The sequence below is a fragment of the Neodiprion lecontei genome, chromosome 3 (genome assembly GCF_021901455.1).
Source record: "Neodiprion lecontei isolate iyNeoLeco1 chromosome 3, iyNeoLeco1.1, whole genome shotgun sequence".
NCBI classification, from domain to species: Eukaryota; Metazoa; Arthropoda; class Insecta; order Hymenoptera; family Diprionidae; genus Neodiprion; species Neodiprion lecontei.
Genome location: NC_060262.1, coordinates 23,520,553 through 23,592,641, shown reverse-complemented (window position 1 = coordinate 23,592,641; position 72,089 = coordinate 23,520,553). Strand labels below are relative to the sequence as shown.

At 41.5% G+C, this 72,089-nt stretch overlaps 3 protein-coding genes and 1 long non-coding RNA gene across 5 annotated transcripts; 2 read left to right on the top strand and 2 right to left on the bottom strand.

Moving 5' to 3' along the window:
- Positions 1 to 44,971: 44,971 nt before the first annotated feature.
- LOC107224750 (39S ribosomal protein L48, mitochondrial) lies at positions 44,972 to 47,969 on the top strand. Its single transcript, XM_015664932.2, has 4 exons — positions 44,972 to 45,126; positions 45,248 to 45,328; positions 45,780 to 45,913; positions 46,151 to 47,969. The coding sequence occupies exons 1-4, from the start codon at positions 45,103 to 45,105 to the stop codon at positions 46,455 to 46,457; spliced, it is 546 nt and encodes a 181-aa protein (XP_015520418.1). The 5' UTR covers positions 44,972 to 45,102; the 3' UTR covers positions 46,458 to 47,969.
- LOC107224760 (WD repeat-containing and planar cell polarity effector protein fritz) lies at positions 46,611 to 54,915 on the bottom strand. 2 transcript variants are annotated; one of them, XM_046733976.1, is made up of 16 exons: positions 54,899 to 54,915; positions 54,623 to 54,724; positions 54,339 to 54,468; positions 54,085 to 54,262; positions 53,825 to 54,018; positions 53,630 to 53,730; positions 51,797 to 51,911; positions 51,446 to 51,655; positions 51,151 to 51,314; positions 50,591 to 50,701; positions 50,299 to 50,507; positions 49,942 to 50,065; positions 49,679 to 49,848; positions 47,782 to 49,496; positions 47,512 to 47,647; positions 46,611 to 47,049 (listed from the first exon to the last, which is right to left on the bottom strand). In XM_046733976.1, coding segments are annotated over exons 1-16 (3,753 nt in total). In that variant the 5' UTR covers positions 54,901 to 54,915; the 3' UTR covers positions 46,611 to 46,957. The 2 variants fall into 2 exon arrangements, with proteins under 2 accessions (XP_046589932.1, XP_015520430.2); XM_015664944.2 differs by having other exon boundaries at positions 50,591 to 50,698.
- Positions 54,916 to 55,174: 259 nt separating this feature from the next.
- LOC124293355 lies at positions 55,175 to 64,212 on the top strand. Its single transcript, XR_006903287.1, has 4 exons — positions 55,175 to 55,473; positions 55,604 to 55,716; positions 57,436 to 57,636; positions 64,155 to 64,212. It is a non-coding gene; the product is annotated as an uncharacterized LOC124293355 (long non-coding RNA).
- Positions 55,752 to 61,469, bottom strand: LOC107217978 (GMP reductase 2-like). Its single transcript, XM_015655702.2, has 6 exons — positions 61,271 to 61,469; positions 60,846 to 60,965; positions 57,414 to 57,671; positions 56,695 to 56,883; positions 56,383 to 56,585; positions 55,752 to 56,148 (listed from the first exon to the last, which is right to left on the bottom strand). The coding sequence occupies exons 1-6, from the start codon at positions 61,355 to 61,357 to the stop codon at positions 55,953 to 55,955; spliced, it is 1,053 nt and encodes a 350-aa protein (XP_015511188.2). The 5' UTR covers positions 61,358 to 61,469; the 3' UTR covers positions 55,752 to 55,952.
- Positions 64,213 to 72,089: the final 7,877 nt, after the last annotated feature.

Here is a 72,089-nt window from a genome sequence, read left to right as displayed (position 1 = left end):
CCTCCGTTCGCCGTTCGCCACCGCAAGGTTTATGATCCCGTCGAGAGCGAGGGAGACAAACGCGCAACACCCGTCGCCGGGCCGGAGTGGGACGCAGCGATCACGGACGGAGTTGAAAAAGGGCCGAGAGGGAGCGAGAGAGAGAGAGAGAGAGAGAGCGGCGAGAGGGAACGAAGGCGCGGCGCGGCGCGGCGAGGCGAGACGGAACGCGAGAGAGAACGGGAAAAAATGGAATGGCGGGGGAACGAGGGGCGGAAAGAGAGAGACGGCTACGTCCCGACCGACGCGACGTCGACGCAGCCGTTCCGACCGTTCCACTGCCGCCCGTCCCACCGACGTCCCGTTCCTAGAGAGAAGCGCGTCCCGTTTATTCGAGGGTGGCGATTCACCGCCGTGGTCTTAACGCGGTCTTAACGCGACGAGCCAAACTTCTAGCCGGGCGATTAGTTTAATTTTAACTCGTTTTGTTCCTGCACTGAAAATTTACGCGCCAGCTGAGAAACACACGCAGAGAGAAAGAGACGGAGAGAGAGAGAGAGAGAGAGAGAGAGAGAGAGAGAGAGAGAGCGAGAGGGGGTGTGGGACGGACCGGCGCTTCACTGCTGCAGCGATGGAAGGGCCGTAAACGAGGCCTCCCGCGTAGATTCTCGAGAGCTCGACTAATTAGACCCTCTAGGCGCGCCTTGGGCAGGACGTGGATTTTCGCACGTGAAACCATTTCGCGATACGACGATTTTTAATTCTGTACCCAGCGGGTGAAACGCTGCAGTTTGGCAAAAATTCGCCTCAGACGAAAAGATGGGTTCACGCAATTTCGGGAGCTGCGATTTCCACAGTTTAATAATTTCCTGTCTCGCCACTGTGATTTTAAATTTTTTGTTGTTCCCCTCTCTCTTGTTCTACCGATTTTCACCATTTTCACAACATGCACTTAGCCTTGTCAACCAAACAATGGAGGCCACTAATTTATCAAACAGTTTTCTATGGTGTGTAGAATTATTCATCTGGTGAAGTCAGCGAGTACGAAACAAAGCTACACTAAAGTTTTATCATGTCAGTAGCGGCCGCTCATCTTATTATTTTGTCTTTCGACAGTGGATACAATTAATTAGGTAATTAGTCCAAAAATGCACGACGGAGAGGCAAAAAATATAAGGAAACGAATCTTTTTTCTCATTCCTCTTTTCGTTGAGTCGTCCGACTTCGCTCCGAGAAAAAAGTTTCGTTTTTTCTTTTTTTTTTAGCAGTTCAAGAAATTGAAATATTTCCATTAACTACGATTTCCTCAAATGCGCCACTTTGTGTAAATGCCTGGAGCGTTCGAGAAAAGCTTCTTCACTTTTCGGTTGGCTAATTTTCGCTACCGCAGCTTCATACGAAAAGATGAGATATGGCGGAGAGCCTAGTTTTCGGGATTCCTGAGAAATAAGCGATGCCGGTACCCGAGCCGCGATCCCTGAACCATGAGTCAAAATTAAACTCGCCTTAGCGTAAATTTTCATCGCACCTGCAGCAGCAGCAGCACTCGCAGCTCGCCACCCAGAATCTCTAAGCATAGCAATTAGTCATTTTTGGCGTGATCCCGGAGCGGCGGCAAATTTCTCATCGGCTTCAATGTACGCGTTATATACGCGCCCCTCGCCCTCTGCACATCTGTCTGATTGTTTTACCCTCGGCGGCATATCCGCCCGCTGCACCTATACATCCGAAGAGTCGACGAGGCGGAAGCTATAGTTATACCGAAAGGCAGGGGCTCGAGGACCCCATGAAAACCATTCCTCGCTACCACGGGAGATATATACCGAGCCGATAACAATCAGAGACACGCGTCGCGACGCCCGCCACGGTACTCGGGCCCGGATAATTAGCGGAGGGAGAAAACCGCAGACAACTCAGATGTGGAATCGGTCGGAAAATTCACCCGAACGAAGGAGTTAGTCTTTGGTTAATTAGCTCCGGCGACTTCCCGGAACGATTATCACCAGAGCTCGACGGGAAAGTTTCCTAAAACTTATAGACAAGTATCACGGCTAGATGAAGGCTTTTTTTCTCTTCGCGTTCTCGGCAGGTCTCGAGGTCTCGACTATTTTTGGCTCGAGGCGAATTAAATTTTTTTACTTTTCTTTTTTTTTTTGTTTCATCTTCGAGACAGGAAAGCGCGGACGATGATTCCTAAGTAGGTACCATCCCTGAGAGGCTCAACACAAGCTTTTCCTGTTCTCAGTTTTTTCAAAATAAGATATTTCACAAGGTTGGAAATAACGCATAAAATTTCACCGTGGAATGCGTTACACGTCAAAATATATATTTTACATTTATACCAAACCGTTTTAGGGTGTGCAATAAAAAAAAACACGGACATTGCTTGACTCCCTACACTAGAAACAATTAACGTTGAGGTGATTACAACATTCTTTGGTACAAAGATGATCCGTTTGAAAGCCACGTAAGTGTGCCGTTTGAGGTTATAATCTCAATGACATTGTAAATGAATTATTTTCTTTCGCGGCATTTGATTATCTTGATTCCGCGATCATTTTAGCAGAGATCAGGAGTCATTGGTAATGATCACAAGCTAAGGCTTCGATACCATTTCTTGGAGATAAGAATCTCACAGCGTACGGAACAAGGCAAATAGTGGGCGTCTGTACCTGCGATTTAATGGTAACTGGGGGATGTGAGCTGTAAATTTATATCCCTGAGAATCGTGTCGATTTTTACTAACAGGGCTAACTAAAGGTAGTTCTACTTCGAATGGCCGTCAAACTCCTCATCTTTCACTACCTCGTTGGTACAGGATTTTTCTTTTCAACGCAAGACGTTTTTCCCATCTATCGGTGGGTTATTTATATGTAGTTCTGAAGCAATCAAACTGTGATCTCGAAGTCTATAAACCTCGCTTTTCTAGTAGCTTTGATTTTCCGGAAAAGTTAGCAAACATGCACAACATGATTACCGTTGCTTGATTCATCTTTTTACGGTAAATAGACGTGTGAAAGGAGGAGAGATAATGATAGTTTCAGCTCGACGAGTCCAATTAATTAGACACAATTGTTTATCAACGGCGCTGTGAATAATTATTTTTTCAAAAATCGTTTGGTGTTACCGAGTCCTTGAACTAACCGTTATTGATCAGCTAAAAAATTGGCAGAAATCCTTCGTGTTCGGAAAGAGAGCGGAGAAAGAAAAATAACGATTTCTTCTACGACCTGTTAATTTTTCGCTCGGTATAAAAGAAGCTAAACTACAAATTTTTATCCGAAACAAATCCAAGGCACCATTGATTATTCTAAACAGCTAACGATAAGAGAAAATTGGAACAATAATGGTACGCGATCATCTCTCCGCCTAAGTAGAATTAAATAAATCAGCATCCGTTTCGGTGTGAATCCAGGCCGGAGCTTGTTCACTTCCATTTCGATCGTCCCGCGTAGAGCTTTTCAGAGCGAAGGAAACGGGCGGCTCCGTAATCGGGACATATACACGTAGCTATAAGTAGAAGCCGGGAACTCATCCGATACCGAAACTCGTCCACGAAGCCATCGCGTCCTAATCCGGGTTGTAGCTCGCTCTCCGGCGTTCACCCCGCAGGCCGGCTCCCTCGAGCCGAGTAGCGTTAAATACTTCCCCCAGGAATCCGCGCTCGAGGTTCTGGCACTCGGCGTCGCCGTTCGCGAGTCATTGCGCCCGAGGGTGACGCGGGGGCGGCTCGGGGGTTGGGATTTGCGAGACGCCACTGCGAAAGTGCGCGCAATTGAACTTTTCAACCCACACCGACACCGACACCGACACCGGCACCCTCGGCACCCGGGCCGCCGCGCCACGCCGATGTCTCCGTCTCCTCCTCGCTCCGGATCTCTTCTTCTTCGCCCTCCGTTCACCCGCCGCCTCCTCATACCAGTGCCGGCGTTCGGGGTTGCGCCCCTTTGTCAAGCGCGCACCCTTGTTCGCGCTGTCCCACTCTATTTGCCTCTCCCTTATACGCCCCCCGCCGCTGACTCTCCAACTTCCACCCCCCGTCGCTCCATCATCTCCGCTCAAAGCAGTTGTGTGTCGGTGGGGGATGCTGAGGCCGCCGGGGTGGCCGCAGGGGGGCGTGGGACAGGACTTAGCATATTGGAGGACTTACCATCCGCCACCGGGTTCTCAAACTGTCCGGAATTCCAGCCGCCCCCTTGACAAAAGAGCCCACACGCTTTCACTCCCCTCAATTTTTCGGTACATACAGGTACATTGTAATAATGCACGCTGGTCCGTATTAGTTGTCTAACAATTAACAAGGCTTCGTATTTGCCTGTGGAATAATATTTTCAAACAAGTCTCCCTTTTCTTCATTTCTCAACTCTCCGCAGGTGCGCATCCTCCAGGAAAGTGCATAATACCTGCAGTTCCTTTAATCCACTGTTCATGAATCCTGCAATTCATCGCTCTGTCCGATTCTGAAAATCAATTCAGATCCAATGGATCGTCATAACGCATCGCAAAAACAGGAAGAGATAATTTACGAATTTCCATCGTGGCACCCTCCGAAAAGTTTCACTGGGTTGAAAAAAAGATTCTTTCCAAAGATGAGCGTTGTACGTTACATCTAAGATGGCGCTCATGCCACAGTGGAAGTTCACAAATTATTTTTCCAGAAACATATCAACGTTATATATATGTAGATGTAAAATCAGCGATAAATGCGGTTGTCCATCTCGCTACATTTGACACGTGGTATAAACTTTTTCTATGAGTAAAAATGACATAGAAAGTTGCTCGACTAATGATTTCTAATCATTCAAACGGGTTGTGAACACCCGGAATATTACATCACAAAAGCCACGGTGTCATGTTTGAGGTTTACTAGGCTCGAGTTCCAATTTACTGTGTTTTTGAAGTAAGGAAACAAGTCCTTAAAAAACGTTAGAAAAAGTGAAAAATCGAATGAACGCCATTTTAAACGTAACGTAAAACGCTCATCTTTCCAGATAATCTTTCTTCCAACCCAAATAAATTTTTCAGACGGTGCCAGAGTGGAAATTCGCAAATTATTTTTTCGCGCAACGCCCTAATATGTATATTATTGCAGAGATGAGAGTCGCCTGATGGTTGCTGGCAAAAATTTAAGGACCAACTTAACTTGTTACCTTACACGAAAAACACATTAAACTGGAACTCGAGCTCAGTAAACCTCAAACACGGCACCTTGGCTGTTGTGACGTAATATTCCGAGAGTTAAACGACCGTCGAAAGCCACGTGTCATCGCGAAAGTATAAAGAGGGCGAATCATCGTCCATTGTCAGGGCATATTTTCAAGGTTCGCATCGAGTGACGAACGCATGCTGAAAAACCGTTTCCAATAGACAAACAAGAAATTTCAAAAGCTGGCTAAAAGGTCGACAACAAAGAATACACCTTACACCCTGGCCAACGTTACTAATTCAATGCACTCAACCTACGTCCCGAGTATTTCTGGAGCCAAAAACATCCGAGTTTGTCTTTCGGCTACGTACGAGGGAATTTTTCGCAAGGAGAAAATAGATCGCCTCTCGATTATCATCGAACAGATCGGCCATCTCTACGACATATTTTCTCCCCAGTTGCGGGTTGTGTGCAAGGATTCCGGAACGATCAGCAACAAATTCTTTCGCGTTATACGGGCAAGTGGGCAGCGGACTCGACGTGTGTCATACGTGTGTGTGTACACACTACACCTATACGAGCAGGTCTTTCCCGGGAGCCGTTTTTAAATCGGTACAATTCATACAATCGGCTGCTTCCGGTGGCGCGGAGACCCCGGGGTATCGTACATGTCAACCTTATACGTTGTACGTTTCTATCCACGGACACGAGCCGTGCGGAACGCCGATATTCGTCTCGTTCCAACGACCTTCCGTCCCACACTCGGAATCCCGACGCGCCGTGGGCGAAATTGGACAATCGATGCATTTTTAATTGACGTTATTCTTCGCGGCGTGCCCTCTTAACCCCTGTCGATGCGTTGGCTTTCCAGGTACGCGCTAATCATCGTAATCCCACTGTTCTTTTCTCGATTCGACCATTTAGAATCCGAATATCTTGACCTCGAATGCGAAATCAACATTCCCTGGAGAAAAAGGTGTGCCTGATTTCCGGTAATTTTTAATTTCCTAATGTGTTTTTCAACCATATATTTATTTATACCTGTGCTTTTGCGGCAAGAAATTATGCATCTGAAACGGTAATAGAATATTTTTGTTTCGCGGACAAGGTCCGGTATTTTATCCAATAAATGATTATCACTCGTTTGGCAAAATAATCTCATTTACAACTAAAATTTCCGCTACGAAAGCTTAATCTTCATTTTTCATCGTGAAAATATTGATTTATTGCGAAATAAACTGACAGATTTCAGCGAAACTTTTTTCTGAGTGCTGAACTGGGAACTAAAATAATGTCTGGGTACGTTTTTGTTCTAATTATTAATTTAGAAACCCGTAACACTGGTCGAGTGTTGAAAACTGGACACACCTTCCATCATTTACACGGTCAGTCGATCGATACAAAATTTAAAATCGTCTCCTTATCTTCGTGGCAAATTATAACACTACAGCCTTATCGCCGTCGACTAATATGCAGTTGCGTCTTTACACCTGAGTGCGGTGCCTCATGGAACATAGTAATTATCGAGATCTATTTCTAGACCAATTTACTGTGTTATAACAAAGCATAGATGGAAAAAATACAAAACTGCGACTGCGAGTAATGCCTCCTAAATTCCAGAGCAAAATCGATGAACAAAAATGAATTTTTCAGTTACCATTCCGCAACTATTTCAGTTGCCACTTGACCTTAATGATTTTCGCTAGAGTATTTCACCAATCATCGCAAATTATTGTTCATTAGAGTACTCTGTTTTTTTTTTTCATTTGTTATTTATCTGTCGAGCGATAGTATTACACGTATTCATTCGAAGCAAAATATCTGATATCAAAGTAAATCAGCCTTGCAAAGTCCATAATTCTAACGTGAATTGATAATTAAACGAGTCTTACGTCGTTTGAGAAGAGTTGACACCTTGAGGTGATCCCTCGTGGCTGATAAATCGTGTACAATTTGCAGGAACAACCCTGCAGGGATAAAAATCTTTCGCATCACCTCAGAAATGAGGGGTCCCGTCATATCTCGACCAATTAGCTTCTCGGCCTCGACCCTCGCATCGCGACCTAGACACGCGACGAGAAGCGCGGATTCGGCGTGACTTTCAGGGAGCGCTGGGGAGGGGGTTGAAAATCAGGCGTCGAGTTTTCGCGACTCGTTTCGGCGGGTTTGAGGCGCGCAGGCGGAAGCCACCCTCGGCGGAAGTCCGGACGGGGCGCGGAAAAGGGAGGTTGCAGGTCGACCGCAAGTGTCAGTCGTGACTAGCGTCGCTGACGGGGGCGGAGGGCGGCGGGGGAGGGCGCCGATCGATGCCTGGCGAAGGCGAAACGCGTACGCGAAGCCCGCAAAGTGGTTTGCCACGGGGCGGAGGGAGCGGCGTAGGCGAGCTTGCGGGCTGCGGGCTGCTTACGAGCTTGTAAAGAGGCGATAACCATAACCCGTGGCGGGCTGCGAAGGCAGAGGCGGACCCGAGGAAGAGAGTCCACCCTCGACCCGCCCGCTCAGCCAGACAAAGACGCAGGGTTATCGATTATAATCATTGCGGACGCGGGCGCCGCGTCGGATCCGCAGTCATTAGAGACGCCTAGAGTCACTCACTCTGCCTTTTTTTTTTCTTCCCTTACTCTCGTCCTTCTCACTCTCCGCCGCCCTCCTCCTCCAATCCTCGACCCTTCGGATTTTCCTCTCTTCTTCACCTCGCTCTCCTATATATCCTGTAAGTTTCTTTCAGCATATTAGATTCGTGGTCCCCACATTTCCGGGAGGCTCTTTCAGCTTGGTACAGATTTAAAGAAAATGGCGAGACTTGACTTTCTTAACGGTTCATCGATCTATGTACCCTTATAAATTAGTAGGCAATTCCATTGTAACCTTCGACAATTCGATATTCGCAAAAATGAATGTTAGCAAAGCCGTGGCATTGGAACGATCATTTCGATTACATCAAAATCGTATTGAATTTTATTTTTATACATGCAGCGGTTGTCTGCAGCGGCTATATATTTTTACTTTTCCAGAACCCTGCTTCCAAAATTATGGCTCTGAACCTGTGCGGGTTGTTAAAGTACAAATTTATCAAAAAAGTAACTAAATGAATGAAAATTAAATACGTCCAATGGAACTTTGCTCTTAGAATGATCGTGTTAAAGCAATGGTGAATTAAAACTTCATTTTAACTGATGTAGAAATCTATTTCTTACTTGAAAACAAGTTGTCCCTACATTCGTTTGCAATTCTACTTCATTAATTTATAACACGTTTATTGTGATCGATACTCTGTACGTAGCCGGTTTCGGGGATTATCCGACTTCGGAGCCCCAGCTTCGGGTACTTGGAGAATGTTTCGATAGGTCATTCACTCGAGGAAATTATAAATTTAACCGTTCAAAGTCAAATTGTAAAACAAAGGAAATGACTGAACTATTCATTGATATAACAAGGACTCAATCGAGATCACCGAAATCATTGAAAATCATTGCGATCACTCAATCTTTATGACTGTTCTATGGCTGTTGTCTTATATTCACCTTCTTAGCTTACTAAGTGATTAATTCTATAAATATTCAATGAGATCCAAGCGCCTGGAACACCGTTCACCGTTTTCCAAGTGATTCGTTGTGATTCGTTATGATTTTCCCGTAACTTTGTTCAATTCTGAAACCATTAAAAATCGCCCAGAACGCCGAGGAGTCGTTGTGAGTCAATCAGCGAAATCAGCGACCACGAGTCGAAATAAATGTCAGCGAATCGAAGTGATTCGCTCGGCTTCGAAGCGAACGGCCCTTCGGAAGGTTCATAAAGGTGCATGTCTAGCCGTTGCAAGCTACCGCGGATGCTCGGGGAAAGCTCACAGCTCGCGCGGTCGTGTGGGACCATAAAAACACGCGAGCTAACAGCGTCACCTTATCTGATAAACGTGTATTCCTCGCCCCGCCACACGCATGGCGCCTTCCTTTCCCGGGCCGGCGATATTCCAGCTACGGGCTGTGTAAGCACCCCCTGCCGTAGGCGGTAGGAGTCACGCACCGATGAACACAAAGGCTATCGCCGAGCACGCGATTTCCTCCATCCGCCCTCGCGGCGTCCTCCCACGAAATTGGATATTTTCAAAATACCTCAGCTGAGCTTAGGATCTACGTATACGTATACGTAGGAATATAACAAACGAGATAGGTACCTACCGGCTCGCGTGTCCAACTCCGTTTCTTCGATTTCAAAGAACCAGTGATCGTATGATCGTGCGGACTGGAATCTCGCGAGAATCTCGACGTCGTGCACAATCAAACGTATTCTCAGTAAAAATCGCTACCCTGGCGTCTTCGAAGTTCTGCGATGCCTGCCGTAAAATGTGTAAATCCAAAAAAGGTGTATTACCGAAATAGCGGAATTTAAAATAGAATTATGCCATTTTTTTTCCAACCTTTCTGTCAAGGTCTTTATGTAATAATTTCCTACTTTGCGCGGTGTATTCGTATAATATATAACGTTCCGGAATCGTGAACCACGATGCGTGCACGTGGCAAGACGAACGAACTGATTTCCGGTTCGCGCAAAGGCTGATCGTCATCCCCCTCGTAGCAGGTGTCTTTGCGCGGAACGAGACCGAGAGAAGAAAAGGTACCGCCCGCAGGTTTGAGGCTTCCGAAAGACGGGCGACCTTCTGTGAGGCACCGGAGGGCGAACAGGTTGAGTATGCGGCTGCGGCACGGCCCTGCACCACACGCATATCACGAAACGGTATACCTGCAGTCTCATTTGAGAATTTTTTTGCCCGCACGGTTCGCGGCAGGTGTTTCTGTCTCGGTCCGCAGTCGACCTCCGGTTGTCCGTCTCTCTCGCTCGCCACTTGGCCGAGGGCAAGGACCTCGCCCTCTCTCTTCCTCTACCAATTCTCTTTCTCTACCTAGTCTCGCATAGAAGTGCGAGCCGGGCGCACGAAGCGAACCGCGTGCATCGCGCGCCTCCGATGAATCGAGTTTAAAATTAATTGCCCGCTAATGAACCGGCGTGACATTAAACCGCGCGCACGATCAAGATCCGCGCCCCGGTTGAACCGCCACCGGGAAAGGCGACTAATCAGGGGCCATTGGAAAAGCGGAGCAAGCCTTTTAACCGCTTCACGACCGGAGCTGCTTCCTTCCTCTCCACAAGTACTCCCAGCTGCACTCGTTCAAAGTTCAAATCAATACCCGCCCCCGTCGAACCTCCGCAGCCCCTCGAGTGCCGATCAAATTTATTCCTTCTTTCCTGCGCTCTTAGGCTGTTAGGCGTTTCACGTAAATCGTTATGAAATTTCTGGGAGAAGTCGGTGAATTAATTCATTTTTTCAACCACGAGCACTCGGAGACGAGTACCTACATTCCGGACTATAACGCGTCAGTTGTTTCGACAAGTCGGTCAAATTTTCGTCGGATCAAACATCCGCCCTTGCGACATTTAAACGAGGTTCACGACCTAAATACCTAAATATATTAATATATTATACGTCAAGTATATCCGCAAATTAACGGAGTCGGTGCGCAACGATTAGCTGGGCAAGTTTGCCAGTCCTAGACTTCGAAGTCGGCAAACCGCCGCACAAAGGTGTATGGATATCGGGGTAGCTACTCACTCGGGGTGAAACTTCGCACCCGAGGAAATTGGATTGGCCGCGGTCTGTTATCCGAGAGTCTGTGCGAGCCCCGGGTTAGCGTTCTGTCACCCGCGCGAAAATCCAAATCCGATGGGGTTTCCCCTATTCTCGTACGGCTAGGAATATATACATATATTTATGTGTGTGCGTGTGCGCGTGCGTGTGTGTGAAATAGGTGGATAGAAATCCCATTACTTTATTAATAAGCGCTGCGCCATCGGGCGCGTCCTAGCATTTTTTCCTCTCGCTCTTTCTCCCGCTTCACCAAGTGGTCCGCTTCCTTTCATTTTTCCCCCTTTCTTTCCACCCTCAGGATTAACGGCGCGCGAGGATTCTTGCCGGGGGGGGGGGGGGGGGATTTCCGCTGCCTGCAGGATACCACCTCCTCTTTCCTTGTCACTCCGCACAGCTGTGTAAGTAGGCGGTGTTCACGTTTAACGTTGAGCCTGCACGATCCCTTCATGAAATTAGATGCCATTTCAATCGCGAGTAAGTTTTGAGACCTGTAATTATAATAACCCAGCCACGAGCCGTTTTCTTACTGACCCGTTGACATAGCTCGGGGGAAAGAGAGGTGCGGTCAATTGCTCCTGTACGACTTTTGGTAAAAATTATCCGCCGACGCTCGTAGTTAGAGGTGAAATTACAAACTACTACAGCGTGTGCAAAAATTTAACCCAATGCAGTCTTGTGTCATTGTTACTCTGTAGCGTAAATTTTCGAACAGAAATACGTGTCGAAACAATACGTTATTTTTGAGAACTCAATGTTTTCACTTCGAGTTGAATACGCGTGGAAGAATTCAAAAATGAGCATTCACTTTCACCAAATATCGCTTTTTGTCCAGTTACCGTTCTTTTTATTACACGATGAAAAACCGATCAGAATCACTTCTGTTCGATTAGCCAAATCATTGATATTCTAATTGAGCATTCGAATCAGAAAAGTAAACTTGAAGAGAAACCTATTACGTATTCCCAATTAGCAAGATCTTTTGGTCACTTTCATCCCAGCCTGCAACAGTTGGGGAAATAATTTGGGCTCGTTTTAGGTTACCAGGGACAAGCTGCAGGGTCCCGTACGGAGATACGGAATTTATTGTGTTACCGAGCTGTATCCGAGGGGTAGAAGCAGGCTAAGTTTTGTCACTTGACTGCAGCGGACATCTGTCTCCATTTGACCGTAACCGGAATTGTTCATTATGAAATAAAAATTACCGTGGCTCGTACATCTGTCGGGCTTCTACCGCGTATTTTTTCTCTCTCCCCCAAATATTTTCAAGAGTCTGTATTATCGACGTTTCTAGAATTCTCAAACCGATACGACTTAGATTCCAATAATTTTTTTGTCTTCGAATGCCTCGCCTACGCATTGTTTAATTTTACAACTTCGGTGGGCTTCAACAATTTATTTTCCATCTTTGTAGATACACCTTTCACCGACAATCTCCTCGCATCTTCTTGAGGGCCTGATTCTTATGAAAACGGGTCTGAATGTAGGGAGGGTGGGCTGTTGCAAATAAATAAGACAATCTTAACCATGGGTATTTGGAAGTCGATTCGTTCGCTGGATCTTGTTGAGTTTACCGAACGGTAATCGCGATGTGACTTTTCTCTTGCCTAGATGATGAAAAAGGGTCCCATAATGATTTCAAACGCTTATAATCCATCTGTACGTCCCCCGTGACACTCGCTAAATTTTCGGATTAATTTCCGGTGTTTACTTTACAGCATGTTTCGATATTCGCTAGTTTTATTCCTGCCCGAAATCGGCCTTATTATTTCGTTCGCCTCGTCGTTCTCTTTACGAATTGAACGAATTAGTGATACCAGCTGTGGCAGTAAATTGAATACGGTAAACGCAGCCGGGGAATCATATGGTAAATAACTTTGACGCCAAGGCCTGAGGCCAGGCAGTGTGTGCAGGAGTCTAATTGACGGACGAAGCCACGTTGCCGCTACGGCGACACCGGGACCGGGACCGTAGTCCATCCCCGTATAAAACCGAGTCACTATATGTATAATATATATCACGGTGGCATATTACGCGTAACACGATAGCGCGGGTGAGCCGAGTTGAAACCACTTGTGCGAGCGAGAGAAGAAAGGAGGGTGAAGAAGGGACAGCCGGAGGTCTGGAGCGCGAAGTGCCGGGACCGGGAACCGGGATAACAGCCCGTTGCGTGTGTGTGAGTTACAGCTCGGGATCAGCGAGCGAGGAGGGCGCTGCCGGCGAAACGGCAGGGAACGAAATACACGGGGATATTCGGGATCGCGTGATGGGAGGAAGGGGAGGAGGAAGGGGGAGCGGGATGCCGAGGGAAGAGCCTACGCGAACCCGCGGTGGACGTAAAACTTCCCGGTCCGGCCGTCGCGAAGGGATCCGGTCCCGTTCCAGGTTGGAACGGCCGAGGAGATATAGCTCCTGCAATCAATGCCCAACAGCGATTCTGCCCCGGCAGAAGCTCTGCTGAAACCGTACGTACATACTCGAGTATAACTGAGTGCAGGCGTACCTGTTATTCACACCTCTCGACGACATGGGTTCGCAATTTAAGCAAACCTGAATGCACGAAGACCGTTAAAACGTCTAAAAGGTGCTATTCGCGTTTCGATCATTATAGAGCAACACAGGTAATACTGCGATTATCGAGATGCCGATTATCGGTTAACTAGGTAAAGACGGTTTAATGTTGACGAGTGAAAGATTTCACTCGTAGAAGTGACGGAAAGACGATAAGTCGGCGAGCAGTATATGACAATGGCTTTCAATGAGTCTGAAATCGAAGCTGTGCCAGCCCTGTGTTCACGAATTTCTTCAAAAACATTGAGCTTGACACAAAGTTGAACCCAAGACTAGATACCGTGTAGAACTCGCTGTACAGCGAATGTAATAGACTCGACAAAATAGAGTAATTATCGAATTGTCAGAGCTTTGCTCGACTATTTCATGATGGCGCCAGTCAATTTATTCTCAACTCTTGGACCGTTGAATTCCAATTGACCACCTGGTGAATATTTTTGAACGTCTGGTAGACGTGTAGTCAGCCATTGGCTTCGATGACGCCTACGTCCGTCTCCGATTGCTTGGTTTCATTATCTGCCGGTAGTTATAAGTCAAATATGACTCGAAAGTGCGTTATTTGAGACTGTACGTGATTCGAAGTGTTTTGAAGTATTCACATTTTCCCTTGCGAACCGAAACACTCGCGTTCGCACAAGTGACAAGGAAAAGGAAAACTGCGGAAAAGCTTACCCAGGTGTAGCTGGACCGAGTTGAAACCTCAACTTGCCGATTTGGCACCTGAGCGACGTGACCCGTCTTATAATTTTTGCAAGTTGTCGCTCAGATCCTCATTGACACGCTGAGAATTTGAAGGCAACTCCTTTCGTTCCGCAGTCTCATACTCTATGCGCGATGCTACTACGATCGGTATAAGTCGGCCATAAAACAGGCGAAAGTGTGAAAATTCGAGACACTTTGAAGACCGAGTCCCATCTTCTAGTAGCAAGCTACTTTGATCGTGAAATTACCCCTCGAGCTAGCATTTTTTTGTTGAAATCGTCTTTATTTACTATGTGTCTGATTAAAGTTACACCGTGGTTTTCCGATGGAAATAATCAGACTGACAATGGGCTGCTTATTCCGACAACCCGGCATTATATGGCATAGGCATCACTTCTTCAAAGGAATCCATGAAATAGTAACAATGTTCGCAACCGATAGTATAAGATAATACATAACGCCTGAAAATTTTCTACTTGCAACGGTAAAAAGTCTCGTCGAAGCAAAGTTAAGCTTAAGCATGATCAAATACAGTCATGTACGCAAAGGAAGACCTGTACGAAACACAACGGTATTAACCCTTTGTACCGGTTCGCTTGGAACTTGGAGTAAGAGAACTTGAAAATTCTACATTTTTCTTACCCTTCTGAGCGGGGATTTATCCGCTACGAGTCCCGGGGTAAGGCTACACGAATATTCCTGGCCATGAAAGAGTAGATACGTACGAACAACATGGGTGGGTGTGCATACGTATATACACATCTATATCCATACCAGATTCGTGCATAGGTCTATCGAACCGTAACGGAGTGTGGCGCCATCTTGGAACCAGGCTTGGCCCGTTGTGGAAACGTCGATTCGTCGAACTCGTTACGCCGAGAAAAGCCCCGCAAAGTTTCCGCACGTTTGCGCTCGACAGGGATTGTGCGGTGCTTCGGTGTAGGGAACTCCGCCGGATGGATATCCTGCCTCTCGAGATCACCCTGCAGCAGCCAACCTTTCCCGGTGCTTCGTCCCCATCCACCAGCTAGTCCGCGACTCCCTATACTTATTCATATTCCTATAAGTGTGTCGAACGACGGCGCGTGGGGGTAACGTATTCACGTATTTAGCGACACTAAGCTGAAGCTGACGCTGAAGCTGAAGCTTCTATGAGAATGCAGCAGTGATTGATTTTTTTGTCGCTCTGACGACATCTGTACATTGCGATCAGATATCGTGATAAATGAATTGATTGACACTTTCTTCCACATCACGCGATATAAAGTGAAAACGATGATGTTTTTTGGTCATCAAACTATCTATTTTGGTACTATTCAGCTTCAGTCACTTTCAATTTTATCAACTTTTGGACTGAATCGATACTCCGGAAATTTTAAGTGGTAAAAAATGCAGGGTGTTGCGTGTGGGTAAAATTGAAAAACGGTTAGCTATCACGATTTTCTATGAATAAGAATTCAGGCAGGAACTACACAAATATTCAGAAAACCTTGGTATAAACTGTGGCACGTTCGCGGAATATGCAATATAGCGAACTTTATTCTTCAAGAAATTATGTATACAATAGCCGTGTATCTTGATAACATGAAACTTGATTTAAGCATGTGTCAGGACTCTAGCAATTATTGCATACGTAATCTCAACTATTGATACCACGCACTATTTCATAACAAAAACATCGATTTCCCGCCACACTTCACTCATTGTCAGTGTGTACTAAATCGAACATCGTCTTTAAATGATTCTCCGCTACCACTGCTTCCGAATTTCCAGCATTGCTAGAAACATTTGTATTTTATAAATTATCGCGTGCAAAACCGTCAAGGAATGTCCCGTGCTTCCGCGACGGTCCTCCGGAAGGTCCGCCCTCCGGTTGGCCTTAGTCCGTAATGTTCCTACGCCGCACGTGAAACCCCCAGGAGTCCCGTGGGTCGCGAGGACGTTGGGTGCGGAGTCGGTACGGTGCAGGAGTTTTCCAGGGGCACTTCTTGGGGATGGGGGAAAGCGCTCTGCCGGGGCCATTACACCCTTGATTTCATTACGCCAGGCTTGCTACTCTCCTGCAATCTCTCTCCCTCCATTGCTCCCTTCCACTTCGCTACTATTAGATTACACAAGCGCGGACGCGAAACGTCGAAAATCAAAGACAACCACTCACCGGCGTCATCGTTGTCGTCCTCTACGTCGTCTTCCTCGAAGGGTGCTACACGGCTGCAACCGTCTCGAATTCTTTCGATTCTTCTCACTTCCTGAGAAGAAGTGCCACGCTTTGACAAAGAATGGTCCCCGAGCGATATCGCTCTTTTTAAAACTCGATCGAAATCAAGCCATTTCGTACTCGGCTGCGTGTCTGTTTAAGGGTTGCTTTCCGAATGAATCTGCTTACCCGAAGTTCCGTCGAAAATTACGCAATTACAGTATTCGGACGACTTCTACCTCGTTAGTTTAATGACGGAAGGTAGGAGAATCCCGACAACAGGAGAGAGCACCCTAACGCAAAGATTTACTTCTTCCCTGACCTCGATTTTTATCTTGGTATCGAACATTTTACCCTGTTTTAGGACTCGAGTTACGACATTACCAAGTCAATGCACAGTTACAGGTTTTAAAAATGAAACTTTACCGTGTATTTTGGTATTATGTAAGTTTTTTAAATTACAATTTTCACGAGATACTGCAGTTCAGGAGGAAGTTCTTTATGAAACTTTCGTAACCCCTCCAGTAAAATTTATATACATATGTATAGCCAGATTCCTATTTCACTCCCCTAAAGCTACCTATTGAAAAAATATATACCAGTATTGACTTTTCTTGATTTCCTTACTATGTTCAGAAGCATTCGGCTGTATTAAGGAAATTTCAAAATTTGAAACCGTTTGCTCAAGCTGAAAATGTTAACCAAAAATGTTCTCCTTGACAGCGCTTAATTTTTTTGTCGAGAGCGAAATTTTCCACACTAGTCCGTGTAGAAAAATTATGTTTTTCAATACACCCTAATTTAAATTTTCAGTTGAAACATCACACAGCGAGTATGAACTCGCCGCTCTTTCCTTCCACATTCGCGCGCAACGAAAAATACCAAAGTATATATTACCAGGCTCGTTTTAATTGGAATGCACTGGTTCAATTTCTCAAGGATTCCATCCTCGGGGGCCAGAAAATCCATAGATCGAGTTTCGTCGGTACGAAGCTTTCGGTATTCCCTGGGGTTTGGGCAACCATGGAGGCAGTGAGCACGGGGTCAAAGATCACCTCACACCGCCTACGAAGGTTAGGTAATGCAAGAAAGCGTGAGTAAAATTGTCAGGAAAAACAATTTGATCAAGCATCCCCAACGTCGCGTCGTCGCCATCGCCACGAGCGGTCCGCCACATGCCTACAAATATACACAGTATACCTACACCTATGTACGAAAACCAAATGGAAGGCCATACACCGAGATACCCTTCGGGGTGATTGTTGTGCGTGGTTTCGCCCGCGGATGCCGCCGCCTACGTACCGCCAATTGCCACCGATTGATAATCCTTCGGATTGCGATCCCCATCGCCGATGGCCGGGAGTCGGATGGCGATCCGGGATAAACGTATAAGCGGGGGTCACGGCCCGACGGACGATCCTTGGATTTCCGAATAGGGTTACCGAAGCTCCCAGTCTGCCGTAATGTGATTGTGGGCCCGTCTCCAGTCCTATTCCGTAGTGCCTCTTGCAGCCTCTGCATTCTTCAACGTCCGGCAGGAATTAAGGCCACCAATTCCAGGTTATTTTGACAAAAAGGGATCGTGATTGATCCGTCAAAGAACCGATGCTCTTGATTAGCGAGAAAAAATTTGTCGTATGAATGAAGCTTCGGGCTTTCGTATCCCTTGCTTGACATCCTGGGGTTCAAACGATCCCACACCTTGTCTTCGTTAATTTGAAGTAACTAAATCTAAAAAAATCGGACCAGTGACACCATCTGGCATTTTGAGATTTTGTTATATAATCTGTGTATTTTCAACAAGTAACCTATGAAAAACTTCTAAAAAAATTCTCAAGCCAGAATATATAATCGTTAATATTTTATAACGATTTTTTGTCGCCGGGGTACAAACGACCTCAGTGTGTCAAATATGTGATTCTACAGAAGTGCGTCAAACAAGGGTAACACATTATTTGGTTTATCGATCATCTCCGTTTCTAATTGTCATTTTTCTGCAGAATGACTTTGTTGCCTGTTATATATCATATTTGGCAAAGAATGGTCATTCCTTGATTTAGCTGATATAACTGATACCTAAGTTTGATGATCAAATGACTGGAACGAAATTGAGACAGTCAGGACGTTTTCACCGGCATGACTATCGTACTAATTACTCAAGAAGTACAAGGTTCTGAGAAAATGATAACAATGTGATCGAAACTGTATCTTTCTTCCGTTAACCAAAGTTGAGTAATACGTCCTCTTAAATATCCAGGGTATCACTCGGAGCCAGTTCAGTGAAAATTGAACGGTTCGTGATGAGAGTGGGACTCTTCGCCATCGGCGCAGGCCTCATTTCCCAGGACATCACATCGTCGCACAGCTCTATTCGAGGGTACGTCTTATCGCGTCCCAGGCGAGTACGTCTCCTCCCTATCTCGGCTTCTCTCGACTCTCCGGTCCTCCATATGGCCTACACGATCCGCAGCAGCAGTGGGAGTGGTGAGCGATTACAAAGAGATATATTATAGAGGAATTGTCGCGGTTATTCGTTGGCTCGAAACAGCGAAACACGTCGGATGAAATTTCTGTTTACAGCTACTGTGACCTAACTATAACTGATATTACAGTAACCAGAAAATCTGTGCGTTACTATTCTTTTCGATTACGGTAATTTGTTTTTGGTAGAATGATAAATTAATTTTAAGCTCTTATCTAAATGAAAATATGTGTTCAACTAAACAATCCCAACATTGCAATAACCAGCAAATGTAGTAGTGCCAACTATAACCATATTAACTAGTTACTTGTCCCAAATTTTCTTGTAGTTACAGCAACGTATCGATCGTTATTTTACAACGTAACTGTAACAAAAGAAACTTTTGTCAGTGGAGGAGCTTGATGTGGAACGGTGTGCCAGAAGAACACATACAGAAGGCGTACATATCTTATCCTATTCGAGATCTCGCGGGTACGCTACACCCATTTACCCGAAAACCGCACTAGGAGAATCCGATCGAGCTAAAGTCATTTTTAATGAGCCGGAGAAGCCGGCTTCGCATTCGAACCCTTCCGCCACCGGTGCTTACAGGGGATCCGTCGGTCAATCTGGGCGCTCCAATATTTGCCCGAGTGGCCAGCTACGTCGTCCGTGAGTAGGGGCTTCCGGAAAGAGATAAAGACAGGGGCGGGACGCGGAGGATCGGAAAAGGAGAGGAGGTTGCGTCAAGAGAGAGAGAGAGAGAGAGAGAGAGAGAGAGAGAGAGAGAGAGAGAGAGAGAGAGAGAGAGAGAGAGAGAGAGAGAGAGAGAGAGAGAGAGAGAGAGGGAGGGAGGGAGAAAGAGAGAGAGGCTGCGGTCGCGTAGAGGGATAAAGAATGCCTCGGTACTACTGCATCAGCTCCTGCGGCTCGGTGTATAATGTACATCACATTCCCATAACTATACATATGGGTCGTTCCATTTCCACTCTACCATTCTTATCTCATTTCAGCCGTATCTAGTTTTTTTTTTTTTTTTGCAAATACATTGACAGTTACGGTCAAACTCAAGAAAGCATCAAGAATTTCTTTTGAAAATTCGTGCCAATGTTTTACTTTTGGATATCTCACTACCGCATGATCAGAACATGTGAGAAAAATTTGAAGAAATAACTTTGATAATTGAGCGAGAAACTATCTAGAATAGTGGGAAAAATTGGGAAATTTGGAAAAAATAGCCTCTAGAGTATGGTCGTTTTGTTTTCAAAGGCTTCATGCATTGGGAAAAATTTATTAACGTCACGACCTCAGCCACTTACGTTTTCAAAATGACCAAAAAATATGGATCTGGGTAGAAAGTTGAAACGAGGTTTATAACTGTGACCAGAAAATCTAGTGTACTTTTTTGCGATTACGGACGGCTGGTTCATCGAAAAAGTGTGATAATCCAAATAAACAGATTAATATTGTAATTACTCACACGTGCAACAGTACTGACATTTTCTCGCAATTGCACAACATTTGAACTCAACTTGTAACGATATCCATTTTACCATAATTTCGTACCAACTACAGCAAACTGAAGCCGACTTGTTTCCGAGTATCCGAATTACAATTTCCACTTTTCAAAAACATCGTCAAACATCCTCATTGGGTCATTTCATACACCTACCGATACCAATCGCAATACCAAATTGGGGTTGGCCCGTGTCGAGTCGGCGCGGAATGGCCCATATGTGACCTACAGGTAGGTAGGCGGGGTGCATGCATATTTTGCGGTGTCAGTCGGAAAGTGAGCGCGGATATAGGCGCGCGGAGAGCGGAAAGCGGAAGGAGGAAAGAGGGCCGAGGAGGCCCGTGGCGCGACGCATCGATCCCTCCTCCGTCTCTCTCGCTCTCGCTGTCGCAACAAGGGAGGCTAAACTGCACGTATAGAAGCGGAGCAGGGTGGCCGTGGACGAGTACGTGTAAGTACGGCGCGCCCGCACGGGGAATAGAAGCGTGAGTATGCGTGAAGAAAAACGCACACGTGCGCGCACATCCCGGCGAGGGTAGGCGAGGGTGCCTCTGCGCGCCGGGGGCGCGGCCGACGCCGTTTTAATGAAGATGTAATTACGCGGCGTTTTGGTCCCCGCGCCGACGCGGAGGAAAACCGGAACGAGGACGCCGCGTCGCTAGGCAAACCGGGGAGAGAGGAGAAGTCGAAGCGGAAGCGGGTGGAGGTGTCGGCGGGAAGCCGCACCGATTGGCGACCGAAATTGCGAGATCGAGAGCTGCCAATTAACCGGATACCCGTCAGGTGACGGGGAATTTTCCGCGGTTCGTAATCGAGGCACGCTTACCAGCCAGGCGGGTTCGGGCAATCAAGGTTCGGTGTCTATGGAACTCGGGGTACATAGAGGGATATACCGGTTGAGCGTTTGTAGTACAGGGATGGTCAAAACGATGCTGCGTTCGATGTTCGCAACAGTTTTCAATACGCCGGTGGTACTGCCGTTGCAAATTTTTGTGTAATACGAAGGGTCGCGTGAGATTGCCAAAGGCCAATTTTATAACCAAAATCACGTTGGTCATCGTACCGGTATCGCGGTATGGCAGCAGGTCTTTCTTGACGCAACCCCCATTTGTACTGCTAACGAAATGCGAACCATTTCATTCGGGGAGAAAATTTAATGGGGAAAATAACGACTCGGAATAGAAGAATAGACAAATGACTGACTTACGATCGTCAAAATGTTCGTCGTGGAGTCATTTGAATTGAATGAAACGGTGACCAAATGTCTGAACTCGATGGTTAATCTTCAGGATAATATATGCCGCTCCTTGTTTTCAGTTTAAAATGCAAAAAGGTTTATCGAGTTGTCCTCAGTGGTTTGCGAGACAGACGGCCGGATGCGACGCTAAGTGTAAATAATGTGTGTCCGCAGAACTGCACTGCACTCTTTACCGGATTCAAAGGCCTCCGTCATTACATAAATTCATTGAAAGTCTGGTATATGAGTGGTAGAGTTGAGAAAAGTCAAAACCGTGCTTTGAAAACGCGTAGCGTGAAATGGAAAGACAATCTCGACAATTGAGCGTTAGTAATGAATACAAATTTCTTGGTTTGGTATACAACGTAACATCGGTATGGACCAGCTGTTTATAGGTCATGACATGAAATTCTAATTTTTTAGTTTAAAAGACGGCGTCATTGCGCCTATATATTCATACTATTCAGAGATTCCTTTCTGAACAAATTGGAATGTATAACATGTCAATTCATGCTGATGATTAGCTTGAAACTCCACAAATGCTCAACCGGTTCGTCAAGAGAAATATTGTTATACCGAATCAATTTCAGACGAGAACATCTACCACTGAAATTGGGATTCAAAAGCATTGGTGCACACAAGTGTTCACTCTTGTTTGAACTCTGTACTTGAAATACTAATTTGCGCGAATAGAAATGCAGCCAGATTTAACTGGGCAATGATTCTCAGTTTTGCGAACGTAGCTGATTGTGAGCTGCATAATCCTCTGTCTTGAGAAACCAAAAAATCTCTGATCGCCCTAAATTAAAAGCAAAACTTCATTTTTCAACCGCTTTTAGTCGAATGAGTTTCACGTTTGATAAGAAAATTAAATGTAATCGTAAGTTTTTTGGGCTCCTTTAGAGATTCGTAGATTCAGCTGTGAGATTTCCATATCAAAGCCTGCCACGTGACTGATATACTCGAAATCCAAGTTGTTCTGGTCAGATTAGGTGGTGTTGCACCCGGTTATGTTGGACCATCGTTAATGCCCTAAACTCAAGCAAGCGTTCTCTGGCAATGAGTGACTAATTTGGTTCCTTGGGAACCCCAAATCTCGCCCTGACGACATTCAAGCACCGCAAATGTCGTAATTGCCCGTAATATAGCGGGCTAATTGTGAGCAGGCTTGAAACCCTATTGGATGGTTTATGTTTTAATGATATTCGTTACACAATAATCACTTAATTTTTATAACGAGACATTGGAGAAGCGATGTATCACGTTAAAGAATCGCGTAAAATATTATTCTTGCAGGGACTCGTCGTTGGCTTGTTTCACAACGGTATTATATGTACGTACAACATGCACGTAACAGATAAGTTGTCACGTTTTGAATAAACATGATTCTCTTGTTTCTACCTACCAACAGTGAAATAGAGTAAAAAACAAGAGAAAAGTGTTAATGGTGTCCCGAGTCAGACCCTCGAGTCATCGCCGGCTAATCCATACGATAAAGCAGACTAAGATCTTATCAGAAGCATAATGATCTGACATCAGAATGAGGAAATTTATACACCCTAGGAGTTAAAGGGCACCAGTGGATTAAGGGAACAGCCAGTAGGGTTCAACGGAACTGGAATTATAAAACTAAGGTATGGAAGCTGTGCTGTTTAGTCTCTAAGGTAACGGTTCAAAACCGTTAAAGCATGCTTCTAACTGAACACGAGATTGAGTCGTTTCAAGATTAGCCAGAGCAATTCTGCGAGTGGTTTTCCGTCCGTGTCACGCCCTCCCAGGTTCTTCAGGAGTTTCGATCTCTTTTCCGCTAAATTTTCCACCGTCGGTAGGTCATCTTGAAGAGCGCCTCAAGTATCGTGAAAAGTACGATACTTGAAGCCCGCAAGTATCCTCGGAGTCCTATCTGATACAAGTACTTATACACAAATGCAGCGTATTCAAATGAAGAAGGATTTGAAACGGGAAGGATTTATAATTTGAATAGGTCCTGCAGTAAATTACACTATCACGGAAAGTATCAGGCTACCGGATCATGGATTCTGTGGAACATTGTAGGGGTTTTTCTTGGGCCAAACATACGTAGCTTATCATATATAATTTCGTCTCATGGGCCTCGGTTCGCTCAATGTACAATAGATAAGGTTGTGAAAAATTCGTCGTCAGTTCACTATTTCTCTGAAATGATATATTCATTCACAATTTAATCTATGAGATCCTGCCGTTGAAATTTCATTCGAGCACAATAGAAATTAATATTTACCGTAAAAATACACTAGAGGTTTCGATCGTAACGGTATTCCCCTAATTACACTGTTGATATCACGCATTGCAACCAGAATTAAAATAAACCTGTTACATCTTTACATCCATCTTATTGTCAAGGGAGTAACATGCTTTAGAACACTTAAAACAACTGTGATTTCTGCGATTATTTTTTTTCAATAACAACAAAATGAATCTTTTTCCAATTTTTGGGGTGTATTTTATTACATATTTTTACATTAAAAAACAATATTTCTCAATAAAAAAATCTTAATTTTTCATACGAAATATCCCCTCAATGTTACGAGCAATACGTAAGTGACGTTTTTCAAGTGAAAAAGGGACAAGACCCATCAGGGTGTGACGATTCTCCGATGGACCTCCATCGTTGCAATCGAACGGAAATCGGCCACACCGATGCGGGTACCATTAAGGCCCGCGGGCCCGGGGGCCTTACTAGTATTACGCCATTGGCGTAAAGCATCGAGGATCGAGCGAAGCCCGATGCATCGCGCTTCCACACCGACAAACACACGCGCGAAGCCCGCACACCGAGAGTCGGGCAACCCGGTATTAAATTCCTCGATCACTACTCCCACAGACTCAGGCGTCGTTGTATACAGGCAACCTCGTCGATAACCCGTACGCGGAAGCGGCGAGGCGTGCGGAGGAGAGGACGATGTACATGGGGCGGAGGGGGGTGGGGCAGAGAACGCGCGCCATCCGCCACCCCTTATAAAACGCGTAAAGCCTCGGCGCCCCCTTCGACCTCCCCGACGCCCTCCCCCGCTCTCGACACCGCTTTGCATTCGACCTTGCACGCCCGGGACAAAGTCCCGTCTCTCATACATTTTTCTTACCACGGTTGACGGTGTTGACTGTTGAGAAACTCCCGGCATCGTGGACTGGAAAAGTCGGACTGTTTACCGATCGCAAGATTTCTCCCGGATGATTATATTCCAACGTTAGACCGGTCGTCAATTTTATACGGCTTAATCCACGGGATAACTAGTTTCTTTGGCATTTCTTAAAGTTCGATGGAATACTGACGCAAAGACGAATAATTAATGGATCTACCGTATACGTTTGTTTACTGTGTGGTTTTGTTCGAATTTATACCTACGCAAAATTCGCGATTCCGGTATGTGAGATTGAATTTTACTTAGTTTATTAATTAGAGAGATTCCGATCGCGCAAACATTTCGAATACAAATTTTCCACCTCATCTCAGTTACATTTGAGGTTTATACTTCCGTTGCTGAGAAGATCTGATTTGGCAGCTGACACTGACTCCGTGAGTCAGCTAGGAATAGCTTTTTAAAAATGGCAGTACCGAACTAAAATATAGCTTCGGTTGTCTATCTATTCACAGAAAGCATTCGGTACATTTGCGCTCCATACATTTTGTATTATATGTATACCTCGAGGCCTATAGCCTTCTTCTTGACTGTACCTAAGGCTTACCATCGAAGTACGTCAATTGGTGCACATCTTTTGAAAGAAACGTGGCAAAGCCACAACGTCTCTGACTTTCACTCGAACCCGATCTACGTAATGGAATCGCCTTGGGCCCTAAGCCTTTAGTGTCATACGTCGTTGAAAAATTTCCTGCAAAAGGAGCATCACGCGCATCGTGTCTTCCCCATTCCGTTTTCGCAAGGCAGCCGAGACAGCCAGAACTCGAAAAGGAGACCCTTTTGACGAAACTCTCAATAGCGACCAATAAAAACCTCCCTCGGACTTTTCGAACCTCGCACCCTTGCACGCGGACTACGTCTCGGCGCCCAGCACCCCTAAACTCCTCGACTGCACTGGTCCAGTGATCCAGCAGGAACAGCATCCGGTTCTGTGGCGCTGCGTGTTCCTTCTGACATTATGGCGTAGTAAAATATGCAAAATATTCGAGAATCTCGTTTGCTGCAGGGGGGCACGGGGTCACCAACGAACCTCCGCAGCCGTTATCAATTTTTGCTCGTCCATCGTCGTCCTTGTCAAGCTTTAAAGAAGAAGGAATCAGGTATCTTATTGTTAGACGCTATCACCTAACCGTCAAATACCATCCACTTGTCTCTACGTTATAATCCGTCGGACCAGCAGCACGCAATTTTACACATCCAGGATGACTTGATACATTTAGAGGCCACTTATTGCGAGAGAAATACAAGGTTGTATCAATATCTGTTTATATAAACAGTGGATTCTGAGAATATATTTATCAGCACAAGATATTTTATGCCAGACGCGTGGTTCGATTATATTATGTTCTATGGACATTGCACCTGATGCTGCCAAGACATTTATTAATACCGAAATGAAAAATGGTTCGGATATGTTTGGATTTTGGGCAAAGGATTCGACAATATATCGGGAAAATATCGTGTCCCTTTAAGTTTAACTGTCGTCAAAGTTCAACTACCGAAACAGGTCTATTTTTTTCTTAATAGATACGACGAAAATCATGATGTTTGAAGACGTACTTCATTGGTGGGAGCGTTTCACGATGTAGGAAAAAAAATTACACCCCTTCCTCAAATACATTGAAGAATATATGCCAATTTTTGTGCAGGACTTCGTTGTAATTCCCGTTTTCACGTTTTATTCGATTTTCTGCAATCTGCAATCTTCAATTTTGCCTCTCGCTAAATCCGTGTCTGCAATTATTGTCAACAATGGTACAATGATATCGTTTCTTGCGTAAACATATGTGTATTATACTCGTTCTCAGTAAATTTTACCCGTCTACGCACAGTCGGAATCAGAAACGTTCGAATCACATTCCACTCTCAATTTGATATCGAATTGAAAAATACTTGGGATTGAGTCAAAATTTACATTCGTACTTCGAAGATTTTCATCCAACTCACCGCCAGAGCGTCTATTTTATTTCAACGCAATGTTGAATAAACCCGTCTAGTTCGACTGTGAATGAAACAACTAATTCGAACCAATTTTCTGTTCATATTCTATCCGTCGGTACTGATGCACATGTATATATGTACGTATAGCGACTCCGACTCACAACTTTGTACCAGGACGAGGCTGTCGGGAACAGGGTTCGATCCGGGCGGATTAGAGCAGGGAAGAGAATCCCGTTCACACATCCCTTTGCGCTATCGGGGCAACCGTCAAGAATATCCCGAGGGAAAACTCCGACGCGGCTCTTTTCATTGGTAACTTTTATTTATTCAACTAATTGCGACGAGCCAGCCTGCAGTGCCGGAATGGGACGGGACGGTGGAAATATTTGCGTGGAACGTAGGTATAACGTATGTACGACGTAGGTATGGGCACATGTACGTGTATAATCTATAGAGAGATCGTCGAACTGGTGTGAATTGAGCGCAAACAGTACCGAGAAGGTAAGGCAGAACTAGAAAGCTGCTGGAGCAGCGTGCTGCTGCAGACGTAGACAGAGGATAGCTAATATTCGATCCTCTCGTCTCCGATATGCTGGCTATTTTCTTTCAAGGGGGTTGGTCACCCTGTCGTGTTTGATTTTCAAATTAACTCCGAACGGCTGCTGTTGATAGGGAAAGGTTCCCTCTGATGACCAACGATCGTACGGCTGAAAGATATAAATAGGTTTATCTATACGCTTCAAGTTTCGAAATTTCAAACATGACGTATCACTATTTAACTTTAAAAACAAGATTTTTCACCAGTTTCCACACGATAACTTAAATTTGAAACCGTGAGTAAGACTTTGATGAAATTGGATCTACAGTATATATTCCGGTACGTTCTTTTCGTGAGAGTTAGAATCATTCATGTCCGAACCAGACTGGCTGCGTTGTAAATTAAAAATGTGCTTGGATTCAGTAAAATTACGAAAAGTGTAGTGAATTTGTTACCCCAGCACAGCTTCCCGTATCAATAGTAGCTATTCAAAGTTGACTCGAGAAAGAAACGGGACAAGACGACCCGGACTCCCGATAATATTTCTTCCAACGCGTGGAGTCGCGCCGAGAGTTCACAGCCGGACTTAATTCGCGCCTTTGATTGCAAAGGTGATAAGGTTAGAGCTCGACAAAGGACGAGCTGCCTTTTAACGAGCAGCCTTATAACGCTAGGCAAGGTTCGTTCCGCGGTAGGTTTATACCTGGGTCAGAATCAATCAGCTCTAAAACTTCCCCGTCGTCGTCGTCGTCGAATAATAATTGGCGAGGAAATGTGCTTGGCGGGGCTTGAACCGCTCACGATCAGCGGTAACGGACCGCACCGGCGGGCGCCGCGATGGGGTGACTTGAAAACGTTAGGAAAAATCGATATAATCGTCCATCTGCTAATAATAGAGGCTTAGCTCCGTCCGTTCCGCCGTCCCGCCGTCCGTTCCCGCAGCTCTGCGATTCCGTTTCGCTCGCCGGTAGCGATCCGCAGTCGTGTTTGCGTTCAACTCGTACCGAAGCGCGCAACGCGCCGTATCCTGTGCCGTATTCATCCATCGTATAACCCTTTCCCGCATCCACAGACGGCGGGAAGAGAGGGAGAAGAGAGCCAAGAGAAGGAGAGAACCATGGCACACACGCTCACACGCACGCGCTGCTGCAGGAACCCGTTGCACACTTATACACGGTGTCCCGTAGCTCGCGGCATGAGAAATTAGGATGGCCGAGTGTAAGTGAAATTTCTCTATCACGCATATATTAACGAAATTAAGACGAGAAGAGGCAGCCTGGCTGTTTACCCGTTCGGGGCATAGCCTTTTCATTTTAACTGCTCCGATTTACCCACGATTTGGATGCCAGGGGTTTGAAGTCGCTGAATGCGAATTTGAACTCTGAGTTCCAAAATTCTCGAGGGCAAAAAAATTCAAAGAGTCAGTTATTCTTAATTTCTGAATTCTTACATCAGATTCGTACTCATCAATCTCAGAAACTTCCGGCTCACCAGTTTTATCCAAATCAAATAACTTCTTGCATTTTTATTGGCCATGTTGGATCCACCATTTCGAATTCTAAAATTTTGAGCTTAGATTCATAACCACTGACCTGGTAAACACCCAATATCCGTATTTCGAGTTCATCAGTGATAAAGAAAAATACATGCTCCACCATGGGTAAATATTCAGCATTGTTATATCATACGCTATAAACAATAGTGGAGTCGAAATTTATCAAAATCGGACTACTGTAAAACAATTTTTGTGACGTATTCACATATTCAACCTTGATCGAAGACTCGAAACAATACTATATCATCATCACCAATACTGATCGTGAGTTCCAAATTTGGTTCCAGCAATCAAGGAACATATCATTAAGCCGAAGTTCGTCATTTATCCATATCCACCAGATTTGAATGACCCCTTAAAAACTTATAAAAAAAAAAAAAACTCGGTATCAGTGATAATTTGAGTTTTCGATTAAACTTGATCGATTAAAGCACCTGGTACGTAAGACCGGACAGTGTCAGATTTTCATCAGATTACAATTTATAGGATAAACCTGCAGACCGCATTTTTCTTACAATGCAGTTTCGTCAGTAGTTCAAGTAAACAAATTTCACTTATACTTCAGTGTCATAATTTTTCACAAACAGCACAGCTACCGGCTTACCATCGGCGAGTTACGGCATGCCTTGTGTATGGTGTGGCTAATGTTTGCCCCCTACGAGCGTGCCGAGATAATGACCAGTACATGCTGGGTATTATTCCGCACGTATAATACTCCGTTAAACAGTCCTCCTGGTTAAATAATGCGCGCACTTCGTCGCCGTGAATAAGCGGCGGTAAGCTGCATGCGAGAAAAGGAGTCATTGAAAAGCGCACCGCTCGTGTTCACTGGGCTTCACTGACCGAGCCTCGATCCGGTTTTAGAGTTCTTTGCGTCTTTGTCTGTCTTTTTTAAAACCGTAAACCCTTTGATCACGAGGAATACGTCCCCGTTTGCGTCGACGTGATAGGACGCGACGTACAGGCGTTGAGCGGTCAGCAGATGGTTCAGGTGTTACCGAAAGGGTGGCAAGTGATTAATACGTATCTTTTAATTACTAATAGAGAAGATTTAATTGAACTACTAGAGGCCATCAATAAATTACGCCACACGTTAAGGGGGGGGGGGGATATCACCGTAATGTAACATAGTGTGACAAGGGACAGGGGGGGGCAGCTTTGTGACGTCACATAAATGAAAATAAGAAAAAAATGGAAATAACTGTTTTCTTTTGATTATTTTTGAATACATGCATAAGTTTGAAAAATTTGTGACGTCACATCAGGTGGGAGGGGGTTCTAAAAATGTGACAACCTGTCTCAAGGACGGGGGGAGGGGTTTAAAAGTTCTAAAATTCGTGTGACGTAATTTATGGATGGCCCCCTACTACCTTGTTGAACTACCGCAGTAAATACATGAGACCAATTTTAGCGCTTAGAATTTTTAAATAAGAAGTCAAGACTCTCTCTTAAACTTATTTTTAAACAATTCCTTGAGATTTTTTACCACAAAGTTACGCAAGATGGGGGAAGAAGATAGTGCCCTCTCACTTGTTGCTTAAACCTGTAAATAGTATCTGTCGAAGATTCTTCCTTGCACGGCACATTATTTTCAAGATCCAATCCCACACGCATATCTATCATTGGTGCTCCTAGTACGTCGATTATAATATCCAGAATGGTATCGTTAGAATTGGAATTTATCAGAAAGTGACCTAATGAAAAATATGTATAACCGGATTAATTTTCGTCAGGAAGAGTCCTTTATATCATAGAAGCGTACAAATTTGCAGTGATGAAAGCGATCGTATTTATTCACAGCTACAATCGGTCCGTGCTCAAAGGACGTCCTCCGGAGCATGAGCGCATTGTATAACTGGCTTTGATTCGACGAGATGATTGGTATGAAACGACGATCGGTGATCAGTTTCGGTAAATCTTTCCCAGTCAAGTTCACTCCATCGGCAGCAATGGCGAGGGGAATAAGTTTCGGCTCTAGTTTCGTCGGAAGGGCCTGCAGCGTTCGATCCGGGCTAGGACGAGGCCTGGCTTCGGAGGCCGGGTAGCGCGAATTAATTCAGGTTGTGCGGGGACTCGCGAGGGTTGGAGAACCGCGGAGGGACAGAGGGACGAGCCTTTGGCCTCCCGAAGGAGGGCGGAAACCTGCGGAAGCGATGGGGGGTGGCGCCGAGGATAGGCATCGCGTATACGATGGGCGCACATACATACGCACGCGTATACATAATATACGGCTACTACACACGTATATACGCAAATGCCTGCGTGTAAAGAATCATGAACGAGCGGAAAGCAGAAGGAAATAGGAAACCGGGGTGAACGAGAGGAGAGGAGAGAGGAGCTACGTTAACGGTCCCCTTGCGTGCAGGTGTACCAGAAAGAGAAGCGCTACTTGGCGCTCTGCACGGGCGCCAGTGTAGGCACTCCGAAGTTATTACCGGGGCCGTTTGGTACTGGTCGAGTGACCGGAGCGAGCGAGACAGAGAAAGCATCGACGACGTCGCGGTGGGTTATACTCTTCCCGCTCCTTGTTCGCTTTGATTTTTCTTTTTACTTTCTCCTTGAGTGGGACCGGCAAGCAGAAGCGATATCCCTCGTTGATCGAGAACATGGAGTAGAAGGAGAGATGTCTTGAAAATAAAATCGGGTCCGCGGATATTGTCGCGAGTGCGGAACCGCTTGCTTCCTGTCCAGAAGCAAATTGTTAAATTGACCAACTAACTAGATATATGCGTCTGAATATTGGGTACGTCTGTTTCTCGTCTCCCTGCATTAACGAATTTTATGAATTTGGTTTTACTCGTGTTATCCTTTAAAAACAAGGAGAGAAGTTTGCCGGAAATAACATCCCTTGTTCAGGGATACGGGAGATTTGTCTCCTTCCGTTCTATCGTCCGGAAGCTACGCTGTTTCGACGATGAACCGAAAGGCCCGCAAGAGCGGGTCATCGTCGCGTTGACATCGGCGTGCTCCTACGTATTATATCCGAGGGCTGTACAGAGGATGCGCCGAGCATCCAAAGTGCCAGCCACCCAGTTTCTTCGATTCGATTTGCCCACTTAACGCTCATCGTTCTTCCCGCCCTCTCACTCTCACCCCTCTAGCCGAGAGCCGTTGCTTAGTTCGTGACCGAAAGACTCACGCACACACAGCGAACACACGGACCGAAGCGCCGACACGCAACACGCGCGCGTGCTTCATCCGCTTACACTCGAGGAAGCATTTTCACCCTCGCGAACGACAGAGAGACAGGGGCGGGGGTGGCTCTGGTTCTGGCTCTGGCTCCGGCTCTGGCTCTGGCTCTGGCAGCGGCACCGGTGGGAGGCGTAGGCTCTCTTAACAAGCAACAAGGGTGGAGAATTAATGAGAGAGGGCGCTCGGGCGGACACTTGTGGCTACCGCCGCTGCCACCCCGGTTCGGCCTCGACCTCGCGCAACCCTCACCCAAGTTACGCACCGTGGACCCCGTTCTCTCTTCGTCCCGATCCACCCGTCTATAACACCGCGCCCGCCTGGTCCCAGCCCTTGCCTCTCCTCTCCGACTTCTCCAGAGTCGGCCGGGACGAACCGTAACCCAGGTAAACTTTTCTCCGGACTTCTGCGTTCGATTCTTCGTCGACATCCGTCCGTTCGATGCAGTCGTAGAAACGTGAGTTTGACCCTACGTCTACTACCACGATTCGGTACAATGGGGAGATAGAAAATAGAAAAACAAGAAAAATGCGAAACGTAGATACGTACGTGCGTGTACCGCCCTTCGTATTCCCATAACCTTATACGCCCACCAGTGGTCAGGTGACTCGATAACAATAGCCGGAGGTTGGAGTCTGGCGGGTCGGCGCCGGTAGCAACGACCAGCGGACGCGCGTTCCGTCGCCTAGCGTGAATTTTAATTAAAGCAATTAAGAACGCGTCTGTCGCGTGCGTTAATTTGTAATGTATTCATGGCTGCATGGCTGCAGGACAGTTCGAGTGCGGCGGGGCTGCGATGTGTCACGCGGTCTTCACGGTGCGGAGGGAGGGGGCAGGGAAGGGCGGCCGTGTCCCGTGCGGGGGAGAAACATTTGTGCATCTGTCCCTTCGGGTATATTGGCAGCCCTGCAGCCGCCCGCGTTACGGCTCCTCGTCATCATCCCCCTGCATCGGCGCATCGCTCCGTCGACTGGCGCTACTACTTTTTTAATTAACAGCTCCGGGATTAGTCACCCCAGGCCTGGAACTCGGATGGTTGACGAGGGATGGATCGGCGGGCAGGCGCCCCCGCTAAAACACTTTTTGACGGTAACCACCGGACTGTGAGTACCGGTTAGCGAACGGGGTGAAATACCGGTGGCAGGGAGGTTTTAAGGGTGTAAAGGTGAAGCCGTCTTCGTACCACTGGCGCATGAGTACGGTTTCCACATCGCTCGCACGATGTTGTACACACGCGAACGATAGCTGTTGAAATCGTGAGGATTTCTCACGTCGTACGAATACGTGCGGGTTTACATCGCTGCCATGACATACATACGAGCTTCTTTGCATTGGTATATTGGTACAGGTATTGCAGGAATACTGCGCAGGAGCTCCGGGCTGACAACTTAAACAACGAATACACACAGGCCGATGGAACAATCTTCACCTCGGCTGGTATACCTATGTCGGTGCTGTACTGTACATGAAACGAACGGCAGCTGAAACGCGGTTTTCCAATACGTGCCACTACAAGTACGTGCGGCTCGACGGTCTACCTCCATTCTCGATACCTACGGGACGGATTATCGATCCGCACTGAAATGAATTTAAAATTTCAGCTACCATAATTTGACAGAAAAAGGGTAGTGTCATAAGAGTAAAACTTATATAACATAACATCGTAGTTTCTTTTGGAAATAAGCTCATCGTTACAATGTCGACTAATAATACATTGTGCCAACGGCCTAGTTCATTACGTTTATACATCGCGACCGTAACATCTGCGTACGTTTGTAATTGTTGTTGATCGATAGATAAAGATTTTAATAAGCCTGGTCAGATAATTTACAGGTTTGAGGAATCCTAGAGCCTCACTCCCAATCTCATCCGTTTTATTGTTTGAAAGAAAAATTCTATTTATCAAGAAACGCATTCATTTTGGAACAAAATAACACCTTACGTAGTCGATCGATTATATGCTGATGATGACGTGATTCATGCATCCAAAGTACTTCTGTGAAAAATATGGATAAGAGTTTACTCGTGTACTTTATTACTGAGTAAGATCTACTTTCAGAAAAGGACTGAGCAGACTTTCAGATCCTAGCTAATGTGTTATCCTTAATCGCTGATACAAGCAGTAATGACGTATATGAAATGTATTCTAAAATGTCACAAGCACATATGTATTCATCTTCATGTCACCCTGAAACCGCGTTTCACTTTGTAATAGAGGGGCTACAACTCATCTGGATCACATTCTTGCTCGCGAGTCGCCGGTTTTGACGGAATTTAAAAATCTGTGATCTATCGGTGAATGACATCAAAGAATAAGATCTGATGGCAAGAAGCCGCGGTTTCTACTACCGTAGTTTTGACAAAGGTCGATAAAAACTCTATTTGGCCCTGTATACCCGTAACCGTGAGGCGAGGTGTTAACTAGGTGCAGAAACACCGTCTCGGCCTGGCGCTGCGGAGAGTTTAGAGGCAGTTTTCGGCGGTCTCGAAACCATGGAACAGAGACGAAGTAGGGAAAAAAGAAAAAGGAGGTCAGCGGGACATGCAAATAACGCTAGGAGGGTTACGGGGGAAGGTTCGGCAGCCAGGGTCGCCGGATCTAACAAGGTTGCCGGGTCCCATTGGTCAACAGGCCAGAGATGATTCTCACGTTTCTTGACTTCCATGTTTACAAAATACTTGGGCACCGAGAGCTAACGACTTTACAGGAAAGGGTTGATACCCGTGCATATTGATGCGCCCAGCCTCAGAACGCACGCTTCCGTGCTAGCTACACGAATATACAAAACTACTGGATACTTGGAACCGTAGAACAATTGAACACCGACTTCCTGTTTCCACACGTATTCTCGTCACCTCGCAGATGCTTGACGGTTCGAGGGTGGAACCGGGGATCGTGAAAGTCTTGCCTCAAACTAAACTTTTCACGCCTCCGTGGTTTCCTAAATTTGTCTTGCGTCTACAGAAAATTTGCAAGGAACGTGAACTACATATTTTTCACAGCAAATGCGGTGAATTAGATTCAAGTCCAGCCTCGAGGCGTACCGCGTACCTGTGTATAAGTAGAGTCAAATTTCAGTATACCGACACTTCATCTGAAATATACTTTTCTATTATGGAATAAGGTCAGGTTTTGGACTAAACATTTTGAAAAAATACCATACCCGATTCCACGATTGCTTATTATAGTTTGGCCGCTGTCTAGAATACGTGATCTTTGAAGTGTAAAAATGACACAAATGTAACCCAAGTTACGACGTTATATTAAATAATTGTCACAAAACGCGACTGGTTAGCAAGAGTAGTTGAAATCCCGTTGATATTTAATTTCTCGATAAAGGACGCGCGATGTAGACATGTAATGTGCATGTGAGGTTCCTTCGGCCTAGAATGCATCAGGGCATCCGTTGGTCACGATATTCGCAACATTTTTACGACGTACGAGTAATGGGCTTGGACTATTATACTCCGTTCATAGTGCTCGTGGCTTGATACTTTACTATGAGATTTTCTGCTAAGAACAAGCGTAATAATATCGTGGAAGGAGAAACGCAGTGATCTTCGAAAGTTGGGGATCAGCCAGAGCCCATCCACGGGTTGTGTCTGAATGGTTATCGACTCACCAATATCCTCAATTATCTACCCACTCACTTAAATATATATGCACACGTCTTGTTAGGTTAAAAAAAATCCAGTAAAGTACAAACTTCTAATCACTGTTTTCCTTGCTTCTATTTTTTGTCATTCTTTCGCACAAATCCAAAGTGAACTTGACAAAAATGCAATCTTACCTCGGAATCTCTGTGCAAACGTAGATGCTTTTTTCGGCTAGACTACTCTAATCTGTTTATTTGAGCTAATCATTGAAATTGAAAACGGTGTGCTCATTCCAGTGAAGGATTAGCCAACCACATTATAAATATGTTAGAGATTCTCAATCATTTGTGTAGTGTTGACTTGTGCGACATCGATCTTATTCGATAAAATTAAGTGGATGCAAGCGTTTCAATCCGTTTGGAATTAAACGTGAACTAATTAGGGAGACTGCTTGTCTATTCGGTTTAGTCGAAAGTGAAATGAAGCATTACGGATAATATCAAATTATCAATGTCATACTGAAAACATTAGTCTTGATTCTTTTGTTATTACGCCGCCATTTTGAACGCTGATTTGTTCCCGAGGTTTTGAAACCTTTTTAAAAAATTAAAATTATGAGCCAATCAAGACTGAACAGAAAAATAGCAGACTCATAGAAATGACAGGGAAGTACCGCCTTAATTTTATTTGTAACACCTGTTAAAAATACATTCGTTGATGTATTTTTCAATATCCGTAGAATATTGAAATGTAATCTGTCAACTCAACCGATACATATTTAAATAAGCAGCAATGATCGGTGTTTGTAGATAGAGACTCATTTTTGACATGTCACCGCGGTCTGTGACGTAGATTACGACTAATCCAAATAGACAAACTGTGAGTACACTTATTATTTGACGATAGAACATGACATACAAGTTACACACGGTTCAGTTAACAATCGTTCGTTAAAATAATTTTATCACATTTCGTTACGGACCCGTTGAGTCGAATTTATTTCAAATCGTAGATATACGGTCCTAACATGGTGTAACGTTATTTTCACAGTAGAATGGAAAATTAGTCGTGTATAGCATCCAACTCTACAATCGTTCGCTTTCAAAACATAGAACAACTGTATTACATCGGATGAAAATTTGTTTGAATCTCTTCTTCATACTTATATACAACTATCGGAAACGATAAACTTATTTTGAGTGATCTATACACGGAGCCTGATCCTTTGAAATTCTTTCCTGCGATGTATTTTGGTATTTTCATACAGCAACAGGAATGCCATTGATTTTTTCGATACTTTAATTTCATCATAACGCAATTAACACAAAATATACAAATTAATTTCGGCATTTGTCAAGGTTGATCAATATTGGTTCCCTGGAATAATAAGCTAGATTACTTTCCTTTTATTTTAGTTAAGTTTTTCTTTTCTCCTCTAGTCAATGAAGTGTCGATGGTTCTATCCAGATCGAAAAAATTAAATAAGCTAATGAAGCAAAGGTCCGTACATTTTGCAGAGCGTTATTTTGAATTTCATTATTTTTATTTTTTTTTCATTAAGTTCTCTCAACTGAGAGATAAAAAAAGGAATACATAAGGTTTGGGTACTAGCCCATACAACCATTTTTACAGTTGGTATTACAGTTTTCTATTATTTCATGTTATGATTAAATTACAATTATTTGAACATTTTAAAGCTAATCGACAGAGTAGCGACACCCGTAGTTTTGGCTGGTACCACAAAGCTCGCGATCCAGAGAAAAGCTCGACAGAACGTAGCGCCCTCTGACACGAAATAGTATTGCGGAACTAATTTTCGAGGTCGATGGTCGGTAGGCGCATGTCTGGACGGGTTTGGGGGTATTACCAGTTTGACGTATTATCAACCAAGCAACTGACCACGCCAGCAAAAGAAGCTTTTCGTAACCAACAACTATCGCATGCAAAACGTTGGTAACATACCGTCGTTATAGTTACATTGAAAAGTTGAGAAAATCCCGTTCAAGAAATATGTAAGCCGAAATTATTGCAACGGAAAAATTATAGTCAATCGAGTACATGAACGTGTATTGTTTATATTCACATGAATACCTACATCAAATGTTTTACAGGCGACAGTAGCATTTTTAAGACGCTTAATTGATTTTTTCAAAGCTTTTTACATGGTCAACTTTAAACTGCAAATTACATAAATAACATTGTGAAGAAAATCAACCAATGTTTTTCAATAACTGGTTTTCAAGGGGAATAATCCGATATCTTTCAAATCACTAAATCCTGTTACCAACGCAACATTGTCCGTAGAGTCAATTTGAATCCTGTCGGTTGTACGTATAATACTACCATTATCAAAGGATACTCATAGTTTTCATCCACTGCTATTCCACATCAAAGGAAGTTGAAGCACGTATAGTTAGACCTTGCGCTGTTGCACATTCATTTCATTTTGAGAAGTGAGAATTGACTATATCGTTACGTTTCCGAAAGGTGAAGTTCAAAATGTTAAAGAGTTTGTTTAAAAAGAGATACGTGATTTATAGCCATCTACGATGAAAAAAGTACCGAAAACGGTAATGGAAGGTAGTATAGCAATAAGATAATTCGAGAATTTCCACGCGCGGATTTACAATTGAACATGCAGATCACTTTGACACAAACCATAATCATCCTGATTATATAAAAGTATTATTTTTTGAATATTTAGAATTACAAGTACGCGTCATAGATTTTTATTATTATATAGGCGTATCAGCCCACAAAGTACAGGCACGCGGCTTTAGAATTTGATGTACGTGTCAAAAAAGTAGCTGATTAGTTGCAAAATCTTCCGAAAGCATGGAGTCTTCTATGCCCAATGATCCATTGTTTATCTTTCAGAAAAATTATCAACGATAGCTATAACCACCAATATGTTTGCAGAACTATGCAAAAAATCTGAGAAACATCAGAAACCTGCAATCTAAATATTACTCAGATCCCGACTCGAATTGATGCAATTTAAAACTTTGCAAAATCTCGAAAGACTTGACTTCCAGGAGTTTAGATGTGAAAATATGTGACTTTGGAAACGGATGAAATAAGGCAAAAAGCTCTAGTGACTCTGGAAGTAGCGATTCCAACATTCATCAAGTCTCAGAATCAACTTTCTAGATAACAATTTCACACTCGACAGTGATTAATATTAATTTAAACTAGTTTTGGCATTTGATACTAATTCTTTTCCGACCGTTCATTCCCTGCGTAGAGAATTGGAGAGTAGGCAATGATGTGTAATTACACGTAGACTGCGAATCTGTCCAGTTCAAGGTTCAGTTCATCCCCGGAGTTCGACAACCGCTCGTCGGTACTAGTTCACTACCCCTAAAACACAAATTGAATTATGAATTTATTTCTTTACTTATTTATTTATAAATTTGTATATTTTACGTTGATAAGCAAGCTAGTACTTACTTGAATGTAGAAGTAAAGTATCAATTTCCAATTGTTTTTGATATCTTGATTGATGAAATTAGATGTGTGATTATTTGTTTGTACTCCAAGATATCGAAGTAAGGATTATTTTCGATGTTCAGAATTATTTTTTATTTCTTAATTCGAAAATTTCTATTGGGAATTTGTTTTCATTCTCTTGATTCGAAACATTGAATAAAGAATCGGTTCTTTATTTCGATAATTAGAAAAATTTAATTCAGAATTAATTCTTCTTCTTCAACGAGCAAATTCGTATTATTAAAGTTACTTGAAATTTTTTAATTCAAAAACTCGAATTAAGAATTTTGTGAAGATTTCAATTTTAGGAGCGTAGCTAAAAATTACCGCTGTCAATCGTTATTCTTACTTTAAAACTAAAGAATAGGCCGACATCGGTGCGTTTGCCGGTCCACGTGAGTGGGGTGAGGCTGCGGCTGGGCCTCTGCTGAGCATCCTAAGAAAGTAAAGAACTCGCGAAAGCGGCGAAACTGATTGCGCGTTCCGGGCTAAGCGGCACAGCGATGAGAATTATGCGTCTCTTTGCCTTCTCTGTGAGGCGCATCTCGAGCGACGGTCGCGTGAATCGGATCGGGAAGGGCGGCCGAATATACACAAAGAAACAGATTTGCGGTATACTACCAATCTTATTCGATTGCTTTTGTACGGGGGTCAAATACCTTATTTCTGGATCGATTTTCGCCATTCTTGCACTCGACGCTCTTCCTTTATTCAACATGAACATATCTTTCGAAAGAAACAAGTATTTTGCATGTGCGGTGCTTTTTACTAAAATCCCGATGAACCGAATAGTGGTAATTTTTATTTCATTCTTATGAATATTCAGCTTCACCTGACGTCGCATGTTACGGCAATCCTCTAAACATTGCATCGCCTTGCGCGTGGCTTACGCTGTATTTTCACCCGTCCGTTGCGACCATAGAGATATATAAACAGAGCGTAAGCAAGGGCGTAAGCGTCCCGTGAAGGGATTTGAATCGGTTCTCTAAAGGACAGCAGATAATTATTCTTCCGCCCTCTCTGTCGCTCTACCCAAGGAGGGAGGGGGGGAAACAGCCAAGCACGCGCGTGCAGCTACTCCATGGGAAGAGCTACAGCGATCGCGGGAGGGGGGGATATTATCTTTCGTTCTTCAGAGAACTGATTTTACTCTCTTCTGGGCGCCGGGCGGCGTCAGTCGTTTCCGAGCAATTGGAGCGAGGTGACGTGTGCGTGTGTTCTCATTACCGGTTCACCGTTCAGACCGCGTTCTTCAGGTTGCGTCACTACGTTCGATCAGTGCATTTCCACCGTACTCATCTGCAAAAAAAAATACCCGAGGAGCCGCGTGTAGCCTGAAGAAAAACCGAGTCACTGATACAAAAACATCCTGCGAACGTTGAAGGTGAATTTCGTGTCCCGAGTTTTCATTGTTTTGTGTAACTTCAGACTTCAGTGATGTGTATTTTTGTTTCTGTGCGTCGAGTGTCAATATAATTATTTTTTTGGCTCACTTTCTGCGAATTCGCAGATGCATTGTTAGCAAGATTATTCAGTCGAATCAAACAAACAGCTACAGCACAAAAAGTGAGTGTAGAATCGAGTGTTATTGCGGTGTGGATTTGTGGATAAGAGGTTAGTGAAGATCTGAATTATGTGAAAAGTGCGTCGCTTCATCACTGCACCTGAGATGATGCAAGAACTACTACGTGTAAAAGTGTGGAGCAGCCCACATTCCAGGTAGCAATACTTATTTTAATTATTGATTGATAATTCACGGTGGTCATTTAAAGCTGAACTCTTGTTCTTGCATAATATCGAATGCATAAATATGAAACAAGACATCAGTAATAATTCATTTGAAAACTGAAACGCCAAATTGCTAAATTAATTCAAGTGTTTTTTTTTGTTTTTCACAGACTTAAGCAGAGACTTCCGAGTGACTTCTCCATTTCTCGGCAACGTTGGTGAGTTTGCATGTGTTAGGTTATGGGTATTTCCGTGGGATTCCTCTGTCACGTGGCGTGGCGGTAACAATTGTTACATAAATCTTCGATTTTTTAGCTGCATGGATAGGCTCATTCACGATCGCAACGTGCTTGACTTTCAGTCGAACCATTTTTTTTTCGTAATGCAATTTACCATACCTTACTCAAAGTTAGACGTTTTACACCTTGCTAAAAGTGGAATGAGCATCGCGACAGGTAACCATCGCTTACTCGGCACTCGCGAAATCGAATTGTGTTTTGCAACTGATGTAATAATCTACGTTTGAATTTACCGATGATGCCGATTAAGTGGTGGGTTCACCTGAGGTTTGAAAATATTTAATTATTCACGATATTGTTAATTTGATGAAATTCCAAAGTCTGGCATAACGTAACGTAATCAACTTGCATCTTATATTATATATCATTCTCAATCTTCTAACATCCAACAAGTATTGATCAACTGCAGGCTTAGATCGCTTAAAAAATGCTAATTGGCATATAGGATGTTTTTAATCAATTTTACAAAAGGTTAATGTACCGATAGTCTGCCAAAATTTACTAAAATAATAAATGCAATATTAAAGTTGGCGGGATACAACTGCGATACTGTATTCCGAGTAGGCAGACTACGATACAAAAACATTTTGCTCCCAACAGGTAACCAACGAAAATGTAGGTCAGTGACCACGGCGCAAATGATGAAGAATGATGTGTGTTGGAAAAAATGGAGAATCGTTTAGGTCGAATATAGGTAACCGGGTAGGTAGGTGGACGTTTTGCGATCCATCGCGGGGTTTATGCACCAGTGTGTGAATCTCTCTTTTCCGTTGGGTGGCTTCGTTGGGAAACAGGCGAGGGTAGGAAGGTCGCGACGTACCGTGATGTTACTAACCTTTGTAATCCACAGCGTCAAACGATCACAGACCTTTTTTCTCCCAAAAGACTCCGTATTCGAGTCTCGCGACCAATTGTAAGCATTTTAATATTAACAAGATTGAATTCTTTTCATTCATTTCTTGTGACTCTGCAACCATTTTTCGGTCGTTATGCAATTCATTATTTAGTCATTACCGATCGTTATTCCATTCAATTGATCTCTGTGATCGTCTGAGTGGGCAAAACGCATCTCTGGACCATCTATCGCGTTCCGTGGTACGCTAGATGGGGAGAGATGCTGAGCTCGAAGACTTCGCGTCGAAGAGGACCGCCGACCGTCACGCCACACAATAATGCATGCCCTCCAACATCCCTCCTCATTTCAATTCAATCTGTAATCTGAGAACAACAATCCGCATAGCAATGTATCTAATTCAGAAAGATGCAGATGCGGATTGGGTTTCTTCAGAATTTGTGGGACAAGTCCCAGAATTTACAAATTATTCAACAGTTTAATCTGTCGCGCCTTATCGCGCGTAGATTAATCACGAGAATTGGACGCAGCTTTTTGCGCTCCTATTATTAACGGGAGTCGTACACGGTTTTTTGCCCATCGGTTTTGCAAACGGTATATAAGAGTTACGTACTCTCGATGTGCTGATATTTCAGCTCTTCGGTAAATTTTTTGACGAATAATAAAGTTTTCAAGTTCCAATGTGCCTTTTGCGCGTGGACTTGATACCCTTCAGTTATGAGAGAGAGCGCGGCATTTGAAAACCGGGGCTCGACGCGCAGGAACAAAAATCTTGGTAGTGTATACTGGTAGTGGAGAATCTTGGCGTTGGTATAATATTTATGAAATATATCTGAATTATACAGAAATACTCGTTTAACTGATCGTATTGTTTTCTATTTCAGGGCAACAAAACCAATTTTTTAAAAAATGCACTGAGAATTCTAGAATGTTCAGTCACAAAAATTTTAACTTTATAACTGAAAGTAGAAAGGGACATCGATTCAAAAAATTTATAATGTTTTTTAATCATCAATACAATTAATAATTGAAGCTACAAATATTCAAACGAATATCATGTTGGACTCGACCCATTTTTTGTAAGTTTATGGACTTATGTGATTATGCTAACCATACCTTCGTCTGTTTCAGCTCATAAAACTTTTAGATGTTTCAGATAATCACTCCTTTATCTGTTTCAGCTAATCAAACCTTTTATCTGTTTCAGCTAATCAAACCTTTTTTTTGTTTCAGCTAATCACACTTTCTATCTCTTTCAGCTAATCAAATGTTTTGTCTGTTTCAGGTAATCAGACTTTCTGTCTCTTTCAGCTTATCAAACTTTTTGTCTGTTTCAGCTTATCAAACTTTTTGTCTGTTTCAGCTAATCAAACCCTTTTGTCTGTTTCAGCTAATTAATCTGTCTCTTTTTTCGTTAATTTTATTTTCTACTTATCCAAGCTAACTATATTTTTGTCTGTACCGACATATGGCACTAATTATATTCTTATCTGTACCAACATATGGCACTAATTATATTCTTATCTGTTCCAGGTAACTGAGTTTTATTGTCTATACTGAAAAATTAACGTCTTGTTTTTTAGGCTTAGGTATGGCTTAGGTCTGATCCAGGATCATTCATCTTGTTTTGACCGATACGCAGATTCAGCGATGTAGTTCAGAATCATCATGATCGCAAAATGTATTAAAATTTATTCAGCTGTAGGTTTGTTAAAAATAATTCCACAATCTTTTATTGCGATCGTTGTAAGGTGAGTTTTTTTCTCGAGTCGCTCATACGTTATGTTCGATTTGTATTTCACTGTAGAATTATTCACCTCTGTCGTCTTTTGGTGGTTGTGCTTATTTTACTTCGATTTGTTTCAATTTCTTCCAAGATTTCTGCATCGTTTTCCGATAGGTACATGACAATGTCTTACAGCGATTCGAGTTTTAGATCTTGGTTCCGGTGTTGATTGTTTTGCTTATTGACCAGGTTCTTCATTTTAGTAATTATCTCATACCCATAAGAAAAAAAACCTGTGCGCGAACATCGAATGTCAACTGCCGTTAGCATATAAGATAAAAACAATCACCCTTCATCCATAATTAAAACAACCATCTTTCATCCATAGTTAAAACAGTCATCTTTCATCAGTAATAAATAGTCAGCGAGTTACATGAACTGAAAAGTTTCGAACAAACTGCGAATATACGCGAGTCCAAATTGATTGGGAAAAATAATTTACCATAATTAATATGTGAAAAAAAGTCATTCGCAATTTTTCGAAGAACGTAAGATCGATCTTGCAAGTATTCTCCGTGGATTAGGCCTACTGGGGATACCACGTAAAAAAAAAACGCGCCGGATGCTTTACCGCTTGCGGTGGTGTGGAAACGAGCACAGTAAGAAATCAACTCCCATCTTCGCTTTTGCATCTGTATTGTAGAAAATTATTTAAAATTTTGTGTGACAAATCTGTATACCTACTTGTTTTCTAGATTACTTGACTGAATCTACTGTCAAATACTTTTTTCAAAAAATAATTACATTCACATACATAAAAAGAGAGGCAACTCATATGATAACTTGCATTTTATAATATTATTAATTGATTTTAGACTCACAAAAGAAATGTTTTGTCACACTATACACACAAATTTATCACTTTTGACGGAAAGGAAGTGATATCCGTCAAGAACGCTAATTACAAATCAGATGGAATAAAAAATATGACTATGTGAGTGGGGAAAATTTGTTCTGGGCACACGCGGCGTGCGATGGCGACATCAGTTCTTGTCGTTTTTACATACCGACCGCTTGCCGGATTGAGTTGCGCGTGCAGTTGTAGGACGCAGACGGCGCCGGTTGCCGATAACTTTGTCTTGTCCATTTTCGACTACGAAAAGTCCTGTAAGGCTATTAGTCTTTACCTCCGTGGTCTTTACATATCTTCAGTCACGCACGGTTTTTTACACAGATCTGGGTATTCCGTCTCTGAACTAGTGAGGGGGAGGCTTACTGCCCTATTATTTCTCTTTGTTGCACATTGTTGCTTATTGACCTCCGAGATTGCAGCGCTTCGGTCTTTAGTGCACAAACTAAGAAACAGGCTTCAAAACGGTTACGCGGCGTTCTGTAGTACCAAGGATATGAAGAGTTTAGTATCTAATAATTTAGTATCTTAGCGGTAGCGCAGCCGGCCCTTCATATTCCTTGAACACAAATGTGTTTCGAAGCGAATATGTTGAATATCTAGTTCGTGAATTAAATATCGGAATTATCCTGGTTCATACTAAATATAATGGCACTCAGAATGTTGAGAAAGGTATGATTTTGAAACCCAGCTAACACTTCATATGAACCTCCGTAACCAGGAGGTATAATTATAACCTAACACCAAATTCAGATGTCAAATTTACCCCATTCATTTTTAATTCTATTTTAAGGTAGTGAAATCCACTCTACGAACCCAGGTCGGGTCCTCGTTTTGCCGTGCTTATTCCTTGTATGAACCAGACTATTTGGAGGTCAGTTTCTATTTTCACATTAACACGATGTTTAGTCGATCGAAGTAGACAATGTTTCCTGCGAGATGGCTTGCAGAAAACTTATTGTGACTTTTTCCATGAATATGTAGAGTTATCTGAGTTTTACCTCTCGAAAAGCTATATTCAGTTCCCTTGGACAGCTTTTAGAATTATGTCACATTAGCTATACAGGACTTCATTAAACTGATTTGTAATGTAGCAAATCCTGTCTGCTAATAGTACTATTTCTTTAACCTATCTTAAGCTGAGCTATTTTGAATCATGTTTATTTGACCAGATTGTAACTTCGTCGGCAGTGTCTTGAAACATAATGGGATAATCTTGTCCTGTACGTCATAAACATGTCTCTTAGCTCGTCATTGTCGGTAGTGACATCAATGAGAATACTGAATCAGTGATATTGTGATTTTCAGTAGGAAATTTATTTCAGGTAGGAAAATCCAAGATACCCATGCATGATGTCTTGAATATTCAACTTACAGCATACAACTTTTGTACTCTGGAAAGCTATCATCACTTTCTAGATAATTTAATTCAAGATATGGGTATAGAAGTCGAGACTAGGTTAGTATTATCTTTATTGAACATTCCTTATTATTATCATAATTTACTGCAAGAAGGAAGCCTATTGCGATGAATTTGAAATAATCTTGCAGCTGATGAATGATTTATAATTTACCCAAACAGATAAAAAATTGAAAAGAGCATAATTTTCACACTTGCGACGTGGATAAATTAGCAATACGTATAATTGTATAATACTTGATCGAAGATTGTTAATGGGTGTAAAAAAAATTTCAGCTGGGCCCTACCACCAAAACATGAGATTATACAAAAGTTCAAGCCGAGGAGTACTGTGATTGATTCTGAATATAAATTGAAGACATATTTCAGAAGTATACAAGTGGTTCAACCACCTTCGACTCTGTACCCTATTCTTCTTCGAATGATAGACGCAAGCCTTCCAGAAGGGGTAACAGTTAATGTAGTAAAACATGAACCAGAGCACGAAGAAATTAGACATGTTCCGAATAAAGACCTTATGGAACTTAAGGAACAGCTAGATATGGTTGGCAAAACCACGGGAAAAAAGAAAAAAGGTTTTTAAAATATATCTAAAAGCTTATTGTGTACAAAATATTAGTATTATATTATACTCATCGTTAAATAAAAGCTAGATAAATAATTTACGTTATACGGAATTACTTTTCTCACAGTCCTTTTCGGGCACTTTTTGTACGAAATATCTCAACTGAATAGATCTATTAAAAATATGTTTATTTGCGATCAATAAAAATACAAAATATACGGACACATAGCAATAACATAATAATACAGCTTCACTGGCAGTTAGCGGTCATTACAGTCATATAATTACATTTAATTCCTAACCTATATTGGTAATACTATTTAAAAATATGAATTCATGATATGTGTATTAAAACGTGAAATGAAACCACGTTATATGTATACTAGTACGTGACAATGAAACAACCTAATGCGCTATTTTAATGATCATCAAGCCTCAACGTTTTTGTATTAAATTTAAACAGTTCTTTATTACAATATTAAAATTGAATATGTGTAAGTGTTGAATCGCATCAAATTTTACAAAAGTCCAAAATGAACAATTTTGATCTTTGCTGATTCGTCTGGTTGTTTACTATGTGGTTCCTTCGTACTGTCAGTTTCAGAGTCTTCTGTAATATTACAAAATAGAGATACACTTTTAAAAATCGTTTTAACAAAGTAGACTTTAATGTAAAAATTTCATTCCATGTTTATGATCAATTCTAATTGGATATTGCCGAAAAAATGACAGCCTATCCTTCCATCAATGGAGATTGAAACAAACTGGAGAGTACAAAATGATCCAAAACAAAATTTACCCCCAACATTTTTAGAAATTGCCTACACTTTGTTGCATGTAATTACGTGGTTAATTTTTTTCTGCAATATTTATCCTCCATACAATTCCTTGAAAATTTTACTCAAAATATCACTTAGTCAATTTTGTGCAATGTTCTTGAAAACGTGCAAATGAAGGATAGAAATTATGAAATAACAAGTAATTTTTCTCCTGTTATTCAGTTTTCAAAATCACAAACTTATAACGAGGCCAAGTACACAAATCATAACGACTTTGTTCTCTTTTAACTCACTTGACAATGGTTGAAAATCTTTGAGATAGTCTTCATTTCCAAGACACAGTGGAAGGCTTTCGGCTAACTCTCGCTTAGGATCCATAGGATGCAACTGAGTTACCGACCGCTTTTGTACAGGTCTATATGGTTGCCCCTGAAATTCAATATTCATCAATGAAACATTTTAGTGATGGCTCAAATTTTGCACATCTTTTATACAAGTATTATAGATAATTCAGTATTATTTTTTAAATTCAGACTATAAAATGTTTAAATGAATTATCTCACCGATCCAGGCACCAAAATGTGTGTCACAGTGTCAGAAAATTTAACTTTTGGCTTTTCACTTGACGTTAAAGTTTCAACAGCAGGAGGGATTTGGGTGTTGGACTTGGGTTTAGAGAATGAAGAATTGATAATAAGTTGTGGTGATATATTGGAAGAAAATTTCTGCTCTTTGCTTATGTTCAAGTTGGCACAATTTTGCAAAAAACTGTGTTTCAAATGCCTACTTTCTCTTAACTTCGTTTGCAGTTGTGAATTCGATCTTAAATGATTTATCGGAGCATGAGAATCTAAATTGTCACAGCTACCATAGAACGGAACGAAATCAAGGTCATAATTAACTCTGTAAGTTTTGGTTGATTGAAACTTGTTATTTCTTTTATGATGATTTTGTAGAATTGTAGATACAGAATTTTGCCTGTGTAAAACTTTTGCAGTTGAGTTAAGTAACCTGGATTGAAATCGTTGAACAGGTTCGTCTATATTAGCTAATCCCAACGTACTATGCGACAATTGGTAACTTTTGTTTGGCAAGCTGTGTACATAATTGTAGGAATTTTTTATTGAAGGCGGAGGTGGTACTGGCATTGGACAATGTTTTTTGATTGACTTGATTGGTGAATGATTGTGAATCGGATTATCCACAGGGTTAATTGAAGTTGGTGCAAAAGTGTCTTTACCAGTGTTACCAAAATCTGATGTCAGTTCTTTATCAAAGTTACTAAATGATGTTGACATAAGGCTACCGTTTGGATCAAAAAATGGTGTAGTTGACAATTTATCAGTACTAATTGAATCATTGAATAGCATTGATACCAATGTATTTGACGGAGAAGCGTTGACTCCCGGTGGTTTCATACCATATAATATTGGTGGTATATTCATACTATATTTACTTGTTGAATTGAATCCATTATACAGATCACCATATGATTTGCTCATTGAATTACTAATCAGATTGCTAAATGGTGTTGAGATATGAGGGGATTCTATATTACTAAATGAAGATGATTTATTGGAAGTATTATCAAATAATTCTGTGTCGTAGGTAGGATTATTGAATAAAGTTGTCGTCAAGTTTTTCGTATCTTGCAATATTGTTGAAATTTTCGCATTGCTTGAAACATTATTAAACGTTGGTGAAGATATGGTATTTGACTTGTTATCAAATGATTTATCGTTTATGGTATTGCTGGAGTGATTGAAAATTGGTGATATAGAATTGTTACTGAAAGACGTTGACATTAAGTCACCTATTACATCATTAAATAACGGCAAATTTCTGGCAGAATTGTTAGTAGACGTTGCGCACAAATTGGGATTGCTATAAGGAGAAGTTAGTGGATCATTGTTTCGACTGACATTAGTTGGGGAATTATCGCAAGGCTCTGAAGTGAGATGATTGACACTGGGAACATTGAATGCAGTTGACATTAAATTTTTGTCACTATTCAAAGAGTTTATGGTAGGACTTTCAACCGCGTTGAATGAAGTTGATATTAGGCTCTTTCTATTATAGTGATGGGGATGTAAGACAGGTAAAGGTGGGATATTACTGTCAACACTTTTGACATTATTCCGTTTCAGAGGCACAGTTGAACTGAGTTTTTCCCTCCTTGGTGAATCTTCAGTTTCACTTTCTTCACTGTAAGATTCGCTTTCTGCTTGACTCTCCGAACTTGAACAAAGCGAACAGGATCGCCGAGAGCATGTTGAATCTATAGATAATCAAAAGTTTCATATTTTCAGCGATTAGGTTGTATGCAACTTTTTTGTCATTACTTATGAAGCTTGTACTATGCTCTACGTATCTTCACTTTTCATGCCAAAAAACTCTTGTCTGCATTTGTGATAGAACCAAATCAACAAGCAACTTGAATGAATTCATGCAAGTACTTACGTGTGCTACTACAACTATTCGATCGAACAAGGATAGTTTCAGCTTTTCCTTTCGCTGCAGTTGCCATCTCTGTATCGTTTGTTATCAAGGCATAAAAATGTATATCCATAAAGAGATCATGATCATTCAAATCTATGGCAAGTCTGAAAGCTTTCTCGAACAGACGATGCCTGTTACGACATATAGATTTTGTTAATTCTAAGCTTTTGAATTATGTAACTTAGCAGATTATTTTGTTGCCCCGGGTGCAAATTTATATCTACCTCAACAAATGATGAAAAAATCTCCTTGTCAAATCTCTTACTTCTTCTCCATATTCTTCTTGAACTGTCTGGCTTATCGGTGTAATTGGTACATGAAAACTGCCCAGAGCAGTTTGTATGAGCCCTTGAAAATTATCGAAGCATAAACATATATTTTGATGCAATATTTTCTCATGTCTGCAAGTTTGATGCAAAGACAAAAATTGGAAAGTTTATTTCCTTATGATACTCTGCTTCAACTGTACTAAATCTATCGTTTTATCAATACTATACATCTCAATCTTAGAAGTCCATACATTAGTTCATATGAAATGTGAAGTATTTTATAATTTAAAAAAAATTTGTAACGAGGTTTACCTTCTCTTTCTGGCGTGAGTGTTGACTTGAAGAGGTAATTCAATATTTGATTCAGGGAATGCATACACACTTCAGGATAAGTGTCCCAATTCATAGCCAAAAGCAGTGATATTGCACGTTCAACCTGCGAGAGATTCAAGTGCCTTCGAACTAGTATGTCGCCAGACAAATTACTTCCTTCTATGAATTTAATTATTCCCAATGGCCCTCTGAGGAAAAGCAAAAAGTACAGCTACATATTACTTGAGAATTGTAATAGTTAAATGCAGCTACTTTGATTTTAACGACAAACCTTTCAAATAGTAGTAAAAACAGGGAATCCCCATTACCGTACGATTCTGGACAGTCGTGAGAAGTTATTCCTTTGCTCCATTCCATTCGCAATAAGGCTGGTTGATTTCTACTTCAATTGAAAGGTAACTCTTTGCAGCTTATAGTAAAACGCATTATAATCCTAACATATGCCCTTGGCAATTTTATAATTAAACAAGTAAGATATGTTCGTTGGTTGATTGCTTAGTGCAGTATATAATTAAACGTATCATAATAATACCTTGACCATGCCTTTGGATGCAGCAAATAAAATGTATTTTATAGTGATGTGAACAGAAAATCTTCGCATTTAAATAAAATGCATGTGGTTGTTTGCAATTTTACATTAGAAATTTTAGTGCTTTTGATTTCAGTTAATGAAGGTGCTTGTGTTATTGTCTCAAAATGAGAGTAATTAAAAATATCCTCCAATGTTTACAAATAGTAAAATAATGTATTCATAAATGAACACTTTTATCAATTAGTAGGTCATATAGGTGTATATATATATATATATATATATATGTATTGCAGAAATACCTAAAATACGACGAAAGATCCAAAATATTAGCAGGTGTTGTATCTTCATTGAGTATTTGGCTCCGTAAACATGTTAACGATATATCATAATGTTGAAATTGACCCCGTTCATTGCTAATGGTAAATGCCATTCCGTCGCTATGCCACGACGCCAAAGTCGGTATCTGTCACAAGAAAATGTATGCCACAGTGAAGTTTAATACATACCGTTTATTAAGCTATTCTGATGATGAAAATAAAAAGATTTAGAACATAGATAACTTGAATAAAGTGAACTACAGATGTGGCAACTCACAAAAGCAGCTTTCACAGTATTATTCGTTCCTCGAGCTTGATCATGTAATGTCACAGAGCCATCGATACAACACAACAACAACATGTCATGATTAGGTGAAAATTTGATACAACTGGTATGCGTTGGCAAAGGAACAGAGGTTACAGCTATTCTTTGCAATTTACCCTGTTGAGATACTTCGTAAACTCTCCACTCAATGGTTACTTCACCCTAAACATAATACCTTGTGTTAAAAATTATCATTAAAGAGTCAGCACTAGTCATGATTTCAGTGACTTGTAATAACAATAATTTTGCATACACGATAGAATAAAAAATCGCGTATGTTAGGAGTTGGAATTAATTATTCACCTTTCTAGACACCTTCTGTTCTACAGAATGTATCATATTCTCATGATATGTACTAAATGTTACACATAGCGGATCAAATTCTGTTCGCAGAAAGCACAAAAGCTCTATCTTTATTCTGAAAAACATATTGAAATCAATTTCTTTGATATATAAGGCATGTGATACATGTTAAAATTCGTTTTCAATATCTTGTGATATAAAGTGCACAGATTATTAGCAGTTTGAAACCAACTTAGGCATCTGTAATTGCCATAGCAACAGGGTTGATATGATTTGTAATCAAGTAGCCGGCTTGGGGTAATATACGAAAATAATGTTCTGAAAAACTGTTGGTTTTCTAAATTTCAAGTAATTAAATTCACTCAAAGCCATGTCACAGCATTGGCATGGACACTGGACAAATGAAGCTTTCAAACCAGTGAGGTTGCGAAATTGGGAAGTGCCAAACTGGCACCCCTGTTGGCCTGATCAGCATTGCAAGGTAACTCAATTTATGGCTGATGACCAAGGACGAATTTTAGTTGGCCAGAAAAAATCCACTCAATCTCCATGGGGCAATTTCAAGGTATTCTTTGTGTAGCTGACCGTAATAGATTTAGCAATAATTAGAAACCTTTAGTGGGAACTATGAACGCATTGTTTAATATGCTTCTGAATGATGACATGACAAATAATCATACGCATAGGGGACTTGGGAATTACCAGCAAAACTCAGCAGGCAAAAGGCCTATGAACTCTCAGCACCTCCACAGCATAAAATATATGCATGGGAACAACACAAAAAAGCTAACAAACAAGTTTGCGCTGCAAGAAATATGAAAAAATCATCAAACGGCACAAAAATCAACATTTCAACACCTAGTCTACCAATGAGTACAGGTGATACTGAATTTTCTCAAGAGGCAGAACCTGAACCACAATCACCTCAACCACATATTGTGGACACAATCCCAAAAACTCCATGCCCAATTCACAACACTTGTCAAATTTAAATGAATTCATGCAAGATATCATTACTTAGTATTGGGGCCAAGATCGACATGGTATGTGATCTTTGCATGAGTATTCTATATGTTTTATTACAAGTTGCAAAGCAAATAAATGTATATAATGTGAATTCGGTATATTTAGATAGTGAATTTTTTTTTCAATTGCATCAAAATTATTTTTATTTTTCAAGTTCGTGATTTGCTATAATTAATATTTCACAATACATCTGGAATATTTTGATGCCCTGCAACATGCACAGTATTGTACAGTGGTATACTTTATGAACTGGGTTCTCTTCAATTTGATGTTCCATTAAAATGGTATTATTCTCTTTAATATCTTAATACTACTCACGTGAAAGTAAGAATAACAAATCAGTGAAACTATTACTTATACCTATTTCTGTTGGTTTCTTGATTTTTTAGCTGCAAAATATTTCATATTTACTCAAGTTTTGCTCCTAACAATTAGAAACAAGATATCAGTTCTGAACAATCATCAGTTGACTTTTGACGATTGATTTATTTTGAATGTAATTCATTGCAAGAAGCAATATTTTATGAATTGTTCATACATTTTGGAGGTATCTTTAGAAATTCCATACATTGAGAGACGAGTGAAATTACATTTTGATATCCAGATGCAGCCTTGAGTCAATCAAGTTTTCGAAGATATACTTTGTACAGTATACTTTCCAAGGTACAAAGTAATGTACGATAAAAAGTATTATTATATTCTGTTCTATTTTGTTCCTACTTTCTTACCATTATATGTTATCACGATTTTTTGCAAGGCTGTGTCAAACGTTGCTATTACCGCTAATCTAATGAAATGTATACATACCCTATGAGACGATAAAGGTGAACATTAGCTCGATCATGTTCTTTTACTACAGGACTCCAAGGAAACACTTCATTCACGGTCGATTTCCACCATACTACAATCTGTACATGTTCAAATGGTATTTAGGGAAATTGATATCTTTTTTTATTTCGCACGAAATTGTAATACCTCAACTATGAAAAAATTTATTCTTACCAAATCTCCAGTCTTATTAAATTGAATTTTTTTATCTAATCTGCGGCCACTTGGGCCAGACAAATCAAACAATACCAACTTAGGATCTAGTCTACTCATTTTCTCAAACATATGCCTTTTGGGCTTTGTAAAGTGTACCAAAGTCACTTGATTGTCATTGTACGTGCACATCAGATGACTTTTTGTAATTATCACTAGAAATAAAAGTTTTAATTAGAACATGAAGCCCGTAAAGTTTCGTAAAGTTCTACAATTCTCACCATCTGACATGTGATCCAAAACTTTTCCGACAAGGTATTTATCGAATATCATTTTTTGGATATCCCCTGTGGAAAGATTGATTTGTATGTGAATCAGTAATCCGGAGCTCAGGAGTAATTGTACCACGCAATGATCACACCACTGGCAATATACCACAGAGTGATCTTTCAATTGTTCCTACAAAAAGATAATGTGTATCTTGTACAGATACAATCATGAAAAATTTTCGAAGGGTGAATGATCATTTACCAACCTCTAGATACTTGATCGAATCCTTCAGCTTATTCGCTTTCTTATTTTGTGGAACGCAAACCATTCCACGTTTCTTACCATAGGATCTTTTGCCTTCGGCATATAAATTCTCCGTACGTTTATCATGATATCTATAATAACATTACAGGATGCAAATGGAATAATCTTCGATAAACATTTATAGAATCCCAGTCGTTTAAGGATTCTTATAAACAAATTTCAACGTATTAAATTAGAAAGAAATAGGTAAAGAACAGAATCACAAAGGTTACGTAAAAGCCTTACCGAAATGCACCAAAGTCAGTATCCTTGATGTTAACGACGTCTTCAAACGTCCAAAAGTTAGTTTCACCTAACAAAATAGTCATGACGAAGAATAATTTGATCCTACAAGTTGAAAATAAAATTTTCACATTATGGTGACAAATAAGTTGTCACAATTTTTGGAGGTTATGCTTCACTAGATCAGCTTTTCTCAAAATCAGAAATTCCATACCTCAATACTTAAAGCATGGAATTCTTTAAGTCTCAAGTCAGAGAGTACGCAATTATAACTCATACATGATAGACTACGCCTTGGTCGATCTGAATCCGCACTTCAAAAATTCCTATATATATTCGTTGATTGTAGGGCCGTGTTCGTAAATTGACTGACAGTACTGAAAATTCCCTAGGACAGAGTCAGAGCTATCCATGAACTTGGAAGCGCAAAAGAGATAAAAGATTGCTGACAATACTGTCAGTCAATTTTCGAACACGGCCTAGATTGACAACGAGAGTCGGTTCGGAGCAACTAAGCGAGGGACAGTGCTGACAGTCAAGAGTTTCGGTACAGACATTTCCTGCCCTTACCGACTCAAATTGAGGTTGGACTCATCCTCTTTGGTTGATGATAACTTGATTCTAACCAGGCTCTGACTCGGCTGATTCGGCTCTGACTCGGCTCCAGCCCGACTCTAATCCTCGCTGTAAGCGTACTCATGGGTACTGGAAATCACATATGTTAACGTTGATCAATTTTAACAACTGTGAAGACATGTCAATCGAAAATATATGTGCATCATAGAATGCATGGCGTAACTGTTTTTACTGCAGCGTATCGAGAAAAAATTTGATTTCAAATACATAATAATAAAGTGAGTATTTATCACAATATCGTGTTCACGTCACAGTTCACAATCTCGGGGTACTTAATGATGCTTTGACAGTCATTTGTCGAAGAATATCAATGCAGCCCGTAATAGGTAATTGATCCTTTATTTTCAGAATTCTTCAGATGCCTTCGAGGTTAGTGTTATCTAAAATGTTTACAGAATTGCGGAAATTCCGTATTTGTGACTGGCGATTTGACGTATCTGGTCTCTGGAAATAAGTCATAGGTATTACAGGATTTCCATGTCATAAAGCCATTCGGAAGTATTGATATATTCTCGATTTATTGAATACGAAGCACTTTGACATTAGTTAAAATAAAAGGCTTCTCACGATAAACAAATCACCTGATCAACTTGAAATTGCATGACACTTTTCGGGTGTATATTTACAAAATACATATCATAATTTTTTACATCATACAACATCAGTAATCTCATCCGTAAGTTCAATGATGTAAAGTTCATTTTGATGGTGCTGACTCGAAAACTGGGTTAGACTGTTGTGTACAACGTATGAATGTTGTCTGTCGGTAGAGTTCTTGAAGTCGTTTTGCTCCCACATACGTGCACGCTGAACGCAGGCCACCCAACATATCTAATATCGTTGCTTCGACGTCGCCTTTGTATGGAATTTCGACTTCTTTCCCTTCAGCGGCCCTGCATTAAATAATACACAAGTTTTACAGTCGAAAAATCATCGTTAATGTTGAAGTTGTAATTTTGAAAATGAAGGTTGTTTTGAGCCAAAAAAAAAAATGACGAATATTAATCGGCATGTATCTAACTCGGAAATCGACAATTTTTAATTTTACTATCATCATCTTATCGCTACTTTCTCCATATAACTTGCTACAGATTTACGCGCGTTGTTGTCACAGCGGATGTATGTACCTGTATTCTGCAACTCCACCATAGTGCTTTTCCATTGCGGCTCTGGAACACAATCCATAAAATTGAGAGTAAAGTTTTCCATCTCTTTTTATAATTTTCCCACCGCTCTGATCGTGACCCGCTAACATTCCTCCGATCATAACGAAGTCAGCACCGGCTCCGAACGCCTTGGCCAAATCTCCAACGTTGATGCAACCTCCGTCCTGTACCAAAATTTACCAATTCTCACATCATTGTGCACATTAGAAATCAGTTGGAAGCGTTTCTGGTGGCTGACAATGAGATATGATTGCTAATATTCGGAATACTCACGGCAATGATGTGCCCGCCTACACCATGTGCGGCATGCGCGCATTCAAGCACAGCGCTCAATTGAGGATAGCCGACACCGGTTTTCAAGCGAGTGGTACACACAGAGCCCCCGCCAATGCCTACTTTGACGATATCAGCGCCGGTCAATATTATCTCTTCGACCATCTCTGGGATAGCCACGTCTCCAGCCTATTAATCAGATTTGGATTAACTTCAAACGTTTCATTGATCGGAACTTTGGTTTTCTGCAGGTTCTTTACTAGCACGACGCGGGGTTGATCGCTGCTGTAATCTTATTTATACACGCCCCGAAAACTTTGCTGTCACTTATAATCTTTGCAATTCCTCGTAATATTTTGTATTCTTCGTGTTATTTTTGTAATTCTTGTAATCACCGTGCGATCGCTTTGCAATTTACATAATATTATTGTAAAGCTGGCAATCATTTTGTAACTTCTGTAATCTTTGCAATCACTTTTGGTATTTATGATCAATTTCTAAGCTTTGCAATCTTTGGGATTTCATTGATGACGAGTAATCTCTATAATCAACAAAAATCTTTGTGACCGTAATTAGTGTACAACATTTTCATACGGCGCTCAACCCCTCGAAAAATGATAACATTTCTGTTCTAGAATTTATTACGTTGGTACATGACTCTTGATATGCGATATTGACGCTACTTTAAGTATAGTTTTTTTCAATGTATAGAAACTCACTACAATTGTGTGGTTTGGGTAGGCGGACCGAACTTGTTTGATGGATTCGAGGAAGACCTGAATATGCGCGTTCGCAATATCCAGAGAAATGATCGAAATTTCTGGAATGGCATCAATAATATCTGAGAGTAGTTTCAAGTCACTGGGACTTATTCCAACGGATACAGAAACATTGTGAAGACATTCAGGACTTGAAGCTGCAAAGGCCTTCCATTCCTCCAAGGTATTGTATTTATGAACCGCTGTAAAGAGTCCATGCTGAAAGCATATAATTATCACACTTTTAATTATTGTAAATATAACCACGGAAAGCAATTTTTTTCTACGGTCTCGCAAACCAAAAGAATACCCTGCGGAATAACTGTACGGGTAAAGTCAAATCCTCGACCCAAGACAACAATACTTGAACATCGTTATCAAACTCCATTGAAGCCCAACTGGGATAGCAATGGCAACGACAACATTCACACAACACTAGTTCGAAATAAATAGGGAAACTGAAAATCACAAAAACACACACCAAACATGGAAAACAAACGAAAGAACAGACTACTCTTAGAAATGGAAAAGACGACGATGTACCCTTCGAAAGTCAATAACACCGTGGCTGCTACAGGCAAGCAGAACCCTGTACGAAGGCTTGGCAAATTGAAGACATTTGGTATATAAATTACCAAACAGTAGAGAGTTAACAGAGAACAACGAGAACAGGAAGAAAAGAGAAAAAAATCTAATTGTTAAAATACAGTAAATGTTACCTACAATCAGAATGTGATACACCCTACGCACCGCACTTGGACACAACACAATTCAGCATATAAATACCCTAAAATCCTGCGCACGAGTTCGGACTAAGCAGGGTCAATTCGCACTGAAATACAAATATATCTATACATGCACAATTATCTGAGGGAATAACCGATAAAAGTCTCATACAGATGCTAATTTTTCATTCAAAACCATTTGCCTTGTACTATGTCTTCTGAAACCAAGGGATCCTACAGGGCTTGTATATTCTTTCAGTCCTAGTATCCGGAAATACGAAGCCTAGACAAGGGAATACAAACATTCAACTCAGTCACAATAATAATTAAAGTCGTTGATATGAACGTAGACACACTGCCAATAACAGACACAGAATGAATTAATACACTTGCTCCCGAAACAGGCCACTACAGGACATGCTTGGATCACTCGGAAAAGAAACTTGGAATCAATTAAAACATTTTTCAACAAATTCTATGTTACCGAGCACTACACAACGATTCTGAAACTGGGCCATAGTACGACAACACAAAACGAATACGCATAATTGATCGAAACGAAAATAAAACTATTGAAGAATGTATCAAATATAAGGAGAACTGGGTCGATGTGCGAACACCAATTGTAAATGATGTTGACAGAGGCATCTCAGAGGCTCAGAGGCTGTCAGTTGTCTGAAAAACAAATAAATTTTAACAGTTTATATTACGGTGCAGACAATATGCTAGCGATTCCTCAATGTGAACATCATCAATTTCTTTGCAATTAATCACGGTCAACTTTTCCAGCGAACGTATACGGGATACGTCTCTACAGAGATTCTACAGAGAAACAGGATTTTTGAATTCAGTGAAGAGGAAGCATTTTTCTGTGTGCCAAAGTTGAGTTAATCTGCTTCTCAATCAAGCGTATATGCCAATTGTATTTTTATTTCACTCTTATGAAATCCTAAGCGATAATTGACTGAATTCAGTTATACTTTTATTTGCTATGTTACAGATTATACACTTGTAAACAGTTTTTTATCGCAATCTCTCGGATTCTCTATTTCCTTATACTTATTATATTTTACTAGACCGGAACTTTATTGGTCAAGTTTCAACTGATTCGGTCAAGTCTTGCTTCGCTCCAATGACTCCTCAACTCTCAACATCGACGTTATCATACCGTTTTAGAGCACGTTTCTAGTCGCCGCCGTACAACTTATTCACTCAGGGTCTATACGAACTGGGAAAAAACCGGGAATTTTTCCTACCGGGAAGAATACAGGAATTTTTTGGCACTCCGGGATGATAAGATAAATCTTACGCAATTAGTGCATAATTCATACTTTTTAGGGAAAAATTTTTCTCATGCTGCCTGGTTGACATTATGTAATAATATCGCGTGTCTAATGTTGTAAGAACGTATGCACCAAAAAGGCAAACTTGGTGATAAAAGGGCGTACAATATTCTGCTTTTGCGGCATACGCTGTAAAAGCACTCAAAACGCATGTCTGCATACACTAAAATTAGCCGAAAAAGTGAATAAAGAGGTAAAAGGCCTTATTTGTGGTGCATACGCCCTTTTAGCCCCGATATATATTTTTATTTCTCATTTTTATAAATGATATAAGTTCGTATCCGCCATTTTTGTATTTTTCCGTGAACTGCGCAACAACCATCGAAACATAAAGATCCATCAATTTCGGGAAGGATTTTTAAAATTATATGTTTTCTCGAGAAATAATGTCAGACGTAACGATATAAAGCCGCATGTGAGCACATGCGACCTTACACCATTAGAGAATCTGATTATTTTTCATAAGATTCGCGATGAAAGAGCGTAAGCGACGGTACTTACGACCTTTTGCCCCTAACTGATCCATTTTTCAATTTCAACATTTTGCACCGTATCCTCATGTTTCCGCGTGTATACAAAGGGGAAGAAAATACGCCCTTTTGCCTTTACGTGTGGCAACATGTCGTATAATGGCGCATTCATCCTCATACCATTAGACACGCGGTTTATCTGATGCCCAATAAAGGTTCTAATATATTTTAGGTATTCAAATCGTTAATGCACCCTGAAATCCTAAACATGGCGATGAAATCTCAGACTTCATTGACAGAGTTTCATATTTCGCAAGCTATAAACAATATTCATAAAGACTAAAACACGGTGTTATGAAAATATTTAAAATGTTTGTCATTTCTTTCATATACAAAACAACACAAACACGCAAGCTGATACCGGTAATCCGGGTACTTGGGAAGAAAAAAAATATTTTTCATGGAGGTTTGAATGCCTGATTGTGATAGCGAGAACAGAATTCATGTTACGTAATCAAACAGAGCCACATTCTCAAGCAACATCGCAAAATCTTACCCTGTATACAATATTTGTGCTCAATATTGGTATAAAATTTAATAGTACAGTGTTTCGCTCATCTCCACTTCAAAAGGAGAGCTTATTACATGTATTTATTATTGCTCCAATAGTGTTTACTGGTCAAATGGTCGACGCAAGTGTTCAATTTTGCTCATGTCCACAGAGTTCCGAATTTTATGACATCATCGAACCGCAAAAGTTACGTGATATACTGTAGTTAGTTATTCCGAGAGTGTTATATGACGACGTTGGGTTACTGTGGCGCCTTACTACAAACCCTTAGAATTCAAGCTTACCTTTGAAAGTGCCTTGGCCATCTCGAATGTACCCGTGCTTTCCATGTTTGCTGCCATTATCGGGATACCCTCGTAAATACGTTTAGAGTTTCGGAATTTCATTTCCGCGAAGAGGTCGATCTGGAAATTTATCATTTCACATGTATGCCACTGAAATTTTTGCAAAATTTATAACTAGCATTGTGTTTTCTGTTTAAGAAAGGCATCTGGGAGGAAAATTTCAATAGTTAATTTCAGATTTGACATGCAACTAACTTTACTGCAAAGATTTGATACTCAGTATATAATGTGTAATGTGTAATGTGTGTATGCGTACATGCGTACATGTGCAAATCCACAAAACCTTGAACCTCTGGATCTTTGCACATGCGATACACGAGCATGTCTCGAGTTAGTAGATTTTCAAACTGTCAAAGTACACTTACGTCCGCTCTGCTTCGAATAGTGCTTCTCCTCGGGCGAATTAGAACATCTTTATAATCTAATTTGACATCGTTAATTATTTTCGACATTTTTTATAAACTGTACAAGTTTATAAAAATGTTGTACAAGTTCTCGGAGAATTATCGGTGATTAGCGATGTGACGATGTGCCCGCCTTACGAGCTGGGACGTAGCAATTACATATATCAACTTTCCTAGAGCCGTTATATAGTCTCTATGCGCGCGTGAATTTTGTGTGTGTTTGTGTGAAATAGCGGACGGGGGAATTACGAAAATGTAGTGCTATCATACATTTATCATAACACGAGATTGTCCGTAAATAGAAACGTTTGAAATTTTATTCACGATATCTTGGGTTTTCGCAATGTGTTTAATTTACCAAGTTTCTTTCAAGGGTCCCTCATTGATCAAAAAAACTACATACACAGAACGTTTACGGATTGACGACGTCGAAGTAGTCAAATCAACCATCCATCGTTCTAATGCCGAAAATCGCATTGTTTTCCCAGTTTCAATAAATCAGAGTTCACTTTTTTCACGAATGAATTCTGTGCAGATCACCTGAGATGAATTTTGATTAACGTTTGATAATTCCTCAAATAAATTATAAATTCATTACCTGCAAAACATTGAATGAATGGTACTTTCTCTAATTCCGATGCTCCGGCATTTAGACAGTAGGATTAATGTTGTATTTCAAGATAATGACTAACACATGCAATAATCAAATTACTCAATTCAATCGATGCATCGATTTTCTTCTGCTGTGATTTTACGAAAATGAAAAAGCATATCAATTTTAAAAAAATTTTGCAAGCAAGCGAAGCTTGACCTAATCCACTGGTTTCCGATTGAGCGGAAAAGATTGAGGGAGTTCTAACCATACGAGAATTAACATTCTATTTTGGATAAAATTTGGCAAGTCAATAGATTTATGTCATTCAATTTCCAGATTAAAATTTTGTATGGATTCACGAGATTATTGATGAGATGGAAGCAAACGTATCTTCGCTCATTTTACACGTATTTTTATGGAGGAATGTTTTAATGAGCCCTTAATTAGCCTTCAACTCCGGCCTTGACATATTTTCGAAATTTCTTCCCGTTTCCATTGTTTTTGGCAAAGCGGTGTCAGGTTTATTTCGAGCTGGCATCGCTACAGGTTTTTTGTAAAAACGCAGAGCATTTAATTCGGAAATAGAGCATTTAATTGGCGCTTAATTAGCCCTTAATTATTCCATAGGAGAATTATCGTTTTTTGAATGTGGCGGTTCCAGCTTGATGTAGCGATACCTAACTCAGGTAACCTAAGACGCGATTTGTTCATGCGGATTCAAATGTTGAGTGAGATGTGAGAAAGACAATGCGCTCATATTTAACTGCGCTTTCTGGAAATTAAATTTCTCATGATATGTGCTGTTTTCACCATAAAGTATCATTTTTCAACACGAATATAGTAGACATTACTTGTTGCATTACAAATTTTGAGTATTTGGTAGAACATGTTGGGAATAGAAGAGGCAAACTAGTGAGAAAAGATGCTAAACCCACATCGTCTTGGCAAACAGCTCCGTGCAAAACTGCATTTTCGCCCCGAGAAAGCCGCTTTTATTTTCGAGTACCAACTCACGTCCATTGCCTATTTGAAGGTAATTATTGTGCAAGGAAAATGGCTCCCATATTGACGTTCCATTGGAAATTCATGTCATTGGAGTTCTGAAAGGATAACGTTAATGGACTAAAATTCTTTTATTTCACAAAAATAAAAATGTATTGATTCCAGTGTAACAAATTTATGATTGCCCAGTGGCAGCAAAAGATGTCCACAACTCTACCATTGTGTCGACCATTTTCCAATCGTTCTCGTTATTCTCGTATTCAGGGGGCCAAAATACAAATGTCGAGATCGAAAGAGATAAAGGAGATCGTCACCATGCGCGGCCCCATAATTATTTAGATCACCACCGGTGTAATTGTAATTGTTTCTTAGAGTTCCCTCGTAATCAAAACTGTACATGTATTACGGTCGTTTGGCGACAGCCAGATGATGCTGTAGTGCCTTGTGCGTGGGACAAATTATCATAATATCGCCGACAAGGTCTGTCAAGTTACGTAAAAGCTGGAAAAATGTAACAGTTTTTAAGATTGACATAGACGCCTGAGCAGAAAATCGTCGTATCTCATAATTTTGTTTAACCGTAGCAACAAAAGTTGGTCTAAAAATATTCTATCTCGGGATTTCATTCGACAGAATCGTATGTCCAGTTCAAATATGGATTACAAAACGTTCTGAGCTTGCAACACTGCGGAGTACAATTATTTTGGCGGTGCTGTTGACTCACTAAATGCGCGGGTTTGTGAAAAACATGTGTCTCATGTCACATGGCAGTTTGATGGGACGCTGGATTCTTCATATACTCGATACTACAAACGTTACATATAACATTTTCAACCATCACTGGCCAACACGATTCTTGCGTCTGAATTAATGCCTAGTTTAATCTTAACAGTCTTAACTCAAAAGTATAGGAAAACGTCATCACTTTCGAAAAACATTGCTTTTATCACATGTGCATGAAAGTGGGGCTTTGCGTAGCAGATTCGGCTCCAAAAATGAAGAAAAAGTAAGGCTAACCCATTTGTGGTTTTTTGCGAAAATTTGCGCGATTCTGCAAAGTGCCGGAAAAAATTCTTTCATGCACTATGCCGACGTAATTTTGCGGGAGAAATCGATTGGGCGCAGTTCCAATACGCTGCGATAAACGCATCGAAAGTTACAGCCAAAAAACAAAACCTGTGATTATATGAATCCTTACGTAATGTTTTTGATGTGTTCTTATACTGAAAATATTTATTGCTATTCCAGGTACAACCCGAGGTGGTTATCGGTGGTTGTTCGAGGTGGTTGGCGATTGTTGGAGGTGGTCGGAGGTGGACGTGGAGGAGGACGAACTGAACTGAGTCTCAAAGCCCTGTTGACATAAAAGCAGCTATTGGATAGAAATTATAGTTTATAGTTTACACAGCCCATTGCATGATATTTCATTATAAATACATATGTTTCAATGTATTTAGGAATAATTTATCAAATGTAGAGAGGTCATGTGCAAATAATAAATGGATTGATTCGACCGCAGTTTGATGTATTCATTAGAGCTTCGACAATAAATTTAAGCTTTGTTACTTCTTTTATTTTATTATGGATAATCAAAAACATTTCCGACTATTCGTGCTGTGGAAGCATGGGGATTAAACCAAATGTAGCAAAAGATTAGAAACAGTGTATGTAGAGTACGGGTATTTTTCTAACAATGCAAACACGTGCCGCTAGCTTAGTTTTGACATATCTAGAATACCACGCCTTGCGAATTAGCTTTCCGGACGGAGATGAATGATGAATTTTAAGGACTGCATTATCGTTGTTGAATACTCTATGCCTCGTGGGAAAAGAAAATCTGTGACGATAAAATTGATGCACCGGATCATCGTCGACTTTAACTTTCGAAATGTCCTACCATTTCCGAACACCTCCAACCATCCTATTTACCTATATTACTAGATTAGCTATGATACAAAAAGAGAAGAATTATTCATTTCGAAATGGGATTCTATTCGACGCGCGCTCGATGTATTCCATAACATTAGTATTGATAATTATTCCAACAACTTTTCATTTGCTCTCTCGATCTTGAATTTTCATAGGCATAGAATCGAAACGCTGTTTTAACTGGTCGCAAGTGAAGTATCTGCGTTGGGTGGAGGAGCAGAATTGTTTTTCGAAAAGTATTCGGATGGAAAAAAATTCAGAGTAACTGTAATACATCACGGATGCGCTAATTTTGAACGAGATGAAATGGATGCTTCGTATATGAGACAGTATTTAACGCCGCGTAGTGATTTAAAGACCTAGAAAGGTGATAGGGAGAGAAAGAACGACGCTCCTTAACACTTCGAGTGTATTTTAACACACATTTGAAAGATACGAGCGAAATTTTTCATCATCCAACTGTCGCAGAACGGCAGCGTTATTAGCCGACCCGTTCACTGAAGAATATATCTTCAGTCAACGGCTGACCATCGAAGGGCCTGGCCGCTTGAGTCTGAAATCGGCAGGAGAGATGAGGTGTGTATTTCTTGTATGAAATGTGAAAGCTAAAATCATTATACATCATATCATATCATCATACCTTATACATCATACATCATACATCGTACATCATACATCATCATACATAGTATCAAAGTTCGAAACCATAGTTTGGATGTCGGATGTTCAGAAAGTGACGTCACCAATTCAAAATCAGCTAGCCGAATTCCTCAGTCTGGAAACAACCGCGCAGTAGAGCGGACGGATGAGAGTCGCGCTCCGCAAATTTCGAGTACCGGGTTCTCAACCTCCCGGATCTCGCGCTTCGGGTCCGCTACGTATTTCGAGTAACGGGTTCTCAACCTCCCGGATCCCGCGCTTCGGGTCCGCTACGCGGTGAAACTCGACTTCCAGGATAAGCGCTCCGTGGTTCCTGGTTCATGTTTACAATAAATTATTTCAATTCGTTTTTCGCGCAACCCCAAATTCGGTAGCTGTCAGTCCGCTAATAAAATTTCTCGACTTCCAGGATAAGCGCTCCGTGGCTCCTCGTTCATGTTTACAATAAATTATTTCAATTCGTTTTTCGCGCAACCCCAAATTCGGTAGCTGTCAGTCCGCTAATAAAATTTCTCGACTTCCAGGATAAGCGCTCCGTGGTTCCTGGTTCATGTTTACAATAAATTATTTCAATTCGTTTTTCGCGCAACCCCAAATTCGGTAGCTGTCAGTCCGCTAATAAAATTTCTCGACTTCCAGGATAAGCGCTCCGTGGTTCCTGGTTCATGTTTACAATAAATTATTTCAATTCGTTTTTCGCGCAACCCCAAATTCGGTAGCTGTCAGTCCGCTAATAAAATTTCTCGACTTCCAGGATAAGCGCTCCGTGGCTCCTCGTTCATGTTTACAGTAAATTATTTCAATTCGTTTTTCGCGCAACCCCAAATTCGGTAGCTGTCAGTCCGCTATTAAAATTTCTCGACTTCCAGGATAAGCGCTCCGTGGTTCCTGGTTCATGTTTACAATAAATTATTTCAATTCGTTTTTCGCGCAACCCCAAATTCGGTAGCTGTCAGTCCGCTAATAAAATTTCTCGACTTCCAGGATAAGCGCTCCGTGGTTCCTGGTTCATGTTTACAATAAATTATTTCAATTCGTTTTTCGCGCAACCCCAAATTCGGTAGCTGTCAGTCCGCTAATAAAATTTCTCGACTTCCAGGATAAGCGCTCCGTGGCTCCTCGTTCATGTTTACAATAAATTATTTCAATTCGTTTTTCGCGCGACCCCAAATTCGGTAGCTGTCAGTCCGCTAATAAAATTTCTCGACTTCCAGGATAAGCGCTCCGTGGTTCCTGGTTCATGTTTACAATAAATTATTTCAATTCGTTTTTCGCGCAACCCCAAATTCGGTAGCTGTCAGTCCGCTAATAAAATTTCTCGACTTCCAGGATAAGCGCTCCGTGGTTCCTGGTTCATGTTTACAATAAATTATTTCAATTCGTTTTTCGCGCAACCCCAAATTCGGTAGCTGTCAGTCCGCTAATAAAATTTCTCGACTTCCAGGATAAGCGCTCCGTGGCTCCTCGTTCATGTTTACAGTAAATTATTTCAATTCGTTTTTCGCGCAACCCCAAATTCGGTAGCTGTCAGTCCGCTATTAAAATTTCTCGACTTCCAGGATAAGCGCTCCGTGGTTCCTGGTTCATGTTTACAATAAATTATTTCAATTCGTTTTTCGCGCAACCCCAAATTCGGTAGCTGTCAGTCCGCTAATAAAATTTCTCGACTTCCAGGATAAGCGCTCCGTGGTTCCTGGTTCATGTTTACAATAAATTATTTCAATTCGTTTTTCGCGCAACCCCAAATTCGGTAGCTGTCAGTCCGCTAATAAAATTTCTCGACTTCCAGGATAAGCGCTCCGTGGCTCCTCGTTCATGTTTACAATAAATTATTTCAATTCGTTTTTCGCGCAACCCCAAATTCGGTAGCTGTCAGTCCGCTAATAAAATTTCTCGACTTCCAGGATAAGCGCTCCGTGGTTCCTGGTTCATGTTTACAATAAATTATTTCAATTCGTTTTTCGCGCAACCCCAAATTCGGTAGCTGTCAGTCCGCTAATAAAATTTCTCGACTTCCAGGATAAGCGCTCCGTGGTTCCTGGTTCATGTTTACAATAAATTATTTCAATTCGTTTTTCGCGCAACCCCAAATTCGGTAGCTGTCAGTCCGCTAATAAAATTTCTCGACTTCCAGGATAAGCGCTCCGTGGCTCCTCGTTCATGTTTACAGTAAATTATTTCAATTCGTTTTTCGCGCAACCCCAAATTCGGTAGCTGTCAGTCCGCTATTAAAATTTCTCGACTTCCAGGATAAGCGCTCCGTGGTTCCTGGTTCATGTTTACAATAAATTATTTCAATTCGTTTTTCGCGCAACCCCAAATTCGGTAGCTGTCAGTCCGCTAATAAAATTTCTCGACTTCCAGGATAAGCGCTCCGTGGTTCCTGGTTCATGTTTACAATAAATTATTTCAATTCGTTTTTCGCGCAACCCCAAATTCGGTAGCTGTCAGTCCGCTAATAAAATTTCTCGACTTCCAGGATAAGCGCTCCGTGGCTCCTCGTTCATGTTTACAATAAATTATTTCAATTCGTTTTTCGCGCAACCCCAAATTCGGTAGCTGTCAGTCCGCTAATAAAATTTCTCGACTTCCAGGATAAGCGCTCCGTGGTTCCTGGTTCATGTTTACAATAAATTATTTCAATTCGTTTTTCGCGCAACCCCAAATTCGGTAGCTGTCAGTCCGCTAATAAAATTTCTCGACTTCCAGGATAAGCGCTCCGTGGCTCCTCGTTCATGTTTACAGTAAATTATTTCAATTCGTTTTTCGCGCAACCCCAAATTCGGTAGCTGTCAGTCCGCTATTAAAATTTCTCGACTTCCAGGATAAGCGCTCCGTGGTTCCTGGTTCATGTTTACAATAAATTATTTCAATTCGTTTTTCGCGCAACCCCAAATTCGGTAGCTGTCAGTCCGCTAATAAAATTTCTCGACTTCCAGGATAAGCGCTCCGTGGTTCCTGGTTCATGTTTACAATAAATTATTTCAATTCGTTTTTCGCGCAACCCCAAATTCGGTAGCTGTCAGTCCGCTAATAAAATTTCTCGACTTCCAGGATAAGCGCTCCGTGGCTCCTCGTTCATGTTTACAATAAATTATTTCAATTCGTTTTTCGCGCAACCCCAAATTCGGTAGCTGCCAGTCCGCTAATAAAATTTCTCGACTTCCAGGATAAGCGCTCCGTGGTTCCTGGTTCATGTTTACAATAAATTATTTCAATTCGTTTTTCGCGCAACCCCAAATTCGGTAGCTGCCAGTCCGCTAATAAAATTTCTCGACTTCCAGGATAAGCGCTCCGTGGTTCCTGGTTCATGTTTACAATAAATTATTTCAATTCGTTTTTCGCGCAACCCCAAATTCGGTAGCTGTCAGTCCGCTAATAAAATTTCTCGACTTCCAGGATAAGCGCTCCGTGGCTCCTCGTTCATGTTTACAATAAATTATTTCAATTCGTTTTTCGCGCAACCCCAAATTCGGTAGCTGCCAGTCCGCTAATAAAATTTCTCGACTTCCAGGATAAGCGCTCCGTGGTTCCTGGTTCATGTTTACAATAAATTATTTCAATTCGTTTTTCGCGCAACCCCAAATTCGGTAGCTGCCAGTCCGCTAATAAAATTTCTCGACTTCCAGGATAAGCGCTCCGTGGTTCCTGGTTCATGTTTACAATAAATTATTTCAATTCGTTTTTCGCGCAACCCCAAATTCAGTAGCTGTCAGTCCGCTAATAAAATCTCTATAACTTTATAATCTTGTCATAATCTTTTTGGTAAAATATGTCGATGAAAAAATTATATCAAACCTTACACATTATTTTTGATTTGTTCTCACGCTGAAAATATTTATTAGTATTCGAGGTATAACTCGAGGTGGTTGGCGGTTTTCGTTGGAGGTAGTTAGGGGTGGTTGCGGGTAATCTCGGTGATTCAGGAGGAGGGGGACGAGGATTTGTGCTCGGTGAGTAAAACACTTTTATAATATTTCATGGCAATTGTAATTATATTTTATCTGAAATATTTCAAATTTCTCATGTTTACATTGAATTATTTCAATTCATTTTTCGCGCAAGCACAAATTCAGTAGCTATGAATAAGCTTATACAATTTATTATATTATTAATTAATTAATTAATATTCTTATAATATTTGATGGCAATTGTAATTATATTTCATCTGAAATATTACAAACTTGTCACGTTTACAATAAATTATTTCAATTCATTTTTCGTGCAAGCACATATTCAGTAGCTATGAATAATCTTATACAATTTATTATATTATTAATTAATTATTTAATCAATTACTCAATTATATTAATCCTTACACAATATTTTCGATGTGTTCTTATACTGAAAATATTTATTACTATTCAAGGTATAACCTGAGGTGGTTGAAGGTGGTCGGAGGTGGACGAGGAGGAGGACGAGGAGGACGAGGATTTGTGCTGGGTGAGTAAAACACTTTTATAATATTTGATGGCAATTGTAATTATATTTCATCTGAAATATTACAAACTTGTCACGTTTACAATAAATTATTTCAATTCATTTTTCGTGCAAGCACATATTCAGTAGCTATGAATAATCTTATACAATTTATTATATTATTAATTGATTGATTAATTACATTAATCCTTACACAATATTTTTGATGTGTTCCTATACTAAAAATATTCATTACTATTCCAGGTATTACCCGGGGTGGTCGGAGGTGGACGAGGAGGACGACGAGCTGGACGAGGAGGAGGACCAGGTGGACGAGGAGGAGGACGAGGTGGACGAGGAGCAGGCGGGGTGGGTCGTGGGAGAGGACCTCTCCTCTCCTCAGAGGAGGGGAGGGGGAGGGGCAGGGAAGGGGGAGAGGTGGGCGGGGAGAGGGAAGGGAAGGGAAGGGGCGGGGAGGGGGAAGGGAAGGGAAGGGGAGGGGAGGGTGGCGGGGAGAGAGGGGGGAGAGGGGAGGGGGGAGACGGGAGGGGGAGGGGCGGGGGAGGGGAGGGTGGCGGGAGGGCGGGAGGGAGGGAGGGAGGGAGGGAGGGCGGGAGGGAGAGAGTGGAGGACGGATGTCGATGCGAGCCCGTTAGAGTTAATAGAGCAGTACACCCCCCCCCCCCTCCCGCGCCCGCCCGCCCTCCCTCCCTCCCTCCCTCCCTCCCTCCCTCCCTCCCTCCCACCCTCCCTCCCGCCACCCTCCCCTCCCCACCCCTGCCCCGCCCTTCCCTTCCCCCTACCCGCCACCCTCCCCTTCCCTTCCCTTCCCTTCCCCTTCCCCGCCACCCGCCACCCGCCCCTCCCCTTCCCTTCCCCCTCCCCGCCCACCTCTCCCCCTTCCCTGCCCCTCCCCCTCCCCTCCTCTGAGGAGAGGAGAGGTCCTCTCCCACGACCCACCCCGCCTCCTCCTCGTCCACCTCGTCCTCCTCCTCGTCCTCCTGGTCCTCCTCCTCGTCCAGCTCGTCCTCCTCCTCGTCCACCTCGGGTAATACCTGGAATAGTAATGAATATTTTTAGTATAGGAACACATCAAAAATATTGTGTAAGGATTAATGTAATTAATCAATTAATTAATAATATAATAAATTGTACAAGATTATTCATAGCTACTGAATATGTGCTTGCACGAAAAATGAATTGAAATAATTTATTGTAAACGTGACAAGTTTGTAATATTTCAGATGAAATATAATTACAATTGCCATTAAATATTATAAGAATATTAATTAATTAATTAATGATATAATAAATTGTATGAGATTATTCATAGCTACTGAATATGTGCTTGCACGAAAAATGAATTGAAATAATTTATTGTAAACGTGACAAGTTTGTAATATTTCAGATGAAATATAATTACAATTGCCATCAAATATTATAAAAGTGTTTTACTCACCCAGCACAAATCCTCGTCCACCTCGTCCTCCTCCTCGTCCACCTCCAAACACCTTCAACCACCTCAGGTTATACCTTGAATAGTAATAAATATTTTCAGTATAAGAACACATCGAAAATATTGTGTAAGGATTAATATGATTGAGTAATTGATTAAATAATCAATTAATAATATAATAAATTGTATAAGATTATTCAAAGCTACTGAATAGCGCAAAAAACGAATTGAAATAATTTATTGTAAACATGAACCAGGAACCACGGAGCGCTTATCCTGAAAGTCGATAAATTTTATTAGCGGACTGACAGCTACCGAATTTGGGGTTGCGCGAAAAACGAATTGAAATAATTTATTGTAAACATGAACCAGGAACCACGGAGCGCTTATCCTGAAAGTCGATAAATTTTATCAGCGAACTGACAGCTACCGAATTTGGGGTTGCGCGAAAAACGAATTGAAATAATTTATTGTAAACATGAACCAGGAACCACGGAGCGCTTATCCTGGAAGTCGAGAAATTTTATTAGCGGACTGACAGCTACTGAATATGGGCTTGCGCGAAAAACGAATTGAAATAATTTATTGTAAACATGAACCAGGAACCACGAGCGCTTATCCTGGAAGTCGAGAAATTTTATTAGCGGACTGACAGCTACCGAATTTGGGGTTGCGCGAAAAACGAATTGAAATAATTTATTGTAAACATGAACCAGGAA

What these genes read in the sequence shown, in the direction of transcription:
- LOC107224750 (XM_015664932.2), top strand. Translation starts at nt 45,103, where the DNA reads ATGGCACTCAGAATGTTGAGAAAG. An exon ending in CACTCAGAATGTTGAGAAAG is followed by an intron (nt 45,127 to 45,247) that starts GTATGATTTTGA and finishes TTCTATTTTAAG; the next exon opens with GTAGTGAAATCCACTCTACG. An exon ending in GGTATAGAAGTCGAGACTAG is followed by an intron (nt 45,914 to 46,150) that starts GTTAGTATTATC and finishes AAAAAATTTCAG; the next exon opens with CTGGGCCCTACCACCAAAAC.
- LOC107217978 (XM_015655702.2), bottom strand. Translation starts at nt 61,357, where the DNA reads ATGTCGAAAATAATTAACGATGTCAAATTAGATTATAAAGATGTTCTA. An exon ending in CTATTCGAAGCAGAGCGGAC is followed by an intron (nt 60,966 to 61,270) that starts GTAAGTGTACTT and finishes ATAAATTTCCAG; the next exon opens with ATCGACCTCTTCGCGGAAAT. An exon ending in GGTGGAGTTGCAGAATACAG is followed by an intron (nt 56,149 to 56,382) that starts GTACATACATCC and finishes TATTTAATGCAG; the next exon opens with GGCCGCTGAAGGGAAAGAAG.
- LOC107224760 (XM_046733976.1), bottom strand. An exon ending in CACCTTTATCGTCTCATAGG is followed by an intron (nt 51,912 to 53,629) that starts GTATGTATACAT and finishes TATGTTTTTCAG; the next exon opens with AATAAAGATAGAGCTTTTGT. An exon ending in TTTTTTCATCATTTGTTGAG is followed by an intron (nt 49,849 to 49,941) that starts GTAGATATAAAT and finishes ATGTCGTAACAG; the next exon opens with GCATCGTCTGTTCGAGAAAG.